General features: G+C 41.5%; 1 protein-coding gene across 3 annotated transcripts; it reads left to right on the top strand.

Moving 5' to 3' along the window:
- The first annotated feature begins 27,363 nt into the window (after positions 1-27,363).
- Positions 27,364-54,445, top strand: LOC110485250 (somatostatin receptor type 5). Of its 3 annotated transcripts, XR_005035614.2 has the most exons (5): positions 27,391-27,937; positions 43,389-44,145; positions 45,410-45,862; positions 52,328-52,514; positions 52,670-54,445. XR_005035614.2 is itself a non-coding variant. In XM_036941685.2 (4 exons), the coding sequence occupies exons 2-4, from the start codon at positions 43,393-43,395 to the stop codon at positions 52,409-52,411; spliced, it is 1,290 nt and encodes a 429-aa protein (XP_036797580.1). In that variant the 5' UTR covers positions 27,364-27,937; positions 43,389-43,392; the 3' UTR covers positions 52,412-54,445. The 3 variants fall into 3 exon arrangements, 2 of the variants coding, with proteins under 2 accessions (XP_036797580.1, XP_090053382.1); XM_036941685.2 differs by having other exon boundaries at positions 27,364-27,937; positions 52,328-54,445; XM_090197256.1 differs by having other exon boundaries at positions 27,461-27,937; positions 45,410-45,866; positions 52,328-54,445.
- Positions 54,446-72,089: the final 17,644 nt, after the last annotated feature.

Here is a 72,089-nt window from a genome sequence, read left to right on the forward strand (position 1 = left end):
CGACCAGTGGACAGCCAGTGAAAACAGTGCAACAACTTCATAGTGAAGATCCCAGCCTATGGAACACAAGGTTGAGTCAATTCCTCCCTTCTAAACTCCTCCATGGTATTGTGCTCCACATACTGTCAGAAACAAGTTTCATTGACAAAGACCACGAGTGTGGCTTTTATTGCTCAATCTAATGAATGCTGATTAAATAATGTCCCTAGGCCTAATGGACACATGCTCAAACTCACACATGCACTTTTGATAGATCTAAAGTGTCACCAACAAAAATGTAAACAATAGGCCGATAACAAATGTGGCATTCCTTTTTCACAAGCAAATATAACTTTTTGGTAGTTCTCAAAGCATGCCATTCCATGAGAGTAGAATTTATTTTTCAACTCAAAGCAATTAGCCCAATCAGTCAATCAAGGCGTATTAAATAAGGCTTTATTTTCTATTGTAAAGATATACCCTAATATAACCTACATAACCCGTAAGGAAAAATGCAACATCAATTTAAGGTCAGCTATGTAACCTCTAACATTGATTTATCCTGCAAAATATGTTGTTCAATTGATAATATTCATTTTTCTCTTCTTCGAATATCTCAAGGGGAAAGTAATCTGAAAGTAACTGAAAGTAATCAGATTACGTTACTGAGTTTGGGTAATCCAAAAGTTACGTTACTGATTACAATTTTGGACAGGTAACTAATAATTGTAACGGATAACATTTATACAGTAACCTACCCAACCCTGAGCATAATCAAATAGTTGTTGACTTTACCTCCCTGGAATTATAGTGGAAGAGGCTGTGTTGGTGTCCTCCAATGACTTAAGAGTTTGAGAGCCAGCTATGCAGCAGAGAGGTGGTCTTGCTTTGCAAGAAGAATGATTTTTTTATCCTGTTTACATGGACACATCTGAAATCAGCCTACCTGATGGAACTTAAATAAATGCACAAAATGATTTCCAAGATGCATATTTTCAGTTTTTCTGAACTCACTTCACTCACCCATAAGAGTGGGGCTTGTGCTGCTGGAACACCACTTACGCTGTTAACATGTCCTAATAAATGGAAAGACTGCTTAGAAAACCAGATATTTTAATCGGCGTATGCTTACTTCCATTTTGACCTGACTATTGCCATACGCTTCCTATTGCCATAATCAAATTATTATTGTGCCTGTAAACATGCTCATTGCTACATTATTAATGTCTCAGAGCACCATGGAATTCTAATTAGTCATGACATGTTTTTTAACAATCAAATCACTTGCCCTCTGGTGGATGAATGACCACCTCTGCTTCGTACTTGTAACTTCCTTGGACAAACGTTCAATAATGCAGCCAGCAGCTTGCTACAAGACTGGTTGTGAGTGTTCTCTCAGCCTTACCCATTCTGTGGTGATTCACCCACCAAGCCAAGGATAGTGTTTTATTCCAGCCCCGCCTGCAGGGACAAGGAGGAGGATCTATCATGGCTCCTGAGATCCTAAATTCACCACTAATGAGAGAAAGTACTTTTATAGAACTAATGACCAACAGAGGAACGAGGAGTGACTCACACTGTGCTGTATTGAGACAGACTTGTTACTGAGTTATTATTTGGTTGTGCGTTCATGATTGCATGGTTGGGTTTTGGTCAGGACTTAATAACCGTCCTTGGATTGGTTTTGATGTGATGACTGATGGCTGGTCATGTGGTCCTTTGTGATTTGCGAGTGAGGCAATTATTTTCTCCATCCCACCTCCATCTGTCTGGTAGTGGATAAGAGGTGGTGACAGTGCGGTCTCTCACACTGTGTGTGTTCACCCATGTTTATCTGTGACTGTGTTTTTCCTGCACGCGCGTGTGTGTGTATGTGTGTATTAGTGTGTGTGCACAGCAGTGTGTGTGTGTGCGTGCGTGCGTGCGTGCGTGTGTGTGTGTGTGCCTTTATTTGATAGAAGTCAGTTATTATTGTTTATATATATATACAAATCATGGAATGGGTAACATTTTAATATATATTTATACAATATATAATTCCACAATTTGTATTTAACCTAACTAGGCAAGTCATTTAAGAATAAATTCGTATTTACAATGACGACCTACCCAGCCAAACATTTTAATATATATTTATACATTGTATATATATATATTAAAATGTTACCCATTCCATGATTTGTATTACAATTTCAGATGACTTCACACAGTTAAGATAGAGGTCAGTTACAGGTTTGCTGTACAGACGTGCTTTGTTCTAGAGGTGTGAGTGGGTCCTGCAGTCATCCCTTAACTCTGTCCTTCTGCAGGTAGTTGATGGGCTTCAGACATATCATTGCCAGCTGTCTGCTTCCCCAGGACCTACCAACCCAAGGCAAGACCTGCAGACTAGGGGCCTGACACTGGGTCTGGGGTCTGGGGGGAGATGGGGAGAGCTGGAGGTATGGAGCTACTGCAGATGTAGAGGGGTGGAATTAGTGTGTTATATATATATATACATGTATATATATATATATAAATTATATATATATGTATATACATGTATATATATATATAATTTATATATCTTATTTAACCTTTATTTAACTAGGCAAGTCATTTAAGAACAAATTTGTATTTACAATGACGGCCTACCCAGCCAAACCCGATATATATATATATATATATATATATATATATATATATATATATATATATATATATATATATATATATATATATATATATACATACATACATACATACATACACACAAACAAACGTACTGCTTAAGGGGACATACACAAAATATGCATACTTGTGTCTGCAAGACCTATGTCTACTTGCGCACACGCACGCACACACACACACACATACACACACATACGCACACATACGCACACAGAGCAGTGGTTCCCAGGAAATGCTTTTCCTTTGTGACGAAGGTGAACCACAAACGCTAACATCTGTTAACATTCATCCCGGACGAGCCCCCATATGTTACGACACCAGTAACTAGCCCAATGATTTTATTTTGCTGCACTCGTCTGGGGGTCTTAGGCCTAGCTACATGGTATGTAACCTGATGTGATGTGTGCATAAATGTGTGAGGTAAGCGTATGCGACCAGGTGTTGAATGCATGTACCCAGGAGACAACAACCTTGCCTCAGGTCCAGAGCCAGCTCCTTCTTGACCTCTTGGTTGGCCAGTCCAAGTGGATTATTATTTGTTTGGATGGTGACAAAAATAAACATACACAAAGGAAAACTACAAACATGCATTCCCCATACTAAAGTCTCAAAGCCAAGGCCTCATGGCCACCAAACAAACCAGCAGCATCATGGCCACCAAACAAACCAGCAGCATCATGGCCACCAAGCAAACCTGCAGCCTCATGGGCACCAAACAAACCTGCAGCCTCATGGCCACCAAACAAACCAGCAGCCTCATGGTCAAAAAACAAACCAGCAGCCTCATGGCCACCAAACAAACCAGCAGCCTCATGGCCAAAAAACAAACCAGCAGCCTCATGGCCACCAAACAAACCAGCATCCTCATGGCCACCAAACAAACCTGCAGCCTCATGGCCATCAAACAAACCAGCATCCTCATGGCCACCAAACAAACCAGCAGCCTCATGGCCACCAAACAGACCTGCAGCCTCATGGCCACCAAACAAACCAGCATCCTCATGGCCACCAAACAAACCTGCAGCCTCATGGCCACCAAACAAACCAGCATCCTCATGGCCACCAAACAAACCAGCAGCCTCATGGCCACCAAACAGACCTGCAGCCTCATGGCCACCAAACAAACCTGCATCCTCATGGCCACCAAACAAACCTGCAGCCTCATGGCCACCAAACAAACCAGCAGCCTCATGGCCAAAAAACAAACCAGCAGCCTCATGGCCACCAAACAAACCAGCATCCTCATGGCCACGAAACAAACCTGCAGCCTCATGGCCACCAAACAAACCTGCAGCCTGGGGATGCAGTGTGGAAGTGGTAGTCATGGATCTCCTAACATGAACCTTAGTTAGTATCATAACAATCAGGGACAACCAGGACTACGGGTGAGTCTACCTCCTCTCTTATAAGATCTTATTTCTCCAGGATCCCCAGGATAGGAGAGCCATTCATCCATGAAGCACCTGAGTCGCGGTTGGCAAATTAATCGATGCCCTTCGACAGACTGATATATCACTCAGTGTCACATGACGTCATCTTCATTTGGACAGATCCACTGTGTGAGACAGACAGCATTGTGACATTCAGGATGTGAGTAACCTGTCAATCAACACCCTGTCAATCAAGATGTTGTCGAACCTACTTTTATTGACAGATGAGGTGTCTTTAACAAATTATTATTTGCTACCCACACACACACATTCAGAACCAATTGTACTTGCATGCATGCACACGCAGGCACGCACACACATATACACACATGAATACACACACACTTGCCTCATGGAAGGTTATTTGTGGCACCTTTCTCTGGCAGCCTGTCTCTATGCAGGCCACATTATGCCGGAAGATAAGGGGAGGCAAGGGACCAAAATCCAAGCTGACGCTGCTACTTCTGAAGTGTTAACTAATAATGAGAGGTCTTTTTTTTGGGTAACCCCTGTCACACTAATCTTGGCACCACAAACCAAATGTCATGTGGCCAGCTAGACCACTGTCATACCCACCCAATATCAACATAAACCACTGACACATTTCAAAATGTAACTGATAATCACATTGAAGAATTATTCTAAAACAATAGATTATTATTTCCTAGATGGTTTTCCTTGAAGGCTGAAGAACAAACCTGTTATTTTCGATGGACACATATTCAAGTGATTATCCTAATTACGGTTCAATTACAAAGCTGTCACTCAAATGTCTAAGGATGAAGGGGCAGAACATTCTTATAGAATATAATATTTTAATAATGTGTATATTCTAACTATAATTGGGTTTATAAAAAGCCTTTAGATGACTATTTTGAACAAGTTCATAGCTAATAGTGCTTAACTGACAGCTAATGTAATTTACATTTCAGATGATGACTGATTGATTAAAATGACCAATTAATGATCAATTCATGAATTAATTTGGCTCTCCAAGAAAGGAGGAAAACACTCTGTAAAGTAAAGTAATTATCTCATTAATTCATTGTTAAGGGCTTGTCTAGGCTCTCTGATTGAATCTCCACTCTGTGAAAAGTCCATCTTTTAAATTGGAAACTTGTGAGAAGTACCACTCCACATAATGAAAACAATGAAATATGGCCTGAAGGACTACAGTAGTACCATTACTTATAAGTGATGAAAAGGGAGATCTTCAGTACCCTAGATCTACCATGGAAGAGTAAGGAAAACGAGCCTCACACGAGTGTAGCTGAAAGTCTGAATATATTGAATTCTGTATGTCTGCATGAGCCACTAGACACATCTATACACTGCAGAGACAACAGAGCCTACCACAACCAGCTACATAAAGACCATGAGGAAAGTGTTCATTTTTCAAAACAGCCACTTCCTCACCAGTTGCTTCCTTCATGTTTAATCAGTCAGCTCTTTGTCTTTGGGTATAGAGCTTAGAGGTTGGCCTTTTCACAGAGGGTTCTACCTGGAACCAATAAGGCTTCTCCAAAGAGTTCTGCAATGGGGACAGCCAAAGAAACTCTTTTAGATTCTACAGTCGTGGCCAAAAGTTTTGAGAATGACACAAACATTCATTTTCACAAAGTCTGCTGCGTCAGTTTGTATGATGGCAATTTGCATATACTCCAGAATGTTATGAAGAGTGATCAGATGAATTGCAATTAATTGCAAAGTCCCTCTTTTCCATGCAAATGAACTGAATCCCCAAAAAACATTTCCGCTGCATTTCAGCACTGCCACAAAAGTACCAGCTGACATCAAGTCAGTGATTCTCTCGTTAACACAGGTGTGAGTGTTGACGAAGACAAGGCTGGAGATCACTCCGTCATGCTGATTGAGGTCGAACAACAGACTGGAAGCTTCAAAAGGAGGGTGGTGCTTGGAATCATTGTTCTTCCTCTGTCAACCATGGTTGCATGCAAGGAAACACGTGCTGTCATCATTGTTTTGCACAAAAAGGGCTTCACAGGCAACGATATTGCTGCCAGTAAGATTGCACCTAAATCAACCATTTATCAGATCATCAAGAACTTCAAGAAGAGCGGTTCAATTGTTGTGAAGAAGGCTTCAGGGCGCCTAAGAAAGTCCAGCAAGCGCCAGGATCGTCTCCTAAAGTTGATTCAGCTGCGGGATCGGAGCACCACCACTACAGAGCTTGCTCAGGAATGGCAGCAGGCAGGTGTGAGTGCATCTGCACGCACAGTGAGGCGAAGACTTTTGCAGCAAAAAAGCCACTTCTCTCCAGGAAAAACATCAGGGACAGACTGATATTCTGCAAAAGGTACAGGGATTGGACTGCTGAGGACTGGGGTAAAGTTATTTTCTCTGATGAATCCCCTTTCCGATTGTTTGGGGCATCCGGAAAAAAGCTTGTCCGGAGAAGACAAGGTGAACGCTACCATCAGTCCTGTGTCATGCCAACAGTAAAGCATCCTGAGACCATTCATGTGTGTGGTTGTTTCCCAGCCAAGGGAGTGGGCTCACTCACAATTTTGCCTAAGAACACAGCTATGAATAAAGAATGATACCACCACATCCTCTGAGAGCAACTTCTCCCAACAATCCAGGGACAGTTTGGTGATGAACAATGCCTTTTCCAGCATGATGGAGCACCTTGCCTTAAGGCAAAAGTGATAACTAAGTGGCTCGAAACAAAACATCGATATTTTGGGTCCATGGCAAGGAAACTCCACCGACCTTAATCTCATTGAGAGCCTGTAGTCAATCCTCAAGAGGCGGGTGGACAAACAAAACCCCACAATTTCTGACAAACTCCAAGCATTGATTATGCAAGAATGGGCTGCCCTCAGTCAGGATGTGGCCCATAAGTTAATTGACAGCATGCCAGGGCAGATTGCAGAGGTCTTGAAAAAGAAGGGTCAACACAGCAAATATTGACTCTTTGCACTTCATGTAATTGTCAATTTAAGCCGTTGACACTTATGAAATGCTTGTAATTATACTTCAGTATTCCATAGCAACATCTGACAACAATATCTAAAGACACTGAAGCAGCAAACTTTGTGGAAATTAATATTTGTGTCATTCTCAAAAATTTGGCCACGACTGTAAATAGCACCTTTGTGTATTCTCTCTGGCAGTTCAATTTATCCAATGAGTTTTTCACAGCTAATCTCCAACAACCGCTACCTCTACCCAGCCCAGCTTCATCTCCATCCATAGGCCCTGGCATTGGACATGTATTCCTAATATGGACACCCATATCAGTGGATGTTTAGGAGGGCTTTGTCAATCAGAAAGAATGCAACTCATTTTCTGTCTTTATTTACTCCCTTCCCAGAGGAGTAGAGAGCAAGGACAGCACTGACCCTGCCCAAACCCTCTTCTTGTCCTCCTATCCTCGTCTCCTTTCCTAGTGGGTCCATTGTCGTCACTGGTCTGCTCCGTGCTCCAACCAATTGGCTGCTGTTTCTGTGAATAACAAGCACAGAGATGTATTATTTTTGTATCTTTCGTTCTTGCGTTCCAACTTGCAGACTGTCTGAAATTGAAACACCAAATAGACGTCTTACTTTTCCATATCAAATCCACCAACAGTAGCAAAGGAGAATACTATTATTTCTGTATCTGTATTCTTCAGTCAGAGTTATGACTAGTAGTGGAGGGCTACACTGAACATCCCTAAGCCAACGAAGATAGAAGACGTGGGTTAAAATACTATTTGAAATCCTTTCAACTACTATAGCTGTGCTTGATTGAACTTGCCTGGAGCAATAGAATAGTCTCAAAATTGCAAACCTCGCCCATCTGGCAGTCCAGGCACAATAGAACACACAAATTATTTGAAAGATTTCAAGTAGTATTTGAACCCAAGTCTGGAAGATCGTATCTGTTCTGAGTTTCTGCTGTGTGTTTATTGGTCACAGAGGGATTAGACTTGTAATTACCAGACTGATTACCGCTGCGTAGGGAAAAGCCATGTAAGTTTGCGAGATCAGGCGGCTTGCGAGGCTGGGATTAGACAACATGGCTGGGATTAGACAACATTTCTCTGTCTTTTTATTGAGTTTTTAGCTCTACCCCTACTTCCCTGCCTCTGTTCTCTATATATCTCTTCCTCTATTTTATGTTTTTTGCTCCCTCTCTCCTTACATTCCTCCCTCTCCTCTCCTTGTCTCTAGGGAGCCATCAATTCAGATGCTGTTGAACACTTCTCCCTCTACATGTCTCTCACTCTCTCTTTCTCCATCTCCATCTCTCTTTCAATTCAATTTCATTTCATTGCCAAAGCAAGTGAAATTAACAATAATTAAAACTGAGAAGAAAGAAATGTAACAACATCAACAAAAAACTATTAACAGTAAACATTGCAGTCAAAAAGGTTTCAAAAAGATAAAGACATTTCAAGTGTTATATCATCAGTTATGTACAGTATTTTAGCAATGTGCAAATAGTTGTAGTACGAATAATAGTACAAATAGTACTACAAATACCACCAATACTTATAAACAGATAAATATTGGTGATATTTACAATGTTGTTTGTACTCCACTTGTTGCCCTTTTCCCATGGCAACAAGCCACACATCTTGCCACTGTGATTGCACATGGTGGTATTTTGCCTAACAGATGTGGGAGTTTATCAATGCTGGATTTGTTTTCAAATTCCTTGTGGGTCTGTGAAATCTGTGGGAAGTATGTGTCTCTAATGTGGTCATACATTGGCAGGAGGTCAGGAAGTGCAGCTCAGTTTCCACCTAATTTTGTGGACAGTGGAGACATATCCTGTCTTCTCTTGAGAGCCAGGTCTGCCTATGGCGACGTCTCTCAATAGCAAGGCTATGCTCACTGAGTCTGTACATAGTCAATGATTTTCTTAATTTGTGGTCAGTCACAGTGGTCAGATATTTTGCCACTGTGTAGTCACTGCTCAGGGCCAAATAGCATTCCAATTTGTTTGGCTGATTCTTTCCAGTGTGTCATTTAGTTATATTTTTGCCTTCTCACAGTTTGGTTGGGTCAGTTTGTGTTTGTGAACAGAGCCCCAGAACCAGCTGGCTGAGGGGACTCTGGGTTCATCCATCTGTAGGTGAGGGCTTTGTGGTGGAATGTGTGGACATTGCTTCCTTTTAGGAGGTTGTAGAGTTGAACAGGTCTCTTCTGGATGTTGATAACTAGCAGGTATAGTCATCATTCTGCTCTGCATACATTGTGTTTATGAACAGAACCCCAGAACCAGCTGGCTGAGGGGACTCTGGGTTCATCTCTCTGTAGGTGAGGGCTTTGTGGTGGAATGTGTGGACATTGCTTCCTTTTAGGAGGTTGTAGAGTTGAACAGGTCTCTTCTGGATGTTGATAACTAGCAGGTATAGTCATCATTCTGCTCTGCATACATTGTGTTTATGAACAGAACCCCAGAACCAGCTGGCTGAGGGGACTCTGGGTTCATCTCTCTGTAGGTGAGGGCTTTGTGGTGGAATGTGTGGACATTGCTTCCTTTTAGGAGGTTGTAGAGTTGAACAGGTCTTTTCTGGATGTTGATAACTAGCAGGTATAGTCATCATTCTGCTCTGCATACATTGTGTTTATGAACAGAACCCCAGATCCAGCTGGCTGAGGGGACTCTGGGTTCATCCATCTGTAGGTGAGGGCTTTGTGGTGGAATGTGTGGACATTGCTTCCTTTTAGGAGGTTGTAGAGTTGAACAGGTCTCTTCTGGATGTTGATAACTAGCAGGTATAGTCATCATTCTGCTCTGCATACATTGTGTTTATGAACAGAACCCCAGAACCAGCTGGCTGAGGGGACTCTGGGTTCATCTCTCTGTAGGTGAGGGCTTTGTGGTGGAATGTGTGGACATTGCTTCCTTTTAGGAGGTTGTAGAGTTGAACAGGTCTTTTCTGGATGTTGATAACTAGCAGGTATAGTCATCATTCTGCTCTGCATACATTGTGTTTATGAACAGAGCCCCAGAACCAGCTGGCTGAGGGGACTCTGGGTTCATCTCTCTGTAGGTGAGGGCTTTGTGGTGGAATGTGTGGACATTGCTTCCTTTTAGGAGGTTGTAGAGTTGAACAGGTCTCTTCTGGATGTTGATAACTAGCAGGTATAGTCATCATTCTGCTCTGCATACATTGTGTTTATGAACAGAACCCCAGAACCAGCTGGCTGAGGGGACTCTGGGTTCATCTCTCTGTAGGTGAGGGCTTTGTGGTAGAATGTGTGGACATTGCTTCCTTTTAGGAGGTTGTAGAGTTGAACAGGTCTCTTCTGGATGTTGATAACTAGCAGGTATAGTCATCATTCTGCTCTGCATACATTGTGTTTATGAACAGAGCCCCAGAACCAGCTGGCTGAGGGGACTCTGGGTTCATCTCTCTGTAGGTGAGGGCTTTGTGGTGGAATGTGTGGACATTGCTTCCTTTTAGGAGGTTGTAGAGTTGAACAGGTCTCTTCTGGATGTTGATAACTAGCAGGTATAGTCATCATTCTGCTCTGCATACATTGTGTTTATGAACAGAACCCCAGAACCAGCTGGCTGAGGGGACTCTGGGTTCATCTCTCTGTAGGTGAGGGCTTTGTGGTGGAATGTGTGGACATTGCTTCCTTTTAGGAGGTTGTAGAGTTGAACAGGTCTCTTCTGGATGTTGATAACTAGCAGGTATAGTCATCATTCTGCTCTGCATACATTGTGTTTATGAACAGAACCCCAGAACCAGCTGGCTGAGGGGACTCTGGGTTCATCTCTCTGTAGGTGAGGGCTTTGTGGTGGAATGTGTGGACATTGCTTCCTTTTAGGAGGTTGTAGAGTTGAACAGGTCTTTTCTGGATGTTGATAACTAGCAGGTATAGTCATCATTCTGCTCTGCATACATTGTGTTTATGAACAGAACCCCAGAACCAGCTGGCTGAGGGGACTCTGGGTTCATCTCTCTGTAGGTGAGGGCTTTGTGGTGGAATGTGTGGACATTGCTTCCTTTTAGGAGGTTGTAGAGTTGAACAGGTCTTTTCTGGATGTTGATAACTAGCAGGTATAGTCATCATTCTGCTCTGCATACATTGTGTTTATGAACAGAGCCCCAGAACCAGCTGGCTGAGGGGACTCTGGGTTCATCTCTCTGTAGGTGAGGGCTTTGTGGTGGAATGTGTGGACATTGCTTCCTTTTAGGAGGTTGTAGAGTTGAACAGGTCTCTTCTGGATGTTGATAACTAGCAGGTATAGTCATCATTCTGCTCTGCATACATTGTGTTTATGAACAGAACCCCAGAACCAGCTGGCTGAGGGGACTCTGGGTTCATCTCTCTGTAGGTGAGGGCTTTGTGGTAGAATGTGTGGACATTGCTTCCTTTTAGGAGGTTGTAGAGTTGAACAGGTCTCTTCTGGATGTTGATAACTAGCAGGTATAGTCATCATTCTGCTCTGCATACATTGTGTTTATGAACAGAACCCCAGAACCAGCTGGCTGAGGGGACTCTGGGTTCATCTCTCTGTAGGTGAGGGCTTTGTGGTGGAATGTGTGGACATTGCTTCCTTTTAGGAGGTTGTAGAGTTGAACAGGTCTCTTCTGGATGTTGATAACTAGCAGGTATAGTCATCATTCTGCTCTGCATACATTGTGTTTATGAACAGAGCCCCAGAACCAGCTGGCTGAGGGGACTCTGGGTTCATCTCTCTGTAGGTGAGGGCTTTGTGGTGGAATGTGTGGACATTGCTTCCTTTTAGGAGGTTGTAGAGTTGAACAGGTCTCTTCTGGATGTTGATAACTAGCAGGTATAGTCATCATTCTGCTCTGCATACATTGTGTTTATGAACAGAACCCCAGAACCAGCTGGCTGAGGGGACTCTGGGTTCATCTCTCTGTAGGTGAGGGCTTTGTGGTGGAATGTGTGGACATTGCTTCCTTTTAGGAGGTTGTAGAGTTGAACAGGTCTTTTCTGGATGTTGATAACTAGCAGGTATAGTCATCATTCTGCTCTGCATACATTGTGTTTATGAACAGAGCCCCAGAACCAGCTGGCTGAGGGGACTCTGGGTTCATCTCTCTGTAGGTGAGGGCTTTGTGGTGGAATGTGTGGACATTGCTTCCTTTTAGGAGGTTGTAGAGTTGAACAGGTCTCTTCTGGATGTTGATAACTAGCAGGTATAGTCATCATTCTGCTCTGCATACATTGTGTTTATGAACAGAGCCCCAGAACCAGCTGGCTGAGGGGACTCTGGGTTCATCTCTCTGTAGGTGAGGGCTTTGTGGTGGAATGTGTGGACATTGCTTCCTTTTAGGAGGTTGTAGAGTTGAACAGGTCTCTTCTGGATGTTGATAACTAGCAGGTATAGTCATCATTCTGCTCTGCATACATTGTGTTTATGAACAGAACCCCAGAACCAGCTGGCTGAGGGGACTCTGGGTTCATCTCTCTGTAGGTGAGGGCTTTGTGGTGGAATGTGTGGACATTGCTTCCTTTTAGGAGGTTGTAGAGTTGAACAGGTCTTTTCTGGATGTTGATAACTAGCAGGTATAGTCATCATTCTGCTCTGCATACATTGTGTTTATGAACAGAGCCCCAGAACCAGCTGGCTGAGGGGACTCTGGGTTCATCTCTCTGTAGGTGAGGGCTTTGTGGTGGAATGTGTGGACATTGCTTCCTTTTAGGAGGTTGTAGAGTTGAACAGGTCTCTTCTGGATGTTGATAACTAGCAGGTATAGTCATCATTCTGCTCTGCATACATTGTGTTTATGAACAGAGCCCCAGAACCAGCTGGCTGAGGGGACTCTGGGTTCATCCATCTGTAGGTGAGGGCTTTGTGGTGGAATATGTGGACATTGCTTCCTTTTAGGAGGTTGTAGAGTTGAACAGGTCTCTTCTGGATGTTGATAACTAGCAGGTATAGTCATCATTCTGCTCTGCATACATTGTGTTTATGAACAGAGCCCCAGAACCAGCTGGCTGAGGGGACTCTGGGTTCATCTCTCTGTAGGTGAGGGCTTTGTGGTGGAATGTGTGGACATTGCTTCCTTTTAGGAGGTTGTAGAGTTGAACAGGTCTCTTCTGGATGTTGATAACTAGCAGGTATAGTCATCATTCTGCTCTGCATACATTGTGTTTATGAACAGAACCCCAGAACCAGCTGGCTGAGGGGACTCTGGGTTCATCTCTCTGTAGGTGAGGGCTTTGTGGTGGAATGTGTGGACATTGCTTCCTTTTAGGAGGTTGTAGAGTTGAACAGGTCTCTTCTGGATGTTGATAACTAGCAGGTATAGTCATCATTCTGCTCTGCATACATTGTGTTTATGAACAGAGCCCCAGAACCAGCTGGCTGAGGGGACTCTGGGTTCATCTCTCTGTAGGTGAGGGCTTTGTGGTGGAATGTGTGGACATTGCTTCCTTTTAGGAGGTTGTAGAGTTGAACAGGTCTCTTCTGGATGTTGATAACTAGCAGGTATAGTCATCATTCTGCTCTGCATACATTGTGTTTATGAACAGAGCCCCAGAACCAGCTGGCTGAGGGGACTCTGGGTTCATCTCTCTGTAGGTGAGGGCTTTGTGGTGGAATGTGTGGACATTGCTTCCTTTTAGGAGGTTGTAGAGTTGAACAGGTCTTTTCTGGATGTTGATAACTAGCAGGTATAGTCATCATTCTGCTCTGCATACATTGTGTTTGTGAACAGAGCCCCAGAACCAGCTGGCTGAGGGGACTCTGGGTTCATCTCTCTGTAGGTGAGGGCTTTGTGGTGGAATGTGTGGACATTGCTTCCTTTTAGGAGGTTGTAGAGTTGAACAGGTCTCTTCTGGATGTTGATAACTAGCAGGTATAGTCATCATTCTGCTCTGCATACATTGTGTTTGTGAACAGAGCCCCAGAACCAGCTGGCTGAGGGGACTCTGGGTTCATCTCTCTGTAGGTGAGGGCTTTGTGGTGGAATGTGTGGACATTGCTTCCTTTTAGGAGGTTGTAGAGTTGAACAGGTCTCTTCTGGATGTTGATAACTAGCAGGTATAGTCATCATTCTGCTCTGCATACATTGTGTTTGTGAACAGAGCCCCAGAACCAGCTGGCTGAGGGGACTCTGGGTTCATCTCTCTGTAGGTGAGGGCTTTGTGGTGGAATGTGTGGACATTGCTTCCTTTTAGGAGGTTGTAGAGTTGAACAGGTCTCTTCTGGATGTTGATAACTAGCAGGTATAGTCATCATTCTGCTCTGCATACATTGTGTTTATGAACAGAACCCCAGAACCAGCTGGCTGAGGGGACTCTGGGTTCATCTCTCTGTAGGTGAGGGCTTTGTGGTGGAATGTGTGGACATTGCTTCCTTTTAGGAGGTTGTAGAGTTGAACAGGTCTCTTCTGGATGTTGATAACTAGCAGGTATAGTCATCATTCTGCTCTGCATACATTGTGTTTATGAACAGAACCCCAGATCCAGCTGGCTGAGGGGACTCTGGGTTCATCCATCTGTAGGTGAGGGCTTTGTGGTGGAATGTGTGGACATTGCTTCCTTTTAGGAGGTTGTAGAGTTGAACAGGTCTCTTCTGGATGTTGATAACTAGCAGGTATAGTCATCATTCTGCTCTGCATACATTGTGTTTATGAACAGAACCCCAGAACCAGCTGGCTGAGGGGACTCTGGGTTCATCCATCTGTAGGTGAGGGCTTTGTGGTGGAATGTGTGGACATTGCTTCCTTTTAGGAGGTTGTAGAGTTGAACACAAAGTATATTTTGTCTGAATTCTGCATGCAGATTCTCAATTGGGTTTTTGTCCCATTTTGTTAATTCTTGGTTGGTGAGTGGACCCAGACAATCTTTGTGTGCTCTAGGTCAATAGTCTCTCGCTCTCTATCTCTCTCTGTGTCTCTCACAGAGAGCGTCAAGAGATTTATGTCAAATATATCAAGAGATTTCCTTTGCCCACGAACACAACTCAGAGGAGAATAACAAAAAAAATATCTAGTTAACAGAAGAAAGGAAGACAAAATAAGGACAAAATAAGGACAGAAGAAAAAGGAAAAGAAAAAAGGACAACAAAGTGAAACAGTCCTCTGAAGAAACAAGAGAGCATTATACAAGAAACAGCACTTCTATTGCAACATTGTAGCCAACATCACCAGCGTTGCTAGGGAAATTGTTTACCCACCAGACATCCAAACAGAGAAAGCTAAGAAAAGTTTCAAAGGTTTGTTGATGGGACAGAACCATGAATGCCTGTTTGCAGATCTTACCAGTTACAAAACAAGAGCAAATTTAATTTTTAATACCAATCGAGGGAACATATGGAAAAAGGTTATTTGCAACCATTTCCCTTTCTCAAAAAAGAGGGGCATCAGCCAAGGATGTCAGATCAGCATTTTTGAAGAAGCTGACCAGAGCAACACATATCAAACAGTAAACTTATATAATAATGGAACTGTATTGATACAAGGCAATGATTCAAGCCTCCAGGCTTTTGAGAATAGGTTTGCTACCCTAAAAGAAGACGCTGACATCATCTCAGAAAATGAGGAAAAAGTCAAGGAGGGAGATGGAGAAAAGCAGACCCCAATGGTCTCTGTGACCCAGCAGGAAGCCCTCAACGTCCCTTTCCACAACACCCTCTCTCTAGTCGAAGCAGAGGTCATAGAACTCAGAGAGAAGAAGCTTCAAGAGGAGGACACTGTCCAGAAACTCAAAGAAGAGATGAAACAGTTCAGGGAGGAGAGCAGAGCATCCATAGCTAAATTAGAAAGCAGAATGGACAAGCTGAGTCAGACAAATGATGACCTCAGAGACCATCTGAGCACAACTAGAAAGGAGCTCGAACAAAAAGAGAGGTACATTGACACCCTCAACCGGCAGAGAGTCATTGTGTCCTCTGCATCTAGAAAACATGTCCACCAGCTTGGTACAACACAAGCAGAACCTGAGACCAGCATGGCCTCCACTACACAGCCGGATGACACTGCACCAGCCTACCAGTCTGCTCCAGCCCAGGTCAACCTACCAGCCTCTCAGTCTGCTCCAGCCCAGGTCAACCTACCAGCCTCCCAGTCTGCTCCAGCCCAGGTCAGAATACCAGCCTCCCAGTCTGCTCCAGCCCAGGTTAACCTACCAGCCTCCCAGTCTGCTCCAGCCCAGGTCAACCTACCAGCCTCCCAGTCTGCTCCAGCCCAGGTCAGAATACCAGCCTCCCAGTCTGCTCCAGCCCAGGTTAACCTACCAGCCTCCCAGTCTGCTCCAGCCCAGGTCAGAATACCAGCCTCCCAGTCTGCTCCACCCAGACAATCACCCACAACTGCAATTCTAATTGATTCAAATGGGAAGTTCTTAGTCCAGGAAAGATTATTCCCTAGACACCAGGTGTATAAGTTCTGGTGTCCTACAACTGAGAGTGCAATGCAGCTACTCAGTCAGACCAGGATTGACACCCCTGACAACATCATCATCCACACTGGCACAAACGACCTTCATGCCAAAGGTGAAAATGTATCTGGGGCAGTGAGAAGAGTGGCAGAACGGGCACAGGCTATGTTCCCAACAACCAATATAGTTGTGTCCACCCTCCTACCAAGAAAAGACTTCCCAGAAAAGTTGATCGACAAAATAAATCAACAGATCACTGTGGACTGTGCCTCACTGCTCAACGTCAGAACGGCTCACCACCCCACTCTGACATGTCAACACTTATATGATAATATACATCTTGATCAGGACAGTATCAGAACCTTTGCCAAGGACCTAAAAGATGCAACACTTGGCAGGGACCCACACACCCATCACCCCAGCAACAAAGGTCCCCCGCCCCACCTTCTGAAACAACAGTACCTCCACCATCCCGAGGAGAAAAGAGCCAGACATGGCTTATTACAGCACAGCTCTACTAGACCAGGCCCAACACAGCACAGCTCTACTAGACCAGGCCCAACACAGCACAGCTCTACTAGACCCGGCCCATCACAACACAGCTCTACTAGACCTGGCCCATCACAACAAAGCTCTACTAGACCTGGCCCATCACAACACAGCTCTACTAGACCTGGCCCATCACAACACAGCTCTACTAGACCTGGCCCATCACAACAAAGCTCTACTAGACCCGGCCCATCACAACACAGCTCTACTAGACCCGGCCCATCACAACACAGCTCTACTAGACCCGGCCCATCACAACACAGCTCTACTAGACCCGGCCCATCACAACACAGCTCTACTAGACCTGTCCCATCACAACACAGCTCTACTAGACCCAGCCCATCACAACACAGCTCTGACCACTACTCCAGGGTCGGTCAGAACACTGCCCTTCAGGGAAGTAGACCACATGATGCAGTCCACACCATGTATCAATTAGATCGTCAGCCTACATATGCTGAGGTAACCTCTGGCAGAAGACCCCTAGAACAATCAGAGATAGGAGAGGTGCGCCAACTACTGCAACTAATATGCAGACTACTGAGCTAGACAGTCCCTTTAATTCACACACGGGCACGCACGCGCACACACACACACACAAACACACAGGGTTGCAGATTGCACATAACATAAGTACAATGCAATCTTATTCCATTCTTATTAATTTGTTTACAAATATTCCTAAATGTATTGACACCGGTATTATAATAATTATTATATGTAATGGTGTGTGTGTGTGTGTGTGTGTGTGCGCGTGTGTGTGTATGTATGTATGTATGTGTGTATATGTGTATGTGCATGTATGTGTGTATATATATATATATATATGTATGTGTATGTGTATATATATGTATATATATATGTATGTATGTATGTGTGTGTGTGTATGTATGTGTGTATATGTATGTGTATGTATATATGTGTATGTATGTGTATGTGTATGTATATATATATGTATATATATATGTATGTGTATGTATATATGTATGTATATGTGTATATATGTATGTATATATGTGTATATGTGTATATGTGTATGTATATATGTATATATACATTTTTTTTTTTTTTTTTTTTTTTTCGATGTACTTTACTCAAACCAGTGAATATCACTTATTATAAATGAGATCATTAACTATCAGCTCTTGGAATATCCAGGGCCTATACTCTTCACATTTTGGTTATAAAACAACTAATCCAGAATTGATTAAAAACATCAAGGGACAGGACATCATAATCCTACTGGAAACATGGTGTCGTGGAGACATAGATACTCAGTGTCCCTCAGGCTATAGAGAAAGTTTACTACCATCAATCAAACATAAAAATGTTAAACGGGGCCGAGACTCAGGTGGAATCATCATTTGGCATAAGCAGGACTTAGCACTGAATGAAATGAAAAAAGGTACCACTCACATTTGGCTAAAACTTAACAAAGGTACAATCTATTGTGACAATGATGTATACATATGTGCAGCTTATGCTCCTCCTTCAGATTCATCATATTATGATGATCAGTTTTTTGACAATCTCCAGACAGAAATCATTACATTTCAAGCGCAGGGTAAAGTGCTTCTTTGTGGAGATTTCAATGCAAGAACAGGTTCTGAGCCTGACTACACTGATGCGGGAGGTAACCACCACATATTTGGACACCCCTCCTTGTACAGTAGCCCTATTATAAATAATAGAAACAGTCCTGACCAAATACTGAACAAAAATGGAAAAGAGTTAGTACATCTCTGTCGAGCCTTAGGCCTGTACATGCTTAATGGTAGAATCAGAGGGGACTCTTTAGGTCAGTTTACTTACTGCTCAGCTCTTGGGACAAGTGTAGTCGATTATGCCATCACTGACATTGACCCCTCCTCCATTAGTGCATTCACTGTCAGACCACAGACACCATTGTCAGATCACAGTCAGATCAACGTGTTTCTGAAGAAATTAACCGGCAATATTCATTCAAAAAAACAGCCCAATAAACTTTACAACATAAACCAATCGTTCAGATGGGCTCCAAACAGTGCAGATGCATTCATTGAAACATTGAACTCAAATGAAATGATGAACTCTATACAGTTTTTCAATAACTCACAGTACCAAAACAATAAAGATGGTGTCAATTCAGCTACCCAAAACATCAACTGCATATTCCAAAAAGCAGCATCGAAAGCAAATTTGAGAAAACCAAAGCAATGCAACATCAGAAGCAAAAATCAAAATGTTACTGACAAATGGTTTGATAATGAATGTAAAACAATTAGAAAACACCTAAGACAAATGTCAAACAAAAAACATAAGCAGCAAAACAACCCAGAGCTACGATATGAATACTTTGAAACTCTGAAACAGTATAAACAAACACTGAAATGCAAGAAATTGAATTATACCAACAAGACACTTGATGAAATTGAAAACGCAATTGACCAAAATCAGTTCTGGGACATGTGGAACAATTTAAGCACAACAAAGCCACAAGAATTAGCCATACAAGATGTAGGAATTTGGAAAACTTACTTTGATAATCTATACAAAAACATCCCACAAAAAGACTTAAACCAGAACCAATTAGAAATTAAAGAAAAATTGAACATCCTGGAATCAGTCATTAAAAACAACCAAAATCCATTAGATTACCCAATAACCCAACAAGAACTAAATGAAAAGCTAAAATCTATTAAATCAAAAAAGGCTTGTGGTGTAGACAACATCAGAAATGAAATGCTGAAAAACAGCACACCTGAGTTGCAAAATGCTGTGCTTAAATTGTTCAACATGGTTTTAACTTCTGGCTGCTTCCCTGATGTCTGGAACCAGGGGCTCATCTCCCCTATCCACAAAAGTGGAGACAAATCAGACCCCAATAATTACAGGGGAATTTGCGTCAACAGTAACTTGGGAAAGATTTTCTGTAGCATTTTGAATTCAAGAATTCAAACCTTTCTTCAAGAAAAAAATGTAATAAGTAAATGTCAAATTGGCTTTCTCCCTAACCATCGCACTACTGACCATATATACACCTTACACACACTAATTAATAAACACGTCCACCAAAAAAAAGAGGGCAAAATCTTTGCTTGCTTTATTGACTTTAAAAAAGCATTTGATTCGATTTGGCACGAAGGGCTATTCTACAAAATTCTACAAAGTGGGCTTGGTGGTAAGGTGTATGACTTAATAAAATGTATGTACACAGAAAATAAGTGTGCAATAAAAATCAAAAACCAAAGAACATAATTTTTTTCACAATGTCGAGGTGTGAGACAAGGCTGCAATTTGAGTCCAAATCTTTTCAACATTTATATCAATGAATTAGCAGACATGTTGGACCAATCTCCAGCCCCAGGACTCACACTATTTGACACAGAGGTGAAATACCTGCTATATGCTGATGACTTGGTACTTCTATCACCAACCAAAGAAGGTCTTCAACAAAACATTAATATTCTGGAGCAATATTGCCATAATTGGGCCCTGGCAGTAAATTTCCAAAAAACTAAAATCATGATTTTCCAAAAAAAACCCAGATGTCAGAAACAAAAATGTAAATTCACCCATAACAACACCTTAATTGAACACACAAAAAATTACACCTACCTTGGTCTGACCATATCTGCATCGGGAAACTTTAATATGGCAGTGAAGGCACTCAAAGAAAAAGCCCGCAGAGCAATGTATGCAATAAAAATGAAATTATTCAAAATCAACATCCCAATTAGAATTTGGACTAAAATATTTGACAGTGTAATCCTACCAATAGCACTTTATGGAAGTGAGGTTTGGGGGCCACTCAATAAACTGGATTTTAAAATGTGGGACAAACATCCAATTGAAACCCTACATGCAGAATTCTGTCGGAAAATTCTACAAGTCCAGAGAAATACACCAACTAATGCATGTAGGGCAGAATTGGGCCGTTTTCCAGTAATAATGAAAATACAGAAAAGATCATTAAAATTTTGGCTACATCTAAATTCAAGTCCAAATTCGAGTCTGCAATTTAAAGCACTTCAAGCCCAAGAGCTGAGCCCAGAAACGAGCCCTCTCAGTCAGCTGGTGTTGGACCTCACCAATCAAGCTGACACCAGCACTGCTTCAAAAGAAAGAATTCCAATAAACAAAATCATGAACCAATCAAAGGAATCATACTTACAATACTGGAAAAACGAAACAAAATCCCCAAGCCGACTAAATTGCTATCTGACCCTAAACAGAGAATATGAATTGGCTGATTATCTCTACTCTGTCAGAGATACGAAGCAGAGACAGATCCTTACCAAGTACAGGCTGAGTGACCACCGATTGGCAATAGAAACCGGCAGACATAAAAAGACATGGCTACCCAAAGAGGAGCGTGTATGTGGTCACTGCATGACAGGGGAGGTAGAGACAGAGATGCACTTTCTCCTTTACTGTGATAAATATTCCTCACAAAGAGATTCATTATTCACAGAAATGACTACATATATTCCACATTTTTACAAATTGAACCCAGAGGAAAAACTAAGAATACTCATGGGCGAAGGAGCAATGGCTCCTCTTGCAGCCAAATATGTATTTTCCTGCCATAGCCTGAGGGACACTGAATAATAACATCTGCATAGTAAACAGTAACTTACTTATTATTACTATTATTGTTATTACTATAATTATTAATGTTTACTGTAGACTGTTACCATTTTATTGTATTTATTTTTGTATTATTATTTACTACCATTTTATATTATTATTTGCTATCATTTACAATTTTGTTACAATGTATATTGTATACATTGTTGCTTTGGCAATATTGACACAATGTTTTTCATGCCAATAAAGCAGCTTGAATTTGAATTTGAAAAAAAAAAAAAAAAAAATTTGAATTTGAATTTGAATTTGAGAGAGAGAGAGAGAGAGAGAGAGAGAGAGAGAGAGAGGGAGAGGGAGAGGGAGGGAGAGAGAGGGAGAGGGAGAGGGAGAGGGAGAGGGAGGGAGAGGGAGAGGGAGGGAGAGGGAGAGGGAGGGAGGGAGAGGGAGGGAGAGGGAGGGAGAGAGAGAGGGAGAGGGAGAGGGAGAGGGAGAGAGGGAGGGAGAGCGAGGGAGAGGGAGAGGGAGAGGGAGAGGGAGAGAGAGAGAGAGAGAACCAGAGAGAGAAAGGGAAAGAGAGAGACAGGAAGAGAGAAATGTACAGTCACTCTAACCTATAATAGTCCTTAGTAAGTGGTGACACGTAGCTATAGTGGTCCCTTGACCGGTGCTACACACTGCCACAGCCTGGAGGCTGCCCCGGGGCACTGGGCAATCTCATGGTGGTTAGCGGCCCGTCTCAGGGCTACGGGAGGCTGCCCCGGTGCACTGGGTAATCTCATGGTGGTTAGCGGCCCGTCTCAGGGCTACGGGAGGCTGGTGGGGGCAGTTGGGGATGGTGGATTGAGAAGTAAGGAAAAGGGGGATTTGAAGACCTGGAATGGAGAGAATAGGGCAGTGAGGAGGAGGAGAGGAGAGGGAAGGAAAGGACAGGGAGAGGTAGGCATATGTCTACAAGAAGGTATAAGGTAGTGAGAAGGAGGGGAAGAGAGGACAGTTTACCCCCTGGGTAAATCTGGGCAATGGAGGTGGACTCTTAGACATATCAGTTAATTCATCAGAGTGACAGCTATAAGGTGACTAGTCGGCCATCTTGAGTCAGATTGTCTCAGGAGACATCGTTCCCACTTCCCAGGAAATCACTGTCACATAACTTCACCCTCCCTTTCCTCCCTCTCTCTCTCTCCCTCCCTCAGCCCTCTTTCACCCCCCTTTCCTCCCTCCCTCTCTCACTCCCTCAGCCCTCTTCATCCCCCTTTCCTCCCTCCCTCTCCCTCTCTCCCTCCCTCAGCCCTCTTTCATCCCCCTTTCCTCCCTCTCTCTCCCTCCCTCAGCCCTCTTTCATCCCCCTTTCCTCCCTCTCTTCCTCCCTCAGCCCTCTTCACCCCCTTTCCTCCCCCTCTCTCTCCCTCCCTCAGCCCTCTTCACCCCCTTTCCTCCCCCTCTCTCTCCCTCCCTCAGCCCTCTTCATCCCCCTTTCCTCCCTCTCTTTACCTTGCCAAAGCAAGTGAAATAGATAATAAACAAAAGTGAAATAAACAATAAAATTAACCTTAAACATTACACTCACAAAAGTTCCAAAATAATAAAGATAATTCAAATGTCATATTATATCTATATACAGTTTTGTAATGATGTGCAAAATTTGCACCATTGTAAATACAACCTATATTTATGTTTATTTATTTTCCCTTTTGTAATTGAACTATTTAATAGTTAAAGTACAAAGGGGAAAATAAATAAACATAAATATAGGTTGTATTTACAATGGTGTTTGTTCTTCACTTGTTGCTCTTTTCTTGTGGCAACAGGTCACAATGCTGCTGTGATTGCACACTGTTGTATTTCACCCAATAGATATGTGAGTTTCTCTCTCTCTCTCTCTCTCTCTCTCTCGCTGTCTGCTTTGTGATATTTTTAAGGTTGAAAGTCAAACACTGCAACTGCCACAGGATTACAAAGGATACTTTACATGTCATCATATAATTGGCTGTGTATGACCCAGGCCATTGCATTGTTATTTGGCTGCGTTTGCACAGGCAGCCCAAAACGGGTCTTTTGTCCAAAAGCATCAGATCTTTTCACATCAGATCTTTCTCAGAGCTGATCTGATTGGTCAAAAGACCAATTAATGAAAAAAGTACCAGCATTTGGCTGCCTGTCTAAATACAGCCTTACTTTCTCTCTCTTTTTCTCTCTGTTTCCTATACACGCTGAGTGCACAAAACATTCGGAACACATTCCTAATATTGAGTTACACCCCCTTTCACCCTCAGAACAGCCTGAATTCATCGGGGCATAGACTGTACAAGGTGTGGAAAGCGTTCCACAGGGATGCTGGCCCTTGTTGACGCCAATGCTTCCCACAGTTCTGTCAATTTGTCTGAAAGTCCTTTGGGTGGTGGACAGTTCTTGATACACACGGGAAACTGTTGAGCGTGTAAAACTCAGCAGCGTTGCAGTTCTTGAGAAACCGGTGCACCTGGCATCTACCACCATACCCTGTTCAAAGACACTACATGTTTTTTCTTGTCCATTCAACCTCTGAATGGCACACATACAGTACACAATCCATGTCTCACTTCAAAACCCTTCTTTAACCTGGCCAGTCATGGAAAGAGCAGGCGTTCCTAAAGTTTTGTACACTTAGTGTAGTCTTCCATATAATAAAAATAACCCAAGGGCATACTAAACAATAACACAAGGCAATGTTAAAACACGGGAAAATACAAAAACACATCCCAGTAGTATAGGCAGGAAGTTGAGGGATGAGTCAAATATATAAACCGGTTTCTCATGGTCCTGTTCCTGCCAAGTCCAGACATATGAACATAATCAGTACAACTTTGGCCACATGGGATTGATAGATAGGCAGTACTTAAACAGTGATGGAGGGTAGAGGTCAATCCCAGTCCTCTGAGAGAAGAAGAAGAGGGAGAAGGAATAAAGGAGGAGCGAGGAGTTGGAAAAAAACATTCTATTATGTTTTGTTTTGGAGTTCCTTGAAGTTGCTGTTGTTTTGTGTTAAAGTAAAATGTTAGAAAGGAAGGATAATCTCACATGTATGTGCTGTGGTTTTGTGTTTTGCATTGTGTGTGTTTTGTGTTTCTGTTGTATATTTTCTGTTGTTGTTGGTGACTGTCATACATTCAAATTATAGAAGTAAAATCTTTGAAAAGAAGGATAATCACATGTATGTGCTATGCCAATAAAAATGCAGCCTGAGTGCCAGTCTGTTTGTGCTATCATGCCAGCTCATTGTCATTTAATGGCTGCATTTACACAGGCAGCCCAATTCTGATATCTTTTCCACTAATTGGTCCACTAAGACCAATTAGTGAAAATAAGATCAGAATTGGGAGGCCTATGTGAAAGCAGCCATTAAGTCAAATATAGACCCGTTTTTCATGGTACTCTTCCTGACATTTCCATTGTTGGTTCACCACAGAGGTTTGAAGTAAACCCAGACATATGAACATAATCAGTAAAACTTTGACCGCAAGGGGCCACAAGCATAAATCAACTGATGGGGGCTGTAGGTCAGTGTTTCCCAATCCTGGTCCCGGCCATGAGGACCATAAGGGGTGAATATTTTTGTTTTTACCATAGCACTAACACATTGAAACAAGTAATCAACTCATCATAAAGCCTTTTATCATTTCATAAAAGGCTGTGTTGGTGATAGGGCAAAAACTAAAATGGTTGGTTCCCCGGGACCAGAGTTTGTCATTTGAGAAACAACTGGTGCATGTGCTTTATAAGGATTTCAACTTGTATGTGATTTGTCTAGGCCCTACTGCAACAGAGACAGTAGTGGTTGTACCAAGATGGATCATCTGTGGTTGTGGTTATTTCCTCTGGAAGGACTGGGATACTGTATGTCTTCCAGGGGAAACTTGATAGGTTTCTGTGCATCTGGATCCCCGTGGTTTGGTATATGGGAGAGGATGCAGTGTTGAGAGGGGTTGGCTGACCCGTAAGAGAAGAAGACGAGGGACAAGGGAGGAAAGGAACATTCTTCTTCTTCGTTTTCTAGTATGTTTTTGGAGTTCCTTGACATCGTTGCTGTTGTGTTGTACATTGTGCTTGTGTTGTATGTTTTCTGTTGTTGTTGGTGACTGTCACGTGTTTTAAATGATAAAAGTCAAATGTTTGAAAGGAAGGATAATCTCACATTCATGTGTAAAAAAGTCATACAAAATTTAGCATGAGTGTCAATCTGTTTGTTCCGTCATGACAACTCCTTATCACTCGTTATCATGCCAAACATGTTTGTCTTGACAATGAGCAATGGGGTTGGGACCAGGCTAATGCCCACATTCCACCCTGGCAATGATCTCTACTTAGGCCACAAGGGTGTGATAGAGGACCATAATCAATCATCTAATGGAGGGTATGAGTCAGTGTTTCCCAATCCTGGTCGTGTGACCCTATGAGGTGGATAGTTCTGCTTTTGCCCTCGGACTAACACATTTTATGGTTCAACTCATCATCAAGCCTGATTATTTCAATCAGGTGTGTTGGTGATAGGGAAAAAAATATCATTTTGGGTTCCCAGGAAAATAAAGTGTAATTTGGGAAACAATTATGTATTTTTTTTTAACTAGGCAAGTCAGTTAAGAACAAATACTTATTTACAATGACAGCCTAGGAACAGTGGGTTAACTGCCTTGTTCAGGGGAGGAACGACAGATTTTTACCTTATCAGGATTCATGTAGCAACCTTCCGCTTACTAGTCCAACGCTCTAAACACTACCTGCCACCCCATGTATGTGCGTAAAGGGTATTCAGACATGTTTGGCTTGACAAGCACACACACATAACTTGGACCAGGCTAATAGAAATTACTGGAATACATGTCCATGCAATATTGTATGTCTCAAACAAGACGAAAAGACCCCATGCTGGTAGAGGAATCAATTTTCTATCATCTTAGTTCATTAGTGTCTGACACCCAAACCATACAACCATTCATCTGTCAACATAAAACAACGTGAAAGCATTCCAAGCCAGAAATCACAGCCGTGGGTTTATCCTATGGGGAGAGAGTCTCAAATAATGAACTCTGTATTAGGAACATAGCCAATATAGTGATATAAACATCTTCCCTCTCAAATTAATGTCTTGAACCATACATCAATCCAAGTGAAGAATATTTTTTTTTTTATAGAATTCTGGATAGTCCTAGCCTAATTAAAAAACATATACATTTTAACAAAAGATAAAAAAAAAAAGGTAAGTCTGATAGTTGGAAAGGTGTAAATAAAGTTAATGATGCTAAAAACAGCTGCTGTGCAAAGATTTCATCAGTCAGCTTGGTCTCATAGAATAGACGTAACACAGTAAACGGAGATCAGAGTAACTCAATTTGTATGATATGTTACATTTGGTATAGTGACGTATATAACACGAATGTCTAGCACCCCAAAGGTTGCGCGTTCGAATCTCATCATGGATTTTGGCACTTACTACTTTACAACTACTTAGCATGTTAGCTAACCCTTCCTCTAACCATAACACTTTAACCTAATGTCTAACCTTAACCCTAACCTTAACCACCTAGCTAACGTTAGCAACAACAAGTTGGAATTCGTAACATATCATATGCATTGCAAATTCACAACATATTGTACGAATTGCAATTCTTAACATATCATATGAATTGTAATTCATAACATATCATACGAAATTGATGATAGATATCCACAAATGTATAAATACCATACCAAATGTTACATATCATTCTAATTTGAACATCCACGATTGTCCTTTACTATGTTACGTCTAACCCTGAGTCCAGGTTGCATCAGTCCTATTGCCTTAGCTTGTGAAACAGGTGAGTACTGTATGTATGGCTTTATGGTGGATCAGTAGCTATTGGTGAGAGACCTGCTCAGAAGCATAGTGACGTTGTCACGCTATTGTGATATATAAATACCAGCGCAGCAGCCAGCCTCCCTCTCCAAAAGGACTAGCCGAAAAGCTCCAGATGAATTAACTGCATTCCCACCTTCAAATGAATTCTGCACCCTGCAGAGCTGGAGCTTGCTGTTTTACTTTGCTAACAGTAAACGACACATTCATCACAATCAAACAAGATACTTTGATTTGATAAGAAAATGTATCTTAGTTTACATAACAATAATGATTAGATTGTGGGCGTTTTGAGATCAGCAAAGATGCAAAAACGGATTATTGAGTGTGTGCTGCTCCCGCTTGGAATTGAGACGAGGACTTGTTGACTTGATCGTTGTGTAACATAGTCAACTTCTTCAAAACATTTCGTTGCTTTGATACACGTCTTTAACAGCACCACGTCGATAAAGGCGCGCGTCTGAAGTGGAAAATATATGGAAATGCGCACTGCGCGAATGGCTAAACTCGGACGTGCCATGGACAGTGTATGAAACGCTCAGGTAAGTCTTTCAATAGAAATGAATAAAGTGAGCAAATATGTTAGTTTTTTCCATGGGAATTATTAAAACAAGATTAAAGTTACATTGTTTAATATGTCCCTAAGCAATGTAATATTAGGTTTGAATTATTGGTGTGCTTGGTGAAAACAAGACTACTCTAACACTTACAGAGGAGCTACTGTACACCTGGATGGCGCGTACCCAAACTGTGAACAGGACGTTAGTGCAGTAATTTTACACGCTACACCAGAGAGGGAAACAGATGCGTGGGTGGAAGCAGAATCAGTAGTACTAGATCTCTTCTGCAAGGAATCTCTTGATTTGGGGTCCAATGTGTGTATATGACGACAACCATATTTCTCATTACATCAAAAATAAAGTTGAGTAAAAATTCTACAACCATCTGCAGTCAATTCATTAACCTCATTCATTAATCAACAATTGAACAGTTGCTGGCTAGCTGCAGTGGTGGCCTGCCCATTTGGGTGTTAGGGGCAGAACCCCACATGTGATTGGTCAAATTGTAAAAATAAATCAATAATATATAATAATATATTTATATAAATATACAAATATATATATATTATATAATTCATGATTATGTTTTAAAAATATATTGTTCAAAACAAGTGGTTACTACTCTGCTCCTCATTGACTCAGCAGCAGCAGCTCCGTGGGCACATAGGCCGTGCGAACATTGCTTGGATTGTTTTGCCACCTATTTGATATGAGGGAGAACTGCCCCAATGAAATCACAGAATTTTATAGCATACATTTTTACAGCGCTAAATAAATGGACCACCCTGGAGCGCTCAAATGTTCACTCAGTCAGAACTTCCGGGTCTGCTCGAGTCTTCCTCCCAATGAGTCTCTCGCACCAGACAGCTTACTTCTGCTTGAGACTAGATCTGCTCTATCAGGTACAGATGACGCTAAAGCAAAAAGCTAATTGTATTTAACTTGTAAATAATCATAACAGTCATGGAAGCCTGGGACCTGATCAACCGTACATCTACATCCAACAAGAGTGGAAGGACAGAGGGATACACTAGCTAGAACCTTCTCATCGCAGATCTGGTTGGGCAAAAAAGCATGACTGTGGCTGGTCAATTGTATTGTTTTCCCCATGGTGTTTATCAGGCGACATGTTGTGTTGACTTACACAGCGTAAATCTGGGTTTATCACAAAGCATGATCAAATTAATTAGCTTGTTATAGTAACTTTGAGAAACATTGTGAAATAGTTTGGTAGTGTCATGACATAAGGCGAGACACAGGAGGCAGATGGTTGGAGTCTTACAATGTTTATTAATCCAAAAGGAGTAGGCAAGACAGTAGGCAAGACAATGGTCATGGACAGGCAAAAGGTCAAAACCAGATCAGAGTCCAGGAGGTACAGAGTGGCAGACAGGCTTGTGGTCAAGGCAGGCGGGTACAAAGTCCAGAAACAGGCAAGGGTCAAAACCAGGAGGACTAGAAAAAGGAGAAATGCAAAAAGCAGGAGAACGGGAAAAACGCTGGTTGACTTGGAAACATTCAAGACGAACTGGTACAGAGAGACAGGAAACACAGGGATAAATACAGTGGGAAAATCAGCTGCACCTGGAAGGGGTGGAGACAATCACAAGGACAGGTGAAACAGATCAGGGCATGACAGGTAGATTTTTGGGTCAATTGAACTCTTTATCTACCTTTGATAAGCAGATAGCTAGCTATAGCTAGCTGGTAGCTTGTTAGCTATTTAGCTCCCATGTCAATTTCAAGCCTTTCTAAACTAATATCTGACTAACTTGGAAATAGGAAGTTATTTCAGAATGAAAGTTAACTTGCTAGCACATCATGCTTTGTGACATTATGTTAGCCATCCCCAGTTAGATAATGTGTTTTCACTTATAGCATCTGCATGCTTGTTGCATTCTCCCTGAGGCACTTGTTCATTTGTGAGCTGGCTGCTCATTCTAAATAGAACCCCACCCCTGGGTTTCAACCAATCACAGCCGCCACTAGCTAGCTGTCTGTACTTTGAAGGCCAGAACAAATGCACATCAATTGATTTTGTTGACAAAACATACCTGGTTCTCCGAGGACGGTTGCTACAGCATTCCATGCTTTTTCTTTGGACAAAGCGTCCTTGTATTCGGGGTTGCTGGGGTCGTACAGCAAAGGGTGCTTCTCAACTTCGATGATCAAACGGGTGGCATCCATTTTGCCAACTTTGTCCTGTCAAATCAGAATAACTTCTAAGGAGGGTTGGGGGAGGGTCTACTCTACAGCATCCTCTGCCTCAAAAGATGATACAAGGTAGACCATCAGCTCTGCAACTGCCTTTCGGTTCATCAGCTGGTTTGAATGTTTAAATGTTTCTAATAAACCTATTGCTACTATACATATAACCTACCTCCAGTTATGAACTAGGAAGACAATCAATCAAATGTATTTATAAAGCCCTTCTTACATCAGCTGATGTCACAAAGTGCTGTACAGAAACCCAGCTTAAAACCCCAAACAGCAAGCAATGCAGGTGTAGAAGCACCTAAAGCTACAGTTTTATTTTTATGTGATTTTCATACAGGTAGCCTTCGACTATTGTCACGTCCGTCATATAGAGGAGACCAAGGCAGAGCATGACGAGAATACATTCTTCTTTAAATGAACAAAGAACACTTAACAAACTATACAAAACGAAATGAACAACAAGTGTCGCCACAGGCAACTATACATAGACATAACGACACAGGCAACTATCCAAGGAATATGGCTACCTAAATATGGTCCCCAATCAGAGACAACGATAAACAGCTGCCTCTGATTGAGAACCAATCTAGGCAACCATAGACATATATACACCTAGACTAGAAAACCCCATAGACATACAAAAACCCCTAGACATACAAAAACTACACAAACCACCCTTGTCACACCCTGACCTAACCAAATAATATAGAAAACAAAGATAACTAAGGTCAGTGCGTGACAACTATTGTGTTGATGTAACCTACTACCATTATTCATGTTTCTATTACATTTTCACTATGAAGCTGAGTGAATATGTTTTTTAAGTGTCAAAAAAGATTTAGGCACTTTGTATGGTGTTTACGCATGTGGATCTGAGAAAAATAGACTCCAAACCTAATTTTAGGTTGCTGCTACAGCAGCTGCACAACACCTAGGCTTTATGCACGTGCTGATATAGTAAGTAACATTGACTACAGAATGACTCTTATCAACTCCGTATCAAGCAAGTCTCACGGAAATCCACGCGTGGCATAGCTAGCCGTTACATACTCTTATTATTATTAGTGTGCTTGCTGAAGGCAAGACCACTCTAGATCTCTTACATAATAATATAAATAATATTTTGGTTGGCATAAATTAACGTGAATGAGAACAATTGTAATACATTGGTAGGTATTCAACATTGTCCTGCTCCTAAGCCAATTAAGCTACAAGAACAACTTTAAAATGTTCAGGCTATCCTAACTACAACATTCTATAAAACCTTTCTAAACTACATAAATAAATGTATTTGCATAAATTTGCATAACACTTAATGGATTCAATGCCAGCCATACGAACAAAGTGGTGGACATTTTAAAAGCTACCGCTCTTTAACCATTTCAGCTACAAACATTAAAACAACTTTAAAAATGTCAAAACTTTATAAATGATAACTATTGACATTTGCATAAATTACCCATCTAAAATAGTAGTAAATCTTGAACCGCTCAAGCTAGAAACACCAAACCAACGTTTACATATTTAGGCTATCAATAAATCAATCAATCAATCAATCAATCTTTCAATCTAGCTACTTTTTCAACTGTAACCGGTCACTACGGTTCCTACTGCAGTCACTAGCACTACCATAAATACTTCAAGACAAGCTAGCAAGCACACACATCTTCTTTAGGAAATGTACTTTTCTAGTATGTATGTGTTATTCTTTTCACATGGCTGAACCAACTTTATATGTATTATACAATTGTAAAATGTGAACAATTCACAGCATTAACATTTTTGCCTGCAGGCTTTTGCATTGATATGCAGCATTGCCTGTGTCTAGTTTTTTTATTGGTTCAATGACTGACTGTGAAACTATCTGACTTGACGTTAGGTATTTGCCCAGCGTCACTTATCATAGCATTTTACTGTGACTGAAGTCACCCGGAGATGAGCTGATTTATTGCCAGGACATCCATGTCCTTAAAGATAAGAATGTTCCAATGTGGTTAGCTAAAAATGTCATAAGATAGTTCACAAGGCCATCATCCAGAGTTTCAAATGAACAGATATGCCACTTTTCCAGTTCGTTCTTGTTGCAGGGCTCGTTGACAGGAATTAGAATTTGACTATAGAAAACCATGCCTTTGTTATGTGTGACATGACAATTGGAGAGAAAGAAGATTACACAGGCAGCCAAATTCTGATCTTTTGCCCAATTATTGTCAAAAGAGCTGATCTGATTGGTCAAAAGACCAATGAGCAGCTAAATATCCGAATTGGGCTGCCTGTGTAAATGTAGCCAAGGAAGAGGTATGGAAAGAATGTCACCATGCAGGTTTGCAGATAGTTACCACGTTTCCATCCAACCATTTTTCTGTGTAAAAGGTAAGTGGTATGTAGGAGGGCATTTTCATCTCCATGTGGATTTCCACAATGATCACATAACCTTTCACATGTCAAATCATGTGGTTTTGGAACACTTCATAAGTGATGATATTTCACATTAACCTTCACATGTGAATTAAAATGTTCACATAATGCACTGCAAGCAAAAATGTGTCGTTAGGATGTCCCTGGAACATCCTGAAATAGCCACAGTGTTCTCAACTTACAAATGTGATGTACATGATTACATTGTGTATGTATATTTATACAGTCATTATTAGTCAACATGTTCTCACCCGGGATTTGGACTCATAACTTCTTAGTTCCCGGTATTCTGATTCTCCTGCTATGCCACCATGGCTGTATGAATAACTGAGTTCACCTGTACACTGAGTTCACCTGTACACTGAGTTCACCTGTACACTGAGTTCACTTCCGACACTTTGGACTTCAAAGTAAATCTCAGCGTTGTATGAAGAAAAACTATTTGATTTATCATAGTGATTCAGGAGTAACGTTTAAACATAATAACATTAGACAACTATACCAAAAAAAAGCTCTAATTGCTGAAATAAGTAAATAGAATCAATGATGAGAGAATAGTCAGATGAACTGATAAATAAAATAGCAGTGCAGATGACACTCTTTTGCTAAGTGCAGAGATGTTTTATAGGTACTGAATCTGATGGGCCTTCTGAGAAGGTTACAGGCTTTGTGGTGCAGCAGAAACATCAGCATACCCAGGTGGGGTCATGTTGAAAAGTCACTACTACGTGATCATGCCAAATGTAATCATATTGTCAATGATACAAGATTTGTACACCATTTTAGCTGAACAGCATACCACTAACTTAAAACCTCCATTTCATTACTTTTCTTACAACAACAAAAAATCACATGAAGAGAATAACATGTTTTCACTCATTTCAATTTTCACGTGAAAATTAAATGAGCATTTTTACATGTGAAAACTTAACTTTCACATGTGGAATTGCATTTTCACATGTCAAAAACTGTCACTTGAAAAACTAACTTGCACTTTAACGGGAAAAACTTTAAAAAGTTGTCACATAGTTTCATGGTATGAAATTTTACATCCCCATGTTGTCACATTTATTTAACATGAGATCATGTTTTCATATGTGTAGTTTCATGTTGTCACATGTTTCTTTTCCATGTTGTCACATGTTATCACATTAACGTCACATAAGATCACATATGAAATCTGGTTTTTCCTGTAAGGGTACTGCAGTCACTATCACTACTATAACGTATTTCAAAACTATAAATACTTTAAGACAAGCTATCAAGCACACAAATGTTCTTTAGGAAATGTACTTTTGTAGTTTGTCTATTTCTTCCACTCACTCTAAGCACTTAAACCGCTTACGCATTCAACACTAAACAACAGCCCCAACTTCGATTGCTTGAGATTTTTCCCCTTCTATTTATACCTTTTCTACTACAACATTTCTTAAGTGCATTTCACCACATGCATTTCAATGGCAATACAAGTGCCTGTAACACTTTATTTTAAGGGTCCATAATAAACCATTTAAAAGGCATTTAAAAGGCATTTGCTGACCATTTATTAATCATTACTCCCACTTTTGTAAACGTTAGTAAGCTAATTATTCACACGTATAAATATTTCCTTTAACATCCTGTGTTGTGTGCTTATTCTTTTACCAGGTACTACAGAATGTCTACCAATGGCAGGCCCATCTGTTTTACACTGGTCACTCCAAACATGTATGGAATATTTATATACATAGCACTCACTTTAGATGAAAGAATGCACAAATACTTCACTTGATTAGTAAATGGTTTATTCATGTGGGAGTAATGCTTAATAAATGGTGAACAAACAATTTATAAATGGCTAATAAATGGTTTATTGCAGACCCTTAAACTACCACTTGAATGGTCAAACCTTAATGCTACTCCTCTTGAACCGTTTAAGCTATCAAAACCAAACAAATGTTGAAATATGCAGACTGAAACAATATAATAATTGCGCACAGCTTTTTGATACTATTTATACTTTTCGAACCAGAAACATTTTAAATGTGCATTACAATGGTAACATTAAGAAGCCAGCATACATCCAAATGAGGAAAAAATATATTACCCTTCAGAAATACTTGTAATAGGCCTTTGATTATTGATTACATTTAAAAAAAAAGTAAGGGCAGATTGCATCATCTGTGGATCTATTGAGGGGGTATGCAAATTGGAGTGGGTCTAGCGTTTCAGGATGAAGGAGTTGATATGAGCCATCACTGGCCTTTCAAAGCGGTAGTCATTTAGGCAGGTTACCTACGCTTTCTTGGGCACAGGGACTTTGGTTGTTTTGTCTGAAATGGCAAAATGTATCAACTTGACCAATCCACATTTTGTATTTTGCCCTCAAAAACATATATTTTTTAAAAGATCCAATGTTTTGTGGATTTTCTATGTAACTTTATTTTAGTAATATATTGTTGTCCTTTATGGCTTAACTTGGAGACATAACCAGGGTTTAAATTGGACCCAATCCGCCAGGTAACACTCCAAATGAATGGCTCAGAAATAAGAAATAATCATTTTTAACACACTTTAATTATTATACTCAGATAGGCTAAGTTGCCTTTTTACAGAATGGCGTTACAGAATTTGCACTTCCAAATGTGGAAACATTGCTACTGCAGCATGCTAACAACACCTTTTCACATGTGAGGTGAATAACACTATTTCACCATCACACGTGAAAGGGAGATTTTCACCTGTGGAGTTTTCGTACATGTGAAAATGCAAATGTGATTTTTACATGATTGTTTTTTACGTGTCTTGGTGTGGGCTCTGGAGTGGAACAGCGGTCTAATGCACTGCATCACAGTGCTATAGGTGTCATTACAGACCCTGGTTCGATTCCAGGCTGTATCACATCCGGCTGTGATTGGAAGTCCGATAGGATGGCACACAATTTGATTTTAAAATGTTGAACTGCATATCTAAAATTCACATGTTGAAGTGAAACAGCTCATTTCACATGTGCAACTGCAACTCACATGGAAAGTTGGTGTTAACACGTGAACTCCACATTTTATACATGTGAAAATATGGTTTCACGTGAAATTTAAGCTCAACATGTGAAACTGCAAATTTTACTTCCTTTTTTGTAAAGGGAGTATGCAACAGAAAAATCAAAGAATCCCACTGTTGAATAGTTGAACTATTCAATTGTTCAGCCTATAATATATTCCTCTGGAAGGCGTATTCAAATTGTGAGTGCTGCACAGGGAGAGAAATATGTATGCCCTGTCACTCACTGTACAACATTCTTAATGCAGTGGCAGGAAAACACACCTTTGAAAGCAGTTTTGATGGTCACTGTTAAAAGAGGAGAATCACTTGTCTTTCTACTGTTACTACAGATGTAGGATCTTCATTTCACCTGTATTGTCACAGCAAAATAATCCTGCAGCAACAGGATTTGAATATTTAGTCCATTGGCTATGTGCCAATGGAATGTTCTTTTTTTTGGGGGGGGGGGGGGGGGGGGGCATTCAAGTCATTAATGTGTTGCTAACTAGTAACAAGATAGCCTAATGTTTATACTTTAGAGGTTTGTGATCTAGCTAATGATTAGCCTAATGTTTATACTTTAGAGGTTTGTGATCTAGCTAATGATTAGCCTAATGTTTATACTTTAGAGGTTTGTGATCTAGCTAATGATTAGCCTAATGTTTATACTTTAGAGGTTTGTGATCTAGCCAATGATTAGCCTAATGTTTATACTTTAGAGGTTTGTGATCTAGCCAATGATTAGCCTAATGTTTATACTTTAGAGGTTTGTGATCTAGCCAATGATTAGCCTAATGTTTATACTTTAGAGGTTTGTGATCTAGCCAATGATTTGCCTAATGTTTATACTTTAGAGTTTGTGATCTAGCTAATGATTAGCCTAATGTTTATACTTTAGAGGTTTGTGATCTAGCTAATGATTAGCCTAATGTTTATACTTTAGAGGTTGTGATCTAGCTAATGATTAGCCTAATATTTATACTTTAGAGGTTGTGATCTAGCTAATGATTAGCCTAATGTTTATACTTTAGAGGTTTGTGATCTAGCTAATGATTCGCCTAATGTTTATACTTTAGAGGTTGTGATCTAGCTAATGATTAGCCTAATGTTTATACTTTAGAGGTTTGTGATCTAGTTAATGATTAGCCTAATGTTTATACTTTAGAGGTTGTGATCTAGCTAATGATTAGCCTAATGTTTATACTTTAGAGGTTTGTGATCTAGCTAATGCTTAGCCTAATATTTATACTTTTGAGGTTGTGATCTAGCTAATGATTAGCCAAATGGGGTAAATGCAGATGGGTAACCCTCAGGCTGTTTATTTAAAGACACTATGTTGCATCAAATGGGCTACATCAGGCGATAATGATAACCCCTGCCTGATAGTATTGTCCAATATGTTATTGGGCTTATTTCTGGAGGGGGAAAGTATATTTTAAATGTCAGCATAATTTTATTTCTCGAAAACCTTTAGAAACTATAATGACAAAACATTAGAAAAACACTCACTTCCCATGACATAGACTGACCAGGTGAATCCATGACATAGACTGACCAGGTGAATCCATGGCATAGACTGACCAGGTGAATCCATGGCACAGACTGACCAGGTGAATCCATGACACAGACTGACCAGGTGAATCCATGGCATAGACTGACCAGGTGAATCCATGGCATAGACTGACCAGGTGAATCCATGACATAGACTGACCAGGTGAATCCATGACATAGACTGACCAGGTGAATCCATGGCATAGACTGACCAGGTGAATCCATGGCATAGACTGACCAGGTGAATCCATGACATAGACTGACCAGGTGAATCCATGACATAGACTGACCAGGTGAATCCATGGCATAGACTGACCAGGTGAATCAATGACATAGACTGACCAGGTGAATCCATGACATAGACTGACCAGGTGAATCCATGACATAGACTGACCAGGTGAATCCATGACATAGACTGACCAGGTGAATCCATGACATAGACTGACCAGGTGAATCCATGACATAGACTGACCAGGTGAATCCATGGCATAGACTGACCAGGTGAATCCATGACATAGACTGACCAGGTGAATCCATGGCATAGACTGACCAGGTGAATCCATGACATAGACTGACCAGGTGAATCCATGACATAGACTGACCAGGTGAATCCATGACATAGACTGACCAGGTGAATCCATGACATAGACTGACCAGGTGAATCCATGACATAGACTGACCAGGTGAATCCATGACATAGACTGACCAGGTGAATCCATGGCATAGACTGACCAGGTGAATCCATGGCATAGACTGACCAGGTGAATCCATGGCATAGACTGACCAGGTGAATCCATGACATAGACTGACCAGGTGAATCCATGACATAGACTGACCAGGTGAATCCATGACATAGACTGACCAGGTGAATCCATGACATAGACTGACCAGGTGAATTCAAGTGAAAGCTATGATCGTTTATTGATGTCACTTGTTGAATCCACTTCAATCAGTGTGGATGAAGGGGAGTAGACGGGTTAAAGAAGGATTTTTAAGCCTTGAGTCAATTGAGACATGGATTGTGTATGTGTGCCATTCAGAGGGTGAATGAGCAAGACAAAAGATTCAAGTGCCTTTGAACGGGGTATGGTAGTAGGTGCCAGGAAGGGGGGGGAGGGTGCAACTCAATATTAGGAAGTTGTTCCTAATGTTTGGTATACTCTATGTATATAGATATAATGCTAATAAACTTGAAGCATTTCAGCTACAAATACCACTTTAAGATTTTAAAAACGTTAAATTATACAGAGTGGCTAAAGATACTGAGATTTCTGCGCATGTGCAGGATCAAGTCCTTTCAGCTGTTGCCTTAGTGCTCACTCATTTCGTGACTCCCCTGCCGCTTGTTCAAACAAACTTAGTTCATTGTCTGTTGTAACAGTAATCAAAGCAAACATGAGAACGACACAACATGCAGTCTAGCAATTTCATGTTCTTTTTTCAGGAGAGGAGTTGGCCTACATGCAGCTATTTAGGCAAGCTAGATATACACAGCATATCAAAAAGCAAGCCACAGACAGGCAGTAAGTAGCAATTCGATGTGCAAGCATTTTCTATAGGGAGACAGAGTTCTTATTTTAGCAACTGGCTATATGGCAGCATAACTATAAAGATTACATCATCACAAAAAACGCTTTTAGTTTTTCCCCAATGCAATGTGTAGACTGTGTCTTCCCTGCGCAACGGCAATATCCGTTACAACAGACAGATAGCCTTCATATATATATATATACACACACACACACACACACAGAGAGGACAAAACATTAGGAACACCTGCTCTTTCACTGACAGACTGACCAGGTGAATCCAGGTGAAAGATATGATCCTTTATTGATGTCACTTGTTAAATCCACTTCAATCAGTGTAGATGAAGGGGAGTAGACAGGTTAAAGAAGGATTATTAAGCCTTGAGACAATTGAGACATGGATTGTGTATGTGTGCCATTCAGATGTTTTGTACCCTCAGTGTTTATATTTTTTGAATGTTTGTTCAAGTCGCCAACAGGTTTTTATTTCAGCTGTTCAGAAATATGAGGCAGAGACATAGGTAACATCATCATCTCGGTCAAAGTGGTTGAGGCTTCAGAAGAGGGTGACTAAAGCATCAAGTAAAGAGACAGACTTGAATGTGTGTATTAAATAACACATGAGCAGAACATGATTCTGATTATTCGTTTCGGGAAAAAAGTTTCCAGAACATGAATGTACTGTGAGCATTTTGTTGGATGGTGTATACCATGTGTAAATAGGATACCATGTGTAAATAGGATACCATATGTAAATAGGATACCATGTGTATTCTGGAAATAGGATAAAAAAAACTTGACATTTTAAACTTGACCTGTACAAGCTAGAGACACCAAACCAACTTTCACATTTTCAGTCTATCCTATCCTATCAACCATAAATACTTCAAGACAAGCTAGAAAGCACACACATTGTCTTAGGAAGAGTCCTTTTCTATTTCTTTTAACTGCAATAATGAGTTTTTCACTACTGTGGGCTTATGCCAATCATGGACATTTCTTAGCTTTTTCCAACATCTTTTTTCCAACATCATTACTGTCACTGTGTAATATACTGTTATTAATCTGCATAAGAAATTAGGTTTATAAGAAATTAAAGTCAACCCACTGGCAGTTTATCTTCAATGTGTCCATTATGAATATTTTATGGACAGACTACGTAAACATTAAAAAAACGAATTACGTGAGATTTTAGTTCTGGGTAAACCGAGATTGGTCCTTTATAGATCGCAAAGTGTAAAGGGGCAATCTGCAGTTCAAAATATTACAAAGTAGCCACCCCGCAACTTGTATTGGTAAACAGCTGAGGGGCGGGGCTTGAGTAATGTAACCACTCACAAATTCATAGACAAAGCTATGGATGCAAGGACTTACCATCCATGAGATTGAAATGATAGTTTTACCATGTTTTAAAGCTATAGTGGTTGTTTACATGGACTTTGTTTACAAACATTGACGTAAAACAAGCTTATATTTTGTCTTCTGATGGGTTCCTACAGTTGAACTAAACTCATGGGGCTTTGATAAAGTATATCATCCAAGAATCAATGGCTATATATCAATCATTTAACGGTCCAAAACTGGATGTAGTAACTGCGGATTGCGTCTGTAAATGGCACAAACACAAGTTATTAAACAAAGTCATGTTATGTTGACTTTATTTTCTGTATAGATTTGAATATTATACAACCAATTTTTGGGCACTGGAAAGTGACATTTTTCATGAGTGAAAATAGAAACTGTCATGATTTTGCGCTAATAGAGTCAGACAATTATGTCCTTACAGTAGTTTTGATTTAGATTGACAGAAATGTCAAACCGATTTATGCAACTTCACCTCCATGCCACATGCAATTGTTTCTAGTCACAACACTAGGCTGTTGAATGGACGTCATTCCAATGTTTTGGACTGCGGTTCAATGAATCCCCACATCAGACCACTTATTGGCGCAACAGGTTTCAGGAGCTAGGGCTAGGGGTTTACTCAGAAACACTGACCCATCTTCAACAATAACATGTCAACCCTTGACCTAGCTTTGACCGAGTCTGCAATCAGATACACCCAGCATTGTCCAGGACTTGCACGCCATTGACAGACTAGCCAGATTGTTACGTCCATTTTTACCTTAGAACTGGTTAAATTTTTCCAGCCCCATCCTTCAGCTATTTACCAAGTCAGTTGCAGGGTGACCACTTTGGTTACATTTCTCCAGCCCCATCCTTCAGCTATTTACCAAGTCAGTTGCAGGGTGACCACTTTGGTTACATTTCTCCAGCCCCATCCTTCAGCTATTTACCAAGTCAGTGGCAGGGTGACCACTTTGGTTACATTTCTCCAGCCCCATCCTTCAGCTATTTACCAAGTCAGTGGCAGGGTGACCACTTTGGTTACATTTCTCCAGCCCCATCCTTCAGCTATTTACCAAGTCAGTGGCAGGGTGACCACTTTGGTTACATTTCTCCAGCCCCATCCTTCAGCTATTTACCAAGTCAGTGGCAGGGTGACCACTTTGGTTACATTTCTCCAGCCCCATCCTTCAGCTATTTACCAAGTCAGTGGCAGGGTGACCACTTTGGTTACATTTCTCCAGCCCCATCCTTCAGCTATTTACCAAGTCAGTGGCAGGGTGACCACTTTGGTTACATTTCTCCAGCCCCATCCTTCAGCTATTTACCAAGTCAGTGGCAGGGTGACCACTTTGGTTACATTTCTCCAGCCCCATCCTTCAGCTATTTACCAAGTCAGTGGCAGGGTGACCATTTTGGTTACATTTCTCCAGCCCCATCCTTCAGCTATTTACCAAGTCAGTGGCAGGGTGACCACTTTGGTTACATTTCTCCAGCCCCATCCTTCAGCTATTTACCAAGTCAGTGGCAGGGTGACCACTTTGGTTACATTTCTCCAGCCCCATCCTTCAGCTATTTACCAAGTCAGTGGCAGGGTGACCACTTTGGTTACATTTCTCCAGCCCCATCCTTCAGCTATTTACCAAGTCAGTGGCAGGGTGACCACTTTGGTTACATTTCTCCAGCCCCATCCTTCAGCTATTTACCAAGTCAGTGGCAGGGTGACCACTTTGGTTACATTTCTCCAGCCCCATCCTTCAGCTATTTACCAAGTCAGTGGCAGGGTGACCACTTTGGTTACATTTCTCCAGCCCCATCCTTCAGCTATTTACAAAGTCAGTGGCAGGTTGACCACTTTGGTTACATTTCTCCAGCCCCATCCTTCAGCTATTTACCAAGTCAGTGGCAGGGTGACCACTTTGGTTACATTTCTCCAGCCCCATCCTTCAGCTATTTACCAAGTCAGTGGCAGGGTGACCACTTTGGTTACATTTCTCCAGCCCCATCCTTCAGCTATTTACCAAGTCAGTGGCAGGGTGACCACTTTGGTTACATTTCTCCAGCCCCATCCTTCAGCTATTTACCAAGTCAGTGGCAGGGTGACCACTTTGGTTACATTTCTCCAGCCCCATCCTTCAGCTATTTACCAAGTCAGTGGCAGGGTGACCACTTTGGTTACATTTCTCCAGCCCCATCCTTCAGCTATTTACCAAGTCAGTGGCAGGGTGACCACTTTGGTTACATTTCTCCAGCCCCATCCTTCAGCTATTTACCAAGTCAGTGGCAGGGTGACCACTTTGGTTACATTTGTCCAGCCCCATCATTCAGCTATTTACCAAGTCAGTGGCAGGTTGACCACTTTGGTTACATTTCTCCAGCCCCATCCTTCAGCTATTTACCAAGTCAGTGGCAGGGTGACCACTTTGGTTACATTTATCCAGCCCCATCCTTCAGCTATTTACCAAGTCAGTGGCAGGGTGACCACTTTGGTTACATTTCTCCAGCCCCATCCTTCAGCTATTTACCAAGTCAGTGGCAGGGTGACCACTTTGGTTACATTTCTCCAGCCCCATCATTCAGCTATTTACCAAGTCAGTGGCAGGGTGACCACTTTGGTTACATTTCTCCAGCCCCATCCTTCAGCTATTTACCAAGTCAGTGGCAGGGTGACCATTTTGGTTACATTTCTCCAACCCCATCCTTCAGCTATTTACCAAGTCAGTTGCAGGGTGACCACTTTGGTTACATTTCTCCAGCCCCATCCTTCAGCTATTTACCAAGTCAGTGGCAGGGTGACCACTTTGGTTACATTTCTCCAGCCCCATCCTTCAGCTATTTACCAAGTCAGTGGCAGGGTGACCACTTTGGTTACATTTCTCCAGCCCCATCCTTCAGCTATTTACCAAGTCAGTGGCAGGGTGACTGCTTTGTAGCAAAGCGGCATGAGGAATACGTGGAAGAAGTGCATGGATGTATGCCTGCCTGAGGTAGTCCATGCAAATGTGCTGTTTTTCTGATGAAGTACAGAGTGAACAGTGTCAATATGGGCCCCCTGCCCAGAGAATGTCCATGTGCTGTTGTGGGTGAACAAAGTGGAGTGGTGAAGCAGTATAGTGGAAAAGGTGAAATATCACACTATTACATAACAAAAACATTGAAACATCACTCAACCTCTCACCCATAAGATGGTTTTCATAGACAAATGTCAGAATGACTAATGATGTTCAATTCTATTCTAATTTATTCTATATTCTTCTTCTATTGTGTTCTTTTCAAAATGTCCATTAGAATGTCTATTAGAATGTCTATTTTCCATCCTCAATAACTGACAGTTCTATTTTTATTTTCAGCCTTATGGGCCATTTCCTGATTCATCTCCCTGACCTCCAACCCCACCCCCACCTCCCCGCTATGAATCCCCAAGACTGCACCTCCATCCCTGGGGATTTCAACCTCTCCTCCTCCTCCAGGGGCTACTCCACGGTCACCAACCTCTTCATGAATGAGTCCGGCGAGAGCGCTCCCTTCCAGGACAGCAGCACCATTATCACCGCAGTAATCTCTATGACTGTATTCATGGTGGGCCTCCTGGGCAACACGCTGGCCATCTACGTGGTCCTGCGCTATGCCAAGATGAAGACTGTCACCAACATGTACCTTCTGAACTTAGCCCTGGCAGATGAATTGTACATCTTAGGACTTCCCTTCCTGACCACCCAGAACGTGCTCTCTTATTGGCCGTTTGGGCAGTTTCTGTGCCGCGTGGTCATGACGGTAGACTCCATCAACCAGTTCACCAGCACCTTCTGCCTGACCGTGATGAGCATTGACCGCTACCTGGCCGTGGTGCACCCCATTCGGAGCGTCAAGTGGCGGCAACCGAAGGTGGCTAAGATCATAAACGGGCTGGTGTGGGTGGTGTCGTTCGTGGTGGTGCTGCCGGTCACCATCTACTCAGATGTTCAGGACCGCTTCAACTCGTGCAACATGAGCTGGCCTGATCCCCAGGAGCTGTGGTCAACGGTCTTCATCCTCTACACGGCCATCTTGGGCTTCTTCGTCCCCCTGCTGATCATCTGCCTCTGCTACCTGCTCATCATCATCAAGGTATAGTTGGGTTGTACTCTAACCCACATCCTCTTCAGTCTTATGTTGTTCATTGTTTGTTCATTGTTTAAGGCTCCTTCCATTTGTTTTAGACCCCATTCCATTTGTTTGAGACCCCATTCCATTTGTTTGAGGATCCATTCCATTTGTTTGAGACCCCATTCCATTTGTTTGAGGATCCATTCCATTTGTTTGAGGATCCATTCCATTTGTTTGAGACCCCATACCATTTGTTTGAGACCCCATTAGAATTTCTATTAAAATGTCTATTTTCCATCCTCAATAACTGACAGTTACATTTTTATTTTCAGCCTTATGGGCCATTCCATTTGTTTGAGACCCCATTCCATTTGTTTGAGACCCCATTCCATTTGTTTGAGGCTCCCATTCCATTTGTTTGAGACCCCATTCCATTTGTTTGAGACCCCATTCCATTTGTTTGAGACCCCATTCCATTTGTTTGAGACCCCATTCCATTTGCTTGAGGATTCATTTGTTTGAGACCCCATTCCATTTGTTTGAGACCCCATTCCATTTGTTTGAGGATTCATTCCATTTGTTTGAGACCCCATTCCATTTGTTTGAGACCCCATTCCATTTGTTTGAGACCCAATTCCATTTGTTTGAGACCCCATTCCATTTGTTTGAGACCCCATTCCATTTGTTTGAGACCCCATTCCATTTGTTTGAGGATCCATTCCATTTGTTTGAGACCACATTCCATTTGTTTGAGACCCCATTCCATTTGTTTGAGACCCCATTCCATTTGTTTGAGACCCCATTCCATTTGTTTGAAGCCCCCTTCCATTTGTTTGAGGGTGCCTTCCATTTGTTTGAGACCCCATTCCATTTGTTTGAGACCCCATTCCATTTGTTTGAGACCCCATTCCATTTGTTTGAGGATCCATTCCATTTGTTTGAGACCCCATTCCATTTGTTTGAGACCCCATTCCATTTGTTTGAGACCCCATTCCATTTGTTTGAAGCCCCCTTCCATTTGTTTGAGGGTGCCTTCCATTTGTTTGAGGCTCCAATGCATTTGAGTCCTTAATCCCTTCTTCTCACTGTCCCAAACTGAATTCTAATGGTTCTTAGGTTTGTTTCTATTTCCAAACCCAATGGACCAGTGCCTTAGACCCTGGCCTGGGCCTAAAACCTCTCCAAACCACTATAAATCCTCTCAATATAGTGATCTTCAAAGGTGTCCATGTCCAAAGCTATTCCTTCACAAAGTCACAGACCAAAAACCTCCCATTCATTACAGGTGAAGTCTGCCGGGGCCAGAGCGGGCCTGACCAGGCGGCGCCGCTCCGAACGCAAAGTCACCCGCATGGTGGTCATCATCGTGGTGGTCTTTGTCATCTGCTGGCTGCCCTTCTTCACCACCAACATAGTCAACCTCGTCTTCATCATACCAGAGAACAGTGTCACCGCCGGCGTCTACTTCTTCCTGGTCATCATGACCTACGTCAACTCCTGTGCCAACCCGCTCCTCTACGGCTTCCTGTCTGACAACTTCAAGCAGAGCTTCAGGAAGGTCCTGTGTCTCCACAAGGCGAACGGGGTTGGGGTGGGGGACGGAGGAGACATGGGGAGTGGAGGGGGACGTCCCATATCCCCTAGGCTGGAGAGGGTGGAGACGACGCAGCAGCATGACCCGCTCTTCACCCCCCGGATCATGGACTTCAACAATGGACACATGACGCAGAACAACCAAGTAGGTAAATCTATAGAAATAAAACGACTAGAACGGACATTCGCAATAAAGTGAACGTTCTGTGATGGGTGGACTACTAATTCTATGGGTCAATATTCTACCCAAGAACTGTGAATGGCTGTCAGGTATCAATTATTTTGGTCAGTCTGCCAAAGATAATCTTGAAGGCTGTCCGTTTCATTCATTGGTAGTCAACCGCAGTATACAATATAACTAGATTCACAGCCAATTTATATGTAATTTATATTTATCTAAATGATAGTACTTGATAGTTTTTTTCACCTGCAGAGCATCTTAAGAAGTAGAATAGATTAATAAGCACTTACTACACAGGGCGTTTACCCTTCTCCTTGGCCCACAACTGCTTTACAGCATAGAGGGTGAGAGGAGCTGAAAAATCACTCTGGAAGCCTAACATAGTAAACCCTCCTGATCAGAAGCTTTGACGCTGAGGGGATTCAGTGTACTGTGTGCTGATAGTTAGTTACACCCACTAGTACTGTAAATGGGTACCACTGATTTCTCCTCTACGGTTGATGCCTCCAGTGTATTTCATATTTTTAAAATTCTGAGTGCTATGCATTTCGCTAGTATTTTTCCATCACAACATTGACGTGTAAGGGCCCTCCAGATTTTTAGATAGACTGGGTCTTTATATTTGCCATCTAGTTTTGTTTTAATAATAGAGAAATCAGACCTTCCTGCTGAGTACCTGACAGACTACCATTTCTATAGGAGTAGTTAAAACAAACAATGGCGCTTTTAGTATTTAAAAAAGGCTTGATATACCTCACCCGGTATGCCATCAAGCCCTGGGGTTTTTCCAGACTAAAATGATTTAATAGCATCAAAAAGTTCTTCCTCTGTAATTTGATCTTTCTGTACATTTGTTCATTTTCTATTTTTTATATTATTTGGAAAGAATTCCTTTTAAAATACCATTTGGAGAATCATAGATTCTTCAGTAACGAGTTTCTGCAAATTATTTTTGTTAGTGTTCCTGTATTGGAGATTCAAAATGTTGTGCATTTTTCTCCATATTCCATCCAGTTTGCTTTATTTTTGTAATAGATTACATTAGATCATTCTTGAATAAGTTATTTTTGTTGTTCCTCTAACTTATTTTGTATCTCTGTAGTATCGTTTTTATTGCTATCTACCTGTACTATTAGTTAATGTATATCCCTTGTTAGTCTTGGCTCTTTTGCCAGAAACTGCTTTGTTATTATTGAATTGAATGACCCCTGAAGGTACATTTAAAGGTATCCCAAACAATAAGGGAATTTGCTGAACCTATACTATACTGGAAAAATTCAGTTATAAATGATTTTGTCTTAGTTAAAAATAAGTTGTCCTCCCGTAAACTTTGATGAAATTACCAATATCCCCATCCACATGGAAAATATATAAGAGTTATGTGAATGCCAATTAGATGATGATCTGATCACATTCTGTTTCCTATTAAAACTTTTTTTGCAAGAGAGAAAGAGACAAGAAAGTAGTCAAGACGACTAGCTTGATTAAGTCTCCTCCATGTATATCTCACTAGGTCGGGGTTTTTTCATCTCCAAATATCCACTATTTCTAATGTGTCCATAATATTAGTGATTTCCTTAGGGGCACGGTGATGATAGTTTGTAGATTACCTTTACGGTCCATTGAGATATTCAAAAGGATCCACCTTCCTTGCGAATCATTCCTGACTATCTGCACATTCAAATCTAGATTTTTGTTCATTTATATCACACCTTTTGAGTTCCTGTCATGTTCATCGTATGAAGGAGACCAAGGCGCAGCGTGAATAGAGTTACACATATTTTTTATGAACTGAAACTCACCAAAACAAAACAACAAAACAACAACCAAACAAAACGTGAAGCTACTAGTGGGCACAAAGGCACCTAACTGTAGACAAGATCCCACACCAAAAAGTGGGAAAAAAGGCCTGCCTAGATATGATCCCCAATCAGAGACAACGATAAACAGCTGTCTCTGATTGGGTACCATATCAGGACAACATAGACATACAAAAACCCCTAGACATACAACAACCCTAGGCATACAAACCCCCTAGACATACAAAAACCCTAGACATACAAACCCCCTACACATACAAAAACCCTAGACATACAAAAGCCTAAGGCATACAAAATACCCTAGACATAGTCACACCTTGACCTAACCAAAATATATAGAAAACAGAAATATCTAAGGTCAGGGCGTGACTCTGTCTGTGAAGTAGTTGGTGAACCAGGCGAGGCAGTCATTTGAGAAACCAAGGCTGTTGAGTCTGCCGTGGTGATTGACAGAGTCGGAGGCCCTGGCCAGGTTGATTTATATAGCTGCACAGTATTGTCTCTTATCGATGGCGATTGTCTCTTATAACTGGCTATACTTATTTCACCCCTTACCATAACTAGATACTATTCTCAGTCTAAATTTACCATATTTTAGTGCTTGTAAAGTTACTGCCATCCGAGGAATTATGACGGTCAAAAGTAAAACTAGAAATGTCTGATATTAAGAATTCTATAAATAGGTTCTAGCAATATTTGTTTTATTCCCTTGCCTGTTTGCCTGTGAGCCAATGCCACTATTCTGATATCTTTCCCTTGCTTGTTGTAAACATATATAAACTTGTCGACAAATACATAAAAAACATAAACAATAAACACATTAAATTAGAAACCAGTTATCAACAATAGAGAGAGAGGGAGAGAAGAGAAGAGAAAGGAGAGAGAAAGAGAGAGTGAAAGAAGAGAGCGAGATCAGGTGTGTGTGTGTGTGTGTGTGTGTGTGTGTATAAGTCTGTATGTGTAAGCGAGCATGTAATTGAGTACGTGTGTTCATATCCATTTCATAATGTTCAGATATTTTTACAGTCCCCATGCTTTCTTTTTTTGTAACCTGAATTACCTGTAGAATGTAGTACAGCCATGGTGTCATCCATGTCCTTGTTCAGTCGTGGCTGATAATATACACTACCGGTCTAAAGTTTTCTTTATTTTGACTATTTTCTACATTGTAAAATAGTAGTGAAGACATCAAAACTATGAAATAACACATATGGAATTATGTAGTAAAAAAAAAGTGTTATATTTTTGAGATTCTTCAAATAGACACTCTTTTCCTTGATGACAGATTTGCACACTCTTGGCGTTCTCCCCACCAAGCTTCATGAGGTACTCACCTGGAAAGCATTTCATTTAACAGGTGTGCCTTCTTAAAAGTTAATTTGTGGAATTTATTTCCTTCTTAATGCTTAATGCCAATCAGATGTGTTGTGACAAGGTAGGGGGTTAAACAGAAGATAGCCCTTTTTGGTAATAGACCAAGTCCATATTATGGCAAGTTTATCTCAAAACAGCAAAGAGAAATGACAGTCCATCATTACTTTAAGACACTAAGGTCAGTCAATCTGGAAAATTTCAAGAACTTTGAAAGTTTCTTCAAGTTCAGTCACAAAAAAAACAAGTTACCAGCCTCAGAAATTGCAGCCCAAATAAAGTTCAAGTAATAGTAATAGTAATAGACACATCAAATTGCTGCAAAGAAACCACTACTAAAGGACACCAATAACAAGAAGAGACTTGCTTGAACCAAGAAACACAAGCAATGGACATTAGACCAGTGGAAATGTTGAGATTTTTGGTTCCAACCGCCGTGTCTTTGTGACTCGCGGTGTGGATGAACGGATGATCTCTGCATGTGTATTTCCCACCGTAAAGCATGGAAGAGGAGGTGTTATGGTGTGGGGGTGGTTTGCTGGTGACACTGTATGTGATTTATTTAGAATTCAAGGTACACTTAACCAGCATGGCTACCACAGCATTCTGCAGCGATACACCATCCCATCTGGTTGGGCTTAGTGGGACTATCATTTGTTTTTCAACAGGACAATGACCCAACACACCTCCAGGCTGTGTAAGGGCTATTTGACCAAGAAGGAGAGTGATGGAGTGCTGCATCAGATGACCTGGCCTCCACAATCCCCCAACCTCATCCAAATTGAGATGGTTTGGGATGAGTCGGACCGCAGAATGAAGGAAAAGCATCCAACAAGTGCTCACCATATGTGGGAACAGTCTTCAAGACTGTTGGACAAGCATTCCAGGTGAAGTTGGTTGAGAGAATGCCAAGGTGTGCAAAGCTGTCATGAAGGCAAAGTGTGAAGGCAAAGTGTGAAGGCAAAGTGTAGCTATTTGAAGAATGTTAAATGTAATACTTTTTTGGTTACTACATGATTCCATTTGTGTTATTTCATAGTCTTGATGTCTTCACTGTTATTCTATAATGTAGAAAATAGTAAAAAAGAAAGAAAAGCCCTTGAATGAGTTGGTGTTCTAAAACCTTTGACCGGTAGTGTACATCTAGCTGTCTTTTGTAGGCACCGAACGGCAGCTGCGGGTAGGGTTAAGGGGGAGAGGTGTGTGTCTCTTAACATCAGCAGGTGCACACTATCTAATGTTAAGGAAATCAAATCAAATCAAATGTATTTATATAGCCCTTCGTACATCAGCTGATATCTCAAAGTGCTGTACAGAAACCCAGCCTAAAACCCCAAACAGCAGGTGTAGAAGCACGGTGGCTATGAAAAACTCCCTAGAAAGGCCATAACCTAGGAAGAAACCTAGAGAGGAACCAGGCTATGTGGGGTGGCCAGTCCTCTTCTGGCTGTGCCGGGTGGAGATTATAACAGAACATGGCCAAGATGTTCAAATGGAAGTCTTCAGGTTTTGCTTTCCTGAGTTAGAATACCTCACAATAAACTGCAGACCATATTATTATATTTTTCGTACATGTCTATTTATCACCACAAACCGAGGCTGGCACTAAGACCGGGCTCAACAAGACAATGCACATCCAGAGGATTCGCTCCTAGCGACCAGTGATTTGAATGTAGGCAAACTCCAATCTGTCTTACCTCCTTTTTAGCAGCATGTCAGTCGTGCAACTAGATGCGAAAAAACTCTAGATCACCATTACTCCACACACAAAAATGCATACAGAGCTCTCCCTTGCCCTCCATTTGGCAACTCTAAACATAACTCTATCGTCCTGATTCTTACTTACCCTTAACCCTTTATTCCTTGTGTTATTATTTATCTTTTTTTCTCCCAGCATTGTTGGGAAGGGGCCGTAAGTCATCATTTCACTGTTAGTCTACACCTGTTGTTTACGATGCATGTGGCAAATACATTTTCATTGGATTTGATTCAACACCAAGCTCAGAGCCTTGGGTCTGGACACCACCTCTGCAACTGGATCCTGGACATCCTGACGGGCAGACGACAAGCTGTCAGGATTGACAAGCCAATCTCCAGCACACTGACTCTTAACACAAGGGCCCCCCAGGGGTGTGTCCTGAGTCCTCTGCTGTAGGTCTATTAACCAACAACGGCGAATCAGCCTATAGGGAGAAAGTAAGTTAACTGGCATTGTGATGCCAGGACAACAACCTTTCCTCAACATCAGCAAAACAAAGGAGTTGATTGTTGACTTCAGGAAGCAGAGGGGGGAACATGCCTGATCCACATCAATGGGACTACAGTAGAGTAATGTTCCTTGCTGTCCACATCACCAAGGACATGACATGGACCAACAACACCATCACAACACCGTCTCTACTTCCTAAGGCGGCTGAAGAAATTCAAAATAGTACTGCTGACCTGTTGCATCACGGCCTGGCACGGGAATTGCTTCATCCACGACTGCAAGGTCCTCCAGCTGTTGGTGAAGAAGGCCCAGTACATCACTGGGACCGTGTTCCCACCCATCCAGGACATCTACTCAAAACGTTGCCTGGGGGCGGGCAGTAGCATCATCAAGGAACCCACAAACACCCCAGTCACTCCTTTACCGTCGGGCAGATGGTATCGGAGCATGAGGTCTGATAGCTACAGACTCAGACACAGTTTCTATCTACAAGCCATCAGACTGCTGAACAACTGGTCTGACCACCTCCACTGACTCTGCACACCTTAGCACATATGCACTCACTTAATCACTCACACAACCTCACAGATATGCAGTCATCCACACACACGCACACACAATCACACACATTTATGCTACACACACATCACAACTGCTGCTACCAGACTCTTATTATCATTGTTAAATACTGCACAATTTATACACTTGCCCACCAATCGCCCCTTCCCCAAAACACGTGTAAATATTGGACTATAAACTGTGCCTTCATATATTATACTTATGCATAAAGAGAAATTCTATTGTACTGAGCCATTTACTTTATATTTGAATTCTTATCTTTTATCATGTCTTACTGTTACAGTTCGAAGATTAAAAACAAATCGTGACTGACGGAGGAATGGGCGGGGATGGGTGGGCTAACGGACGAATGGGGGGGACGGATGGACGGACGGGGGGCGAAGGGGGAGTGTGCTGGTCGTGCTGGTCGTTGTTTGTAATGTCTAAATGTATCTCTTGCTGTCTTTGCAGTGTGTTCAAATTGAGACTTGTGCCAACATGACGACGGAGCTTCTGCCCTTAGAGAGCCCAGTGATTGATCAGTCTACGCTATGATGAGGCCTGATAGGTCAGTCTACGCTATGATGAGGCCTGATTGGTCAGTCTACGCTTTGATAATCCCTGATTGGTCTGTCTACGCTTTGATGAGCCCTGATTGGTGAGTCTACACTTTGATAAGCCCTGACTGGTTAGTCTATGCTTTGATGAGCCAAGCCACCTCCCTCTCCATCACGATAAACAATCCATCATTGGGAGCCCTCCCACTGTCAACCCATGTAGCTCTTGACCAATGACCTGTTTCGGACGATACAGGAAGAAGAGGTACATGGGACTTCAAAGAACACTTCCTGTTCTGACACTACACTGAACGATTTCTGCGATGACACCTCTCCTGTTTGTCAGTATAAACAGACATTTACAGCGCATTGCACCACTGAAAGGGGCTGGGGGGAGGACGGCTCATAATAAGGGCTGGAACGGAGCGAATGGCATGACATCAAACACATGGAAACCATGTTCAATGTATTTTATACCATTCCACTGATTCCGCTCCAGCCATTACCACAAGCCCGTCCTCCTCAATGACGGTGCCACCAACCGCCTGTGCATTGCACCAGCTTGGTTTCATAGAACCAGCAAGAGCATATTCTTCCATGTACTTTATAGATTCCTTACATATACTATAAGGAAAGACTATTTTTTAGACTGTGAATGGGTAGAAACTTGCCCTAGAAAATGAACCTGAGTATTCCCTTCACTTTATATGAACTGGATCATTTGATTTCATCAGAAATGTTGTGAATTGAAATGGATTGTCGTCTTTGTGAGCTTGGAACTTTCTGTGTGTAGGTATGTACTGGGCCTTCATCACTATGTAGGTAAGGCCATGACGGGAACGTACTACACACACTGTCTATGACCCTTGTCCATTTGTCACTATGATCACCTGTAACAAGTCCCAAAGGCTCATAATTCCCACCTGTGGACTCATGGATGGTTTCTGCTCTGGACAAAGTTAGTTCAAGCTGGGATGACCAATGAAATGGTACTAGAGGAAACCTGCAATGTGGAAACGAACACTGTCCCCGAACAGAGAGAATGATGATAATGATGATGTCAATCAAATAGAGGAATCTGGCGTACAGTACTCACTGTATCTATGGCATAATGTTATAACGGAGGATCCTATTCATATTATTGATGAATTATTGTTATTTGTTGGGTATTATTGTTATAAACTTGGGTAGTTGTTCCAAGTGTTTTGGTTATTTTAATGTGTTTATTTGTGATTAATGGATCCCCTTGACCTTTTATTGGAGATTGAAGCACTGGTGCAACTTCATTGTGCTTGACCTTACCTGAGGTCATGTTCTTTAGGCACCATACAGAATAAAACGGACTGAAACAGGGAGGGACTACCTCCTAGACTAATGTCCAGTAAGAGACACAGATTTTAATTTCACCTTTTGAATTGTTTTCCCTTGCATGCCCTACTGAACAATCTGCGTACAACAGCATAGTCGTCGCTGTCTGATGAAAAGCACTAACCTCCAAAACACATTTCTTCAGGAAATGGAAGAAATTACCATATTGTCCCATTATTGAACATACAATTCTGAAACTTCAGGAGCTATTTTGAATACACTTTCTTGGTCTAGAGTCATTAAATGTTCAGAGTACATTGAAGGGAGTTACTGCTTTCAAATTTTTTTTAAAATGTAAATGGCAAAAATGTTGTTTTCATCAGACAGCGACTCAATGATTAATCTGCTGTACACACACACTGTATTTTATGGATTAGCTTTAACTGTATTGAGTTCAATGAACACACAATCCACACGGGCTGTCTTACAGTCATGTATGACAGGTTCAAGATTTATACAGTAAGTTATTATCTGTGTACTCTACTCTGGGATTACACCGTGGTCAAGTAAATGTAAAAAAAAGTTGCTGTTACTTATGCTAATTATTTTAAATAATACCATAGCATTATTGCTAATGTGTACCATCTGGACATGTGTTCAACATGTTTCATTTCAGTGTTATTGTTTTAATAAAATGACAAAAATACAATTGGTTCGATCAATATGCATGTAGTTCGAGTACCAGTCTTTTTAGCTAACATTCCACTCCTTGTACCAGTCTTTTTAGCTAACATTCCACTCCTTGTACCAGTCTTTTTAGCTAACATTCCACTCCTTGTACCAGTCTTTTTCGCTAACATTCCACTCCTTGTACCAGTCTTTTTAGCTAACATTCCACTCCTTGTACCAGTCTTTTTAGCTAACATTCCACTCCTTGTACCAGTCTTTTTAGCTAACATTCCACTCCTTGTACCAGTCTTTTTAGCTAACATTCCACTCCTTGTACCAGTCTTTTTCGCTAACATTCCACTCCTTGTACCAGTCTTTTTAGCTAACATTCCACTCCTTGTACCAGTCTTTTTCGCTAACATTCCACTCCTTGTACCAGTCTTTTTAGCTAACATTCCACTCCTTTGGAAAACAACAGGAGTGGCAAGGAGTAGAATGTAAAAGCTGAACAGATACTGCGACCAGGCTAATATGCATGGTCTTTGGATGGATGTCGCTCCCCATGTCTCTGTCTGTCTTTCTTTCTTTCTTTCTTTCTTTCTTTCTTTCTTTCTATATGCCCTTCTTTCATCTCCTATCCTCCCATGATCCCTCCCTCTCACCAACCGTCCTTGGTGCTTTCTCTTTCTCTTCCTCTTCACCCGTATCTCCAGTGTGTTTACAGGCAACGTGTCCCAGTGGCTTACTACTGCAGGTGCATGCAGGTGTATGGGTGAAAACAACAAGCTCCCCTTTAAACCGCTAGGCCCTAGGCTACACCTAACCGCTTGACTGGCATGTTTTCCACCCCTCAATGTCAGGGGAAAGGACAGAAGGAGAACAGTAGGGTATTTGAAGGTCTGTTCTCAAATCTTCCTATATAAGTTAGCTAGCCATCACATGGACCGTTGAATGAAGCTCACGGTGTGTTGATGAGCTTTGTTGTGTAGTCTTACTTCAAATCTGTTGGTAACAATGGCTATGTTTTGAGACTTATCTCAATTAGGTCAACGTTATAGCTTCAACAAAAGGTCCAATGCGGCACACACTGCCATAGTGCTGCAGTTTTAACCTTCTCCAATTATACAAACAAATGGTGGATTTTAAAAGTGTAATACTTTTTAATAATACAATAATAGTAAAAATAAGTTTAAATATACCAAGTAGGCAACAGCTCCATCCATTTCTGCTTCCAGGAGAGCAAGGGATTATTTATAACTGCGGTATTGTCCGACACAGACCCCGTGGGTCTTAAGAGGTCGCAGGTGGGGGGGAATTGCTTTTTCCACCCATAAATGTTTATTCAATAGGAAATAAACAAACCTGCAATTACATTTGTGCTTGGGTGATGTCAAGCCCGGCTTGCCTCTAGTGATAAATCTGTAGCCTCCATACTCTGGCTTGAACAGTAATGAGACTTATGAGGTCTCAGAGGAAGATGTAACGTTGTGGAGAAGAGGAGAGAGGAAGACATAAGGCAAAAGACAAAATAATATTTTAGGGTTTTAATTGGTTTACAGATGTTGATGGTTTTTTATTGACGCTTCTTGAAATACGGTAACATTAGACTGCACTGTACGGCATTCTACAGCTAAGTCTTGAAGTGAGTTGATGCATTTTGAAATACAATACAATCAATATGTAGGCCATTCTATTCATTTTTATTTATTTAACCTTTATTTAACCAGGTTAGTCCCATTGAGATAAAACATATCTTTATCTCAATGAGATTTACCTGGTTGACTAAAGGTTAAATAAATTAAACATAAAATAGCCTACATATTGATTGTATTGTATTTCAAACTCATCAACTCATCCCAAGACTTAGCTGTAGAATGCCGTAGCCCAGAGGGGCCAGACAGGCACCCTTTCCCAGAGAAAGAACATTTTCAGTAGGGAAGAGCTTCTCTGTTATGAATAATACTTCTCTTCTCTTTCAGAAGGGAAGAGCTTCTCTGTTATAAATGACCACACATACTTTTCTTCTCTTTCAGAAGGGAAGAGCTTCTCTGTTATGAATGACCACACATACTTCTCTTCTCTTTCAGAAGGGAAGAGCTTCTCTGTTATGAATGACCACACATACTTCTCTCTAACACACATGGCTCCTTTCTTCTTTTTTTTGTGTTTTTTTGTTGTTGAATTTTACCCCTTTTTCTCCCCAATTTCGTGGTATCCAATTGTTTAGTAGCTACTATCTTGTCTCACCACTACAACTCCCGTACGGGCTCGGGAGAGACGAAGGTTGAAAGTCATGCGTCCTCCAATACACAACCCAACCAAGCCGCACTGCTTCTTAACACAGCGCGCATCCAACCCGGAAGCCCGCCGCACCAATGTGTCGGAGGAAACACCGTGCACCTGGCAACCTTGGTTAGCGTGCACTGCGCCCGGCCCGCCACAGGAGTCGCTGGTGCGCGATGAGACAAGGATATCCCTACCGGCCAAGCCCTCCTTAACCTGGACGACGCTAGGCCAATTGTGCGTGGCCCCACGGACCTCCCGGTCGCGGACTGTTGCGACAGAGCCTGGGCGCGAACCCAGAGTCTCTGGTGGCACAGCTGGCAGTACAGCGCCCTTAACCACTGCGCCACCCGGGCTCGCATGCGTGCGCACACACACACATACAAAAACACACCAACCTCTAAAACACACTCTTTAGGAAAGTCTGTCACCCAGTCAGAGACAATTAGTGGCTTCCAATAAATCAATATCTCGTTTTCAAGTGGTTGCGATAATATTGTAACTCACACAACACTGACATCAATTTCCTGGGAGATTCGTTTCTGGGAGGCGGAAACTAAATTACACCTTTTTATAGATTCATGAAGACCCCTTGAACTTGTGTTGCTGTTGATTACATAAAAGTTAAATAAAACCAAATTGATAACACATACAATGTGCTGAACTTTCTATCAATTTTGTTTTATGGGGTTGTGGGTAATGGACCCCCATCCTTGATGCACCAAATGTCATGACAACCCTTCAGCAGCCCACCGGCAACCCACTGCTTTATAGAGTGGCTCTGATGCTTATTGATGCTCGATGTAGACTAGACAAAATGACTGTGAGATGCTGTCTGGGTCTCTCCACTGGGGGTGGCAGAAGTCGGCCGGCTTCCCCAGGTTCCACAGCCCATTCCTAGGTTGAGGAGCGGATTGTTTCCCTCGGCCTGACAGGCTAGCCTGGGTGGAAGGTGTTGTGATGGGGATGGCTGCTGACTTTTCGAGCCTTCAGACTCTCGTCAGCGGCACAACGCTATCCTGCAGAACTGGGTTTTCTTTCAAATACTTTAGCGACGCTTGATTTTGCTTGTCTTGCGCAGTGAAACCAATGGAATCATCCCAAAAGAACAAAACCCGACCAAATCAAAGGCTTAAAGTATTTGAGGAAGAAAATTGTATTTGAACCCACGACTGCTATCCTGAAGGTGTTCAAGGCAGCTGTATTGTAGTCAGACAATTGTTTCCAAAATATTAAATATACCTACAAGTATCGTCTGACAGGCATAGGACTTCCTCCTCCTATAGAGGAAATATGCATGTAGGATATTTAATTTGGCGCACAATATCTGATCTGTTTTTACCAATTGAGATGTTGTGATTGTGTGTTCTTGTATCCTCCAAGCTGCAACAAGCGTTCTGCCTCAATTAACATTAAATAAATTGCTTTTCCAAGGCCACAATTCTTTGCTTCAAACAAAGCTCTTGTCTAAACGTTTGCATCTGAGGTGACTAGCCGTAAAGCACCCTCCCCGTGACTGAACGCGCTGTGTGTTCTCAGCTCTCCAAATTATTTCTTTCCGGGTTTTGCAGAGAAATGAGAGTGGTAAGCAAGGTCACTGTAGGAGAGTTCAAAGGATTTCCTCATTCTGATTTAAAGGCTACAGCAAGGCTTTGATGTATATTGGTCTGTTAACTCAAAGGAATTGAGCTTGAGGTCTTTGACCTTGACCCACTAGAATTACTGCAGTGTAATCTTCCGAAAGAAGTGAGACAGAATGAGCCTACTCTGCAGCCATCAGAAAACACAGGAAGAAAAGTTGAAATGGTTGAATTTGTTACCGTTTTTTTCTCCACTATACATACAGGCTTAGTTGTTATATCCACGTGAATGCTTAAGAAAGGTGAAGCCTTAACCCATTACCAGTGTCTTCAAGAAGACACCCTGAGTATCAAGTGAACATTTCTGGTTTTGTCCTTTTTTACTCACTCTGGAGAGAGGGGGGGGGGGGGGGCAGCCCACTTTTCTTCTGTGGCAATCCTAGGAGTATGAGCACCACCACTTCTCAGTTATGTGGAGAAAAGTTTTCCATTGGGCGAAAAGAGGGGGAAGAACGGAGGGGATGGAAGTAGGAATGAGAAGGAGGACAGAAGGAGAGACGAGATAAGGCAGACAAGGAGGAGGTATAAGGTTTCTGTTCTACACATCCTCAGGACCGAAAGCCTTTATTGTTCTCTCCGGTGTTCCTCCCCACAGGTGTTTCTGTGACGGACAGATGGGTCCAGAGGGCTCGATGGGGACGTGTGGCTGAATAATAATTTATTGATTTGTCTAATGACGGAATGGATGACTGTTTAACAGAGGTGATAAATAACCTTGCCTGTGGCCTGTAGATTTGAGTTTGTCCTCAAGTTAATGCTAAAGCTTAAAGATGGAATCTGGTGAAACTGCCACATCTGTTTGGGCTATTAGAACAACAAAGACGTTACTGCAAACAACAAACACTGTTTTTTCCCCCTCAGACAAAACTGCACGCGTGTTAGAACAGAACATTATGTACAGAATGTTTTTTTACCACGCTCCTCCTCTCCGTTTGGAAGCTCATCCTCTCTGCTTGGAAGCTCCTCCTCTCCGCTTGGAAGCTCCTCCTCTCCGTTTGGAAGCTCATCCTCTCTGCTTGGAAGCTCCTCCTCTCCGCTTGGAAGCTCCTCCTCTCCGTTTGGAAGCTCCTCCTCTCCGTTTGGAAGCTCATCCTCTCTGCTTGGAAGCTCCTCCTCTCCGCTTGGAAGCTCCTCCTCTCCGTTTGGAAGCTCATCCTCTCTGCTTGGAAGCTCCTCCTCTCCGCTTGGAAGCTCCTCCTCTCCGTTTGGAAGCTCCTCCTCTCCGTTTGGAAGCTCCTCACCTCCGTTTAGTCAACAAAACAAAAACCATAACAAAGGCGCTGGGGTGAACAGGGACACTTTTTCCCATAATGCAGACTCCATCTTTAATTGGTGAAACTGCCATGTCCGTTTGGGATAGTACAATAACAAAGAAGTCACTACAAAACCATAAACACTGTTTTTTTCTCCTCCAAACTTTTTTTTTTACCACACTGTGGACGCTCCTCTTTTCAGTTTTCCCTCCATTTCATGAACAAAACAAAAACAATAACAAAGGCTGTGGGGCGAAGAGTGGTGCTGTTTCCCTTAATGCAGATTCCAGATTGAAGCTTCACTGGCTATAATAATATTGTCAGTCTCGTCCAAAACTGAGTTTTGTATGTGAGTTTGTCATTACTAACTGGTTTTGATTTCGACAATGCTCACTTGCCCACTAACACAGGATACACAGCTGCATTGATTGCTCTCTATCCAATCCTACTGCAGAACACACAGACAATGAGACAAACCTGCCCAGCAGTGCAGTGGATCAGACTTTGTTTACATAAGACAACACATTGCTAGATGTACAATTAGGTGACTAAAACCTCCTCAGTAAAAACTTCAAAATGAATTACAGATTCCTTGAGTTATCTTAGATTCCTTCTGACTATTTGGGGGAAATAACACTATTTCACCACCAGATGTGAAATTGTAATTCCACATGTGAAAGTGAGATTTCAACATGCGGAGTTTATCATATGTGAAAATGCATATCTGATTTTCATATGTGAAAGCGCAAGTTTACAGGTAGTTTTTTTTAAGGGAGTACTGGCTTTATTTCAATGGTTTGTCATGGGAGACAAACATCAGCAACTGCCACATCAAATCACATCCCCAAGACTGAAATAGTTTTTGTTTAATGAGCAACAGAGTGGCACTGCATCTCAGTGCTAGAGGCATCACTACAGACCCAGGTTCTATTCCAGGCTGTATCACAACCGGCAGAGATTGGGAGTCCCATAGGGCTGAGCACAATTGGCCCAGCGTCTTCCCGGGTAAGGGTTTGGCCGGGGTAGGCCTTCATTGTAAATAAGAATTTGTTCTTAACTGACTTGCCTAGTTAAATAAAGGTTCAATTTAAAAATGTAAAAACACATGCAAATCGGTGCGTTCAGTCACTCTTTAAGCCCAGGCATTAGCTTGCTCAGGGAGCTTATGCAAGTCTTCAGGTCTCTAATTTGGGATGGGTAGGCCTATGTGTTACGGAGGGGATTCCATGAACCACACTTGCTTGATGAGTCACCTTGTCTGAGACCTGGAGACTTGAGTAAGCTCCCCAAGCTAGCTAATGGCTAGGCTTTAGCTCGGCGGCTATTGCAGTCTTGTGGCATGCAGGAGACTCGGATTCGAACCCAGTCACAGGGGGGAAGTATTTGAGTATTTCAACTCATTGGTAACTGTATAACTGATGAAGACCATGGGGTTTCAAACATAAACATTAACACACTGTCTGGTTTGGTAAATAGAAATGTGATTTTTATTTTCTACACATCCAAGAGCAGGCTGTGAGGTCTAAAGTAAGTGTGAGATGTGTCAATAGCAATCTGATAAATCTATATATTTTCTGTCTACAAACATGTTGAATATTCAGATGTGTTTGACACTGAGTCAAAGCAGATGTAGTGATGTCTAATTTAACAGAGAGTTGCATGTTATTGTCAATGGTAAGTTAGAGCTTCTGTTTAGGTTAAACAACTTTAAAAAATGTATTGGAAGTGTTTAGGATGTCAGGTTTAAAATAGCATAGATGAGCTAATGATTATACATGCACCCAATGTGTTCCAATCAATCAAAACGGATAACAGGCTGCTCGAGATGAGGAAGGATGATTTTAAATTAGAATTGTTCTTTGCGACGGAACAGACCGTGAGGTCGTGCTGAACTTTTCAGGTTAGCTGCTAGTTAGCAGGAGAGAATAAATGTGGTTTGTTTTAATTGGTAAATTATACATACAATAGCCTACCAACACACTGCTATACACAGACAGGAATGGAGAGTGTGGTCTTCTTGGATAGAACAAAGAGGGGGAGGATGTTATGGAGGAAATATGGAAGAGATCAGGTGAGGAAATAGGAGGTGTGGGGGCGCTGTATGAGGGATGATGGGAAAAAGGTGTTAATAGAGAGAAAAAGATAAGGAGTTGTTGGGGGAAAAGGAGAGGAGAGAAGTGAACAAATAAAGAACACTGGTTGTACAGTATGTTCTTTCTTCTGTTGCACGCTACACTTCAATAAAGTATCATTTTAAATGAAAGTTATATATTAGGTTTGTTTAAGTGGTAATTAAGGTATTTTTTTACACTTCAGAAAGAGCTAATAGCTTCAATGTGATGGATCAGCTCATGATTACATCTCTTCAGCCTGGTTCTTGGAAAGCAACTGATGGTTCTTGGTTTTCCAAGTAATTCTCTGTTTTTCCCACTGTCCTCACTGTCTTTGTGTTTCAAACATGAGCTTGTCCGAGGTGTCGTGTCGCACTCGACGACAGTTGCTATCCATTGGAGCTCTGCGATTGGTTGCCCAAAATTCTGCGGCGGGGCTTAGTGAAGGGTCCATTCAACTCACAGGTAACTGTATAACTGAAAAGGCCATGGGGTTTCAAACATCATCAACATTAACACAATGTCTGTTCTGGTGAATAGAAATGTGATTGATATTTTCTACTCATCCAAGAACAGGCTGTGTCTAAAGAACATGAGGGACGTGTCAATAGCAATCTGATCTATTCATTTCCTTTCTACGAACATGTTGTTGCCTCAGTTGCATGATACATTTGGATGAAGTAACGTTTTAAATGAACTTTTTTTTTTCTTTTTTCGTTTAAGTGGTAATAAAAAATGTAAGTGGTATTATAAAAGATTATTGCATGAAATTAGGCATTTTTTTCCCTGAACAGGCGGAAAATATGGAGGAAATATGGAAATATGGATATGGAAGAGGTCATGTGTCACGTGAGGAAATCGGAGGTGTGAGGGATGATGGGAAAAAGGGGATGATAGAGAGAAAAAGATAAGGAGAGGAGAGAGGTGATAAAATACTGTCTGTACACAGAGACATGTGTGTGCATGTGTGATGGTGTGTGTGTGTGTGTGTGTGGTGTCAATATTTTCTATGTGTGTGTGTTCCAGGTTTCTACCATGTGACTAATAACATAATCTAATCTAATCCTAAAAGGGTTCTTCAGCTGTTCCCTTTAGGATAAACCTTTGAATAACCCTTTTTGTTTCCAGGTAGAACTATTTTGGGTTCCACGTACAACCTTCTGAGTAAAGGGTTCCACATAACTCAAAAGGGTTCTACCTGGAACTAAAAAGGGTTATTCAAAGGTTTATCCTATAGGATTAGATTAGGTTCTGTTATTAGTCACATGGTCGCAGATGTATTCGCAGGGTACCGTGAAATTGTGCATGTCAAAAAAAGAGAAGTGTATGAATGAAAACAATTATATATATATATATATATATATATACAGTACCAGTCAAACGTTTGGACAGGTCTACTCATTCAAGGCCTTTTCTTTATTTTTAGAATTTTCTACAGTGTAGAATAATAGTGAAGACATCAACACAAAACTATGAAATAACACATATGGAATCATGTAGTAACTGAAAAAGTGTTAAACAAATCAAAATATATTTGATATTTCAGATTCTTCAAAATAGCCACCTTTTGCCTTGATGACAGCTTTGCACACTCTTGGCACTCTCAACCAGCTTCACCTGGAATGCTTTTCCAACAGTCTTGAAGGAGTTCCAACATATGCTGAGCACTTGTTGGCTGCTTTTCCTTCACTCTGCAGTCCAACTCATCCCAAACCATCTCAATTGGGTTGAGGTCAGGTGATTGTGGAGGCCAGGTCATCTGATGCAGCACTTCATCACTCTCCTTCTTGGTCAAATAGTCCTTACACAGCCTGGAAGTGTGTTTTGGGTCATTGTCCTGTTGAAAAACAAATTATAGTTCTACTAAGCGCAAACTATAAGGAATGGCGTATCGCTGCAGAATGCTGTGGTAGCCATGCTGGTTATGTGTGCCTTGAATTATAAATAAATCACAGACAGTGTCACCAGCAAAGCACCCCCACACCATCACACCTCGTCCTCCATGCGTCCTGGTGGGACCCACACATGCAGAGATCATCTGTTCACCTACTCTGCGTCTCACAAAGACACGGTGGTTGGAACCAAAAATCTCTCATTTGGACTCATCAGATCAAAGGACAGATTTCCACAAGTCTAATGTTCATTACTCGTGATTCTTGGACCAAGCAAATCTTTTATTATTATGTATTAAATGACCTTCACATCTTAAAGTAATGATGGACTGTCTTTTCTCTTTACTTTTTTGAGCTGTTCTTGCCATAATATGGATGTAAGGGTTCTGTGTGTAGCTGGTGTAGAGAGTCAGGCGCAGAACAGCAAATATGAGTAATCAACGTACTTTTACTCAAAATGACAAATGTACAAAGTAACATCACGAGCACCCAATGACGGACCAAAAATACAATAAACAATCACTCACAAATACAACAAGGGGAACAGAGGGTTGAATAATAAACAAGTAATTGATTGAGTGAAGCCAGGTGTGATAAGACAAAGACAACAAATGGAAAATGAAAAGTGGATCGGCGGTGGCTAGAAAGCCGGTGACGTCGACCGTCGAATGCCGCCCAAACAAGGAGAGGGACCCACTTCGGCGGAAGTCGTGACAATGGACTTGGTCTTTTACCAAATAGGGGTATGTATACTTCTGTATACCACCCCTACCTTGTCACAACACAACTGATTGGCTAAAACACATTAAGAAGGAAAGAAATTCCACAAATGAATTTTAACAAGGCACACCTGTTAATTGAAATGCACTCCAAGTGACTACCTCATTAAGCTGGTTGAGAGAATGCCAAGAGTGTGCAAAGCTGTCATCAAGGCAAAGGGTGGCAACTTTGAAGAATCTCGAATATAACATATATTTTGATTTGTTTATCACTTTTGTGCTTACTACATGATTCCATATGTGTTATTTCATAGTTTTGATGTCTCCACTATTATTCTACAATATAGAAAATAGTAAAAATAAAGAAAAACCTTGGAACAAGTAGGTGTGTCCAAACTTTTGACTGGTACTGTATATATTTACAGCTGTAGCAATACTAAATGTCCATTGGGGAGGGTGGAGGCAGGGTAAGTGTCTGTTGGGGGGAGGGGGGTGTGAGAACTGTGTCACGACTTCCGCCCGAAGTTGGGCCCTCTTTTTGTTCGGGTGGCGTTCGGCGGTCGACGTCACCGACCTTCTAACCATCGCCGATCCACTTTTCATTTTACATTGGTTTTGTCTTGTCTTCCATCACACCTGGTTCCAATTCCATCAATTACATGTTGTGTATTTAACCCTCACACGATATTGTCCACCTTGAAGAGACTGAGAATGATTTGCAATGTATGTTGAACACTGTCAATCTCTGGTGTACAAAGTGGAGATTATTGATCAACCAAGAGAAAACCCAGATAAGCACATCATATAAAAGGGTACAGTAAGACGCATTCATCACTATCCGTTTGGAACAATATTTTTCTCCCTTCTCTGCTGACGAGTATTTTCCCAACTCAAACAAGAGTAATGAAGGTCTGGTGCACTATTTTTTTTTTTTATTTTGATATTTCTTGTATATTATTTTATATTGTGATTTATCAGAGGGTTCTGCAGCACCCTCAGCACCCCGAATGTCCGTAGCTATGAATATATGACCTTTGGAGTGTATAAAGTCCTAATCTGATCCTGCAGGTTTAAGTGTTGGAGTCCGTTGCTAGATAATAGAAAATCTGTAAAGTCTTTGGTTATTGTACATGTTCACAGCTCTGCAATTCATGTGTGTGTCCTTATTGAACATGGAGTTATGGAGCAAGGAAGCCAAAACGGCAAACTTTATTTAAAACAGATGTTTCCTTGGGGTGTATAAGCTTGCCCCAAATCGGGCTATTCAAGGAGACATCGGGATGGGAGCCCAATGAAATAAGGTTATGGAACCATCTTATTGACATGCCAGAGGACAGAATAACTCAACAGGCTTTCACCTGGGATAAAACACACAATTACCCTTGGACAAAGGAATGCAATGACATAAGGAAGCTGATCTTCAACAAATATTTTGAAACAAGTTGTGATGGAATCACAGGAGGATGGTGGCACCTTAATTGGGGAGGACGGCTCGTGGTAATGGCTGGAGCGGAATCAGTGGTATGGTATCAAATACATGGTTTCCATGTGTTTGATGCCATTCCAGTTGCGCCGTTCCAGACATTTATATGAGCTGTCCTCCCCTCAGCAGCCTCCACTGGATGAAATGTCAACATGAGCAAACACAAGTTAACCCTTAGCTACAAAGAAAAATGTTGATATATGGCTAAAACCAAAGCGCAGAACGTAAAACCAGATAAAGAACACCTACAGTTTGATCCATAACTGCCATAAATGTCACCTATCACCTAACAAGAAGTCAAAGATTCTTGTGTACCCAGTTGAGAACTGGGATACTGCATCTGGCAATTGAAGTAGGAAGGTTTAATGCCATAGATGAAGTGCAGTCTGCGATTTAAGGAAGATGGAGAATTAACTGCACTTTTTATTTTACTGTACTTTATAATGATGATTTAAGAGTAACCTTTTTTTAAATGCAGTAGCAGAAACCAGAACTATACAAACTTCAATTTCTATTTTATGTTACGAATTTGCTAAACGTATGACAAATTCCATCTAGGTGACTAGGTGGCTAACATTAGCTTGGCTAGGGGTTAGGGTTAGGTGTCATGGTTAAGCTAAAGTTAAGTTTAGGAGTTAGTTTAAAGGGTTAAGGTTGGGGTTCGCTTAAGGGTTAAGGTTAGGGTTAGCTAAAAGCGTTAAGGTTAAGGTTAGTGACAGGGTTAGCTAAAAAAAAGTTGCTATTTAGCTCAAATGCCAAAGTTGTCAGTGATGAGATTTGAACTCGTAACTTTTGCTTTGCTGGACGTTCTTGTTAAATGCCGACCAACCATCCTACTTTAGTTTTTGCATTTATTAATTATCTGTCTCCTGTAACCATACCAAACGTAACATATCATACTAATTTGCAAGTCCCGGATTTACATTTACTATGTTACGCCTAGTCTATGAGACCAGGCTGGGAGAAGTGTTGAAGGAAAACTTGAATGTCTATTCAGAGAAGAATAGCGTTGCTGGTTACACATTTTATATCAAAAGCTTGGAAGATGGGACAACACAAGTTGTAGAACTGAAAGGTTTTTGTTTGATAAAAATATTTGTTCATTTCAGTAGGAATGCAAATGGGTGTGTATGTGTTTGTATGTGTGTGTGTATATATGCATGTTTGTATGTATGTAGTTACGTATGTACAGTATGTATGGACGGGTATGCATATGTAAGTATGTTCATTTTCTTTGGATACAGCAAATACAGTGTCCATGTGGGATGGGCATCATGAAGATGAATGACACAATAATAAATCAAATAAAACATCTAATCACATACAAACACACAATAAATACATTGCTGGAGACAAAAGGAGGAACAAACAATGCATGAGGACTACGAGCCATGGTAAGAGAAGGAAGGGGATGGATAGAAGAATTCAGAAGACTAAAAGAACATATTGGCAGTCCAACAACCTTTGATAGGTTGCGGCAGCCACCTGCCCTCTGTCACAATCTATGATGCTCATCATTAGTCATTGTCTTTCCTGAGGTCAGTTATGACAGCAGAGGGCTACAGAGTCCTCCTCCTGGGGTAGCTTGGTTCCCATTTACAATGTGAACAATGTGCTTCCCGTTCAACATGTTAATGATGCCCTTGAGGAGCGGTGCGTGTGTGTGTGTGTGTGTGTGTGTGTGTTTGTGAGCGTATGTGTGTGTGTGTTTGTGTGTTTGTGAGCGTATGTGTGTGTGTGTGAGAGAAAAATAGAGAGAGAGTGAGTGAAATTGTGGCATATTTAAAAGAGATCCTAAAACACACATTTTTAGCTTGGCTTTTCATCAGGGTGCATTTTTTAGTCTTTCAGTTTTTATTGTTATTCTTTTGTTTTTTCCATCCTCTTATGTGTGGTAAATATGTATATATTTTTTTTCGTTGTTTTTTATGTAGTTTTTTTTTCCTGTTAAGTGCATTGCTTTGCATTTATGCATTTATGTCTGAAATGTGCTATATAATTAAAGTTAGATTTGATTTGACAGGGTTGAAAGCTACTGGTAATTTACAAAAGTTACCGAAATCTTCAGTAATTTTGGTAATTAACAGAAAATCTATGGAAATCTAATGTAACTTAGAATACATTTTTTAACATTTAGTCATTTTATTAGGTTTTAAAAAATATAATCAATTTGACTCAAAATTCCATGATGTGTATGCAGTAAGGCATTGTTGGCAGAATAGATGGATGCAGTTCGATGCATGATTAATAGAATTCACCAAGACATTTCTTGGTAGTCCAACATATACTGCAATCAGGTTGTATATCACAGCTGGACTGGTACACTGTTTGCAGCCTCCACTCATTCAGGATGCACTGTTTGTTTCAATTACTTAATATTTTAAACAAAAAACGGACTGTAACTAAGGCTGGGAATGTCAATACAATCAAACTAGCAAGGGCAATGATCACAAGTCAGTCACAACGTGGCTAATAGGCTAGCACACATGTGTCAAACACAAGGCCTGCGTGCCAAAAAGGACACACGGCGAGTATAAATTAGTCAGTTGAGTGATCTACTTTATGAAACAACAGCTTGATGTGCTCATGTCTTTGAATTCAACTTCAATTGTGCTGCTTTCGTGTGTCCTGTTTACAGTGCGCAGCAGAGGGAAAGTGTACAGACATATGCCACAGTCTTAGTTAGGCTACTAAAATATTGCAGTCTGGCTTCGGTTTTTAACGCTTGATTATGAATAACCCAAAAACACCATGCAAAAGAGACACATGTAGGCCTATTACAGCAGCATTTGAGCAGAATCCTGCCTACTCAACTACAATACACAACTTGCAGACTTGTTTACGTGTTGAGGGGGTTTTGTGCGTTTTGTTGCCAACCTTACTTTGCTACCTGACAACTTTACGTTTTTTACTTTTTAATTACGTTTATATTTTACATTTTTCACTCACTCAGCTTTTTTTCATTCAACTTTTTCACTCCGGACGCTTTATCTGGACGTGGTTCGTCAGGACCTCCACCAGCCGAAGATAAGTAGTAACATTAACATGATGCTTTATCTGGACATGGTTCGTCAGGACCTCCATCAGCCGAAGATAAGTAGTAACATTAACATGATGCTTTATCTGGACCTGGTTCGTCAGGACCTCCATCAGCCGAAGATAAGTAGTAACATTAACATGATGCTTTATCTGGACCTGGTTCGTCAAGACCTCCAACAGCCGAAGCTAAGTAGTAACATTAACATGATGCTTTATCTGGACCTGGTTCGTCAGGACCTCCAACAGCCGAAGCTAAGTGGTAACATTAACATGATGCTTTATCTGGACCTGGTTCGTCAGGACCTCCACCAGCCGAAGCTAAGTAGTAACATTAACATGATGCTTTATCTGGACCTGGTTCGTCAGGACCTCCAACAGCCGAAGATAAGTAGTAACATTAACATGATGCTTTATCTGGACCTGGTTCGTCAAGACCTCCAACAGCCGAAGCTAAGTAGTAACATTAACATGATGCTTTATCTGGACCTGGTTCGTCAGGACCTCCATCAGCCGAAGCTAAGTAGTAACATTAACATGATGCTTTATCTGGACCTGGTTCGTCAGGACCTCCAACAGCCGAAGATAAGTAGTAACATTAACATGATGCTTTATCTGGACCTGGTTCGTCAAGACCTCCAACAGCCGAAGCTAAGTAGTAACATTAACATGATGCTTTATCTGGACCTGGTTCGTCAGGACCTCCAACAGCCGAAGCTAAGTGGTAACATTAACATGATGCTTTATCTGGACCTGGTTCGTCAGGACCTCCACCAGCCGAAGCTAAGTAGTAACATTAACATGATGCTTTATCTGGACCTGGTTCGTCAGGACCTCCAACAGCCGAAGATAAGTAGTAAGATTAACATGATGCCTTTTAATTGCAGTCGCTGTACTCATAATATACAGGAGAACGATCACCTCATGGTGCAAGTCCAGCTTCAGACGCAATCGTTAGGCACGGGTAATTTCAGTGTAGGAAAGGATGAAACAGCATCTGTGCCACCAGTAAGTACAGATAGTAACGTTAGTATAAATCCCCTCGCACGGTCCCCGCAGCCGGACAACTTTCTCATGGCTTCTGGAGGGAAATGCTGTAGGAACGCTGTAGGAATGCTTTGGAATGCTGTAGGAATGCTGTAGGAATGCTGTAGGAATGCTGTAGGAATGCTGTAGGAATGCTGTAGGAATGATGTAGGAATGCTGTAGGAATGCTGTAGGAATGATGTAGGAATGCTGTAGGAATGATGTAGGAATGCTGTAGGAATGATGTAGGAATGCTGTAGGAATGCTGTAGGAATGCTGTAGGAATGCTGTAGGAATGATGTAGGAATGCTGTAGGAATGATGTAGGAATGCTGTAGGAATGCTGTAGGAATGCTGTAGGAATGCTGTAGGAATGCTGTTGGAATGCTCAACCTGTGTTGCTCATTCAGCCGACAGAAACTTTCAACCAGTTTTCCCCATTAAGCAGCGAGTCGGAGTCAGAGGCCGAGCCTTCTCCTGTCTCTATTCCTCCTGTTACGGTGTCTGAGACGCCGAAGTTTCCCACCATTAGCTCTGACTCCATTACCCGCAGTATTAGACTTAAAACAAATCATCCAGCGATCATACACTGTTTACCAGGGGGCAGGGCTACCGACGTTAAGGCTAATCTGAAGATGGTGCTGGCTAAAGCTAAAACGGGCGAGTGTAGAGAGTATAGAGATATTGTTATCCACGTCGGCACCAACGATGTTAGGATGAAACAGTCAGAGGTCACCAAGCGCAACATAGCTTCAGCGTGTAAATCAGCTAGAAAGATGTGTCTGCATAAAGTAATTGTCTCTGGCCCCCTCCCAGTTATGGGGAGTGATGAGCTCTACAGCAGAGTCTCACAACTCAATCGCTGGTTGAAAACTGTTTTCTGCCCCCCCCCCCAAAAGATAGAATTTGTAGATAATTGGCCCTCTTTCTGGGACTCGCCCACAAACAGGACCAAGCCTGACCTGCTGAGGAGTGATGGACTCCATCCTAGCTGGAGGGGTGCTCTCATCTTATCTACCAACATAGACAGGGCTCTAACTCCTCTAGCTCCACAACGACCTGGAGATGCAGGGCCTTAGACTGCTGCGCAACTCGGGAGCCCAGTTATAAATTACATGGTTAAATGTATGGATAAAAAGCAAAATTGTGCTGCCCTCTTCACTGACCTGTCAAAGACCTTTGATACTGTTTCTCACTCACTGCTAATTCACAGGCTTTAATCGATTGGCCGAGACCAGGCTGCATGTAACTGGTTTAAAAATGACTTGACCGATAGAACGCAATGTGTATCTACTGATGGTGTTAAATCAGGTTTCCTGGATATTACGAAAGGCTTCCTGCAGGAGTCGGTTCTGGGTCCTGTACTTTTTACTGTTTACATGAACAATGTTGACGTGTCTGTAAAAAATTGTAACCTGCACTTGTATGCCGATGATACTGTTGTGTGCTATTGGTTGACCAGACGCCATCTGAACTATAGTCTGCCTTCATTGTATTACAGAACTTTATTGACCTGAAATGAGTATTGAATGCAGGTTAAACTAAGTATACATTGTTCTCTTGAGTGTATAAAAATCACTCTAAATATTTAAGCATATGTACTTTGGATTGTGTCCATATTGATTGTGTCCCTGCTTACAAATATCAAGGCATCTGGATAAACGAAAAGCTGTCTTTTTTAAAAAGCATATTGATGAGTCAGTTAAGAGGCTGAGAATAAACATGGGCTTCTTCTATAGAAATAGGTCCTGCCTCTCGCTAAATAGTAGAAAGCAGATTATTCAGTCAACGATCCTATCGGTCCTACACGATTGCGACATCATCTATATGAACGCAGCTGCCACTTCATTAAAGCCGTTTATAGCGACAGTTTTACTATTCATCACTGCATTCTCAACCAGAAAGTTGGTTGGCCCTCTTTGATGTCACATAGGTCGATACATTGCTATGTTTTCATATACAGCAGAAAGCCGTTTTACAAAAGGTCCCACTGTACCTAACATCATTACTAAACTTTAGACATGAGTTACCACAACGGGCTCAGGGATGGCCAACTCTGGAAATTCCTTTGGTCTCTACTGAGTTATCAGCTTTCAGTTTTCTTGCACCTTATTTGTGGAACAATCTTCAAAATGTTATTGCATGTGATGTTTTGGTGCCCATAGGGCAATTCAGAAAGATGATTGAGGAGCTTATTACTGATGAATGTGATGTTTTGGTGCCCATAGGGCAATTCAGAAAGATGATTGAGGATCTT

The sequence above is a fragment of the Oncorhynchus mykiss genome, chromosome 13, assembly GCF_057628025.1.
Source record: "Oncorhynchus mykiss isolate SJ-2025 chromosome 13, ASM5762802v1, whole genome shotgun sequence".
Taxonomy (NCBI): domain Eukaryota; kingdom Metazoa; phylum Chordata; class Actinopteri; order Salmoniformes; family Salmonidae; genus Oncorhynchus; species Oncorhynchus mykiss.

Bases quoted from the DNA above. Each gene is read 5' to 3' on its own strand.
- LOC110485250 (XM_036941685.2), top strand. From the start codon at position 43,393: ATGGGCCATTTCCTGATTCATCTCCCTGACCTCCAACCCCACCCCCAC. The intron at 44,146-45,409 runs GTATAGTTGGGT...CATTCATTACAG, and splicing joins ACCTGCTCATCATCATCAAG to GTGAAGTCTGCCGGGGCCAG. The intron at 45,863-52,327 runs GTAGGTAAATCT...CTGTCTTTGCAG, and splicing joins ACATGACGCAGAACAACCAA to TGTGTTCAAATTGAGACTTG.